Source organism: Rissa tridactyla, chromosome W (assembly GCF_028500815.1).
Source record: "Rissa tridactyla isolate bRisTri1 chromosome W, bRisTri1.patW.cur.20221130, whole genome shotgun sequence".
NCBI lineage: Eukaryota > Metazoa > Chordata > Aves > Charadriiformes > Laridae > Rissa > Rissa tridactyla.
This window is the reverse complement of record NC_071496.1, coordinates 23,686,795-23,758,883: the sequence shown is the minus strand read 5'-3', so window position 1 is coordinate 23,758,883 and position 72,089 is coordinate 23,686,795. Positions and strand designations below refer to the sequence as shown.

General features: G+C 46.5%; 1 protein-coding gene across 2 annotated transcripts; it reads right to left on the bottom strand.

The window, feature by feature from the left end:
- Positions 1 to 28,612: 28,612 nt before the first annotated feature.
- On the bottom strand, positions 28,613 to 52,166 carry LOC128901993 (glial cell line-derived neurotrophic factor-like). Of its 2 annotated transcripts, none has more exons than XM_054184237.1 (2): positions 51,995 to 52,166; positions 28,613 to 29,097 (listed from the first exon to the last, which is right to left on the bottom strand). In XM_054184237.1, the coding sequence occupies exons 1-2, from the start codon at positions 52,164 to 52,166 to the stop codon at positions 28,613 to 28,615; spliced, it is 657 nt and encodes a 218-aa protein (XP_054040212.1). The 2 variants fall into 2 exon arrangements, with proteins under 2 accessions (XP_054040212.1, XP_054040213.1); XM_054184238.1 differs by having other exon boundaries at positions 52,094 to 52,166.
- Between the last annotated feature and the right edge of the window lie 19,923 nt (positions 52,167 to 72,089).

Sequence of the window (72,089 nt, the reverse complement as noted above, 5' to 3'; positions counted from 1 at the left end):
GTCCTGGTTCCGGTGGGGATAGGGTTAACTTTTCCTGGTATTCCATGCCATGTGAGCCACGCCCACCCTGAGCTGCCGGGGGAGGGGGCAGGAAGTTGCTGCTTAAAAGCGGGCTGGGGCGGCCCGGGTCCGGCCGGCGAGCGGCGAGCGGCGGGGGGAGCGGCGGTTCCGTAATCGCGTTTGTATATTCCCCTATCCGTGTTGTTGTTGTTGTTGTTTGCCTGTTCCCTTTGCTGTTCTGTTAAACTGCCTTTGTCTCAACCCAAGAGTCTTGCCTTTTCTTACGATTCTTCCTGTGTTTGGAAGGCACGAGCGAGCGACACGTGGTTCTTTGTTGCCATCTGAGGCTAAACCACGGCAGTCCTTTTGGCGCCCAACGTGGGGCTCGAAGGGTTGAGATAACGACAGAATCCAACTAGAACGTGGAAAAAACGGTTTTGGTTTTTTTTTTTTTTTGTATGCATTTATTTTATTAGGTAAGTAGTCACTGGTCATCATGTTGCTTGGTTTGTTCTCATGGCTGTGTTACATAAATTCCTATATGGCTTATGTACTCCCTGCGATGCTGTTTACCATGTCTGGAACAGGGATGAGGATTATCATTCTGCTGTCCTGTGCGATATCTGTTTATGATATGATAACATCACTGTTCAGACGGCTATTTTGGGGTGTTTATGCGGTTTTGCTGTCCTGTCCGTACATTGGACACCGTCTCTCAGAATTTGTTAATAATTTCCCCAGCCCTTTTGCCTCCCTTTTCTCCTTCGGGTCAGGTATGACAGCTTTTGAGAATTTTGAATATCCTTGGGATACTCAAACTAGCGTGTTCGTAGTGCTATGTCTCCTGAATACGTTCCAGGTCTTGTTTTGGGTTAAGCGACTATTTAAGACTACCACCCGGAGATCTGCTCCGAGGCTGGATAGTCAGGGGTGGCATGGCATGTGGGAGAGCATGGGCAGGTACCTAGAGAACTACTCACCTCCAATGGTCTGGGACTTCACCCCTGAACAATTACAGGACCCTGATAAAGTGGTAGAATATTTGAAGGGAAAATGCTGTGGCTATTCTAGAGAGGCACAACTCACCGCGCTGTGCTGGGCCCTGGCCAGTATCTACCAGGCACTGCTCAGAATTATGCAGCACCCTCAAGGGGAAGAGATGGAAACCAGACCTGCGGCGGCGGCGGCCCCTGCGGCGGCCCCTGCGGCGGCCCCTGCGGCTGCTGCAGCCCCTGCGGCGGCCCCTGCGGCGGCCCCTGCGGCTGCTGCAGCCCCTGCGGCGGCCCCTGCGGCTACTGCAATCCTTGCGACAGACACTGCGGCTACTGCAACCCCCGTGGTAGCCACTGCCACTGAACCAGGGAACCAACCCATGCCAGTATCAGTTGCCCCCATACAGAAGAAGAAGTACACAAAGAAATCAGTTCGCTTAGTAAGAGATGATGATGAACCAGGGCCATCACGAGAGCAGGAGGAAGAGGCAGAAGTGAGCCTAACTGGGAATGAGTGGCAAAAGCATCCCATTGTGACTGGCCCAGAGGCTCCATGCATCCTTGGTATAGATTACCTCAGGAGAGGGTATTTTAAGGACCCAAAAGGGTACCGCTGGGCCTTTGGCATAGCTGCTTTGGAGACAGAGGAAGTTAAACAGTTGTCTGCCTTGCCTGGTCTCTCGGAGGATTCTTCTGTTGTGGGGTTGTTGAGGGTCAAAGAACAACAGGTGCCGATTGCTACCACAACGGTGCATCGGCGGCAGTATCGCACTAACCGAGACTCTCTGATTCCCATCCATGAGCTGATTCGTCAACTAGAGGTTCAAGGAGTGATCAGCAAGACTCGCTCACCCTTTAACAGTCCCATATGGCCGGTGCGAAAATCTAATGGAGAGTGGAGGCTAACTGTAGACTATCGTGGTCTGAATGAAGTCACGCCACCGCTGAGTGCTGCTGTGCCGGACATGCTAGAACTCCAGTACGAACTGGAGTCCAAGGCAGCCAAGTGGTATGCCACGATTGATATAGCGAATGCATTCTTCTCAATCCCTTTGGCAGCAGAGTGCAGGCCACAGTTTGCTTTCACTTGGAGGGGCGTCCAATACACCTGGAATCGACTGCCCCAGGGGTGGAAACACAGCCCCACCATTTGCCATGGACTGATCCAGACTGCACTGGAACAGGGTGAAGCTCCAGAACATCTGCAGTACATTGATGACATCATTGTATGGGGAAACACAGCAGAAGAAGTTTTTGAGAAAGGGAGTAAAATAGTCCAAATCCTTCTGAACGCTGGTTTTGCTATAAAGCGAAGTAAGGTCAAGGGACCTGCGCAGGAGATCCAGTTTTTAGGAATAAAATGGCAAGATGGACGCCGTCAGATTCCAATGGATGTGATCAACAAAATAGCAGCTATGTCTCCACCAACTAGTAAAAAGGAAACACAGGCTTTCTTAGGTATTGTGGGTTTTTGGAGAATGCATATCCCAGATTACAGTCAAATTGTAAGCCCTCTGTATCAAGTAACCCGGAAGAAGAATGATTTTAAATGGGGTCCTGAGCAACGACAAGCTTTTGAACAAATCAAACAGGAAATAGTCCATGCAGTGGCCCTGGGGCCAGTCCGGGCAGGACAAGATGTTAAAAATGTGCTCTACACCGCAGCCGGGGAGAACGGCCCTACCTGGAGCCTCTGGCAGAAAGCACCAGGGGAGACTCGAGGTCGACCCCTAGGGTTTTGGAGTCGTGGATACAGAGGATCCGAAGCCCGCTACACTCCAACAGAAAAAGAGATATTGGCAGCATATGAAGGGGTTCGAGCTGCTTCGGAAGTGGTTGGTACAGAAGCACAGCTCCTCTTAGCACCTCGACTGCCGGTGCTGGGTTGGATGTTCAAAGAAAGGGTCCCCACCACACATCATGCAACCGATGCTACATGGAGTAAGTGGATTGCACTGATCACGCAGCGAACTCGAATGGGAAACCCCAGTCGCCCGGGAATTCTGGAAGTGATCATGGACTGGCCAGAAGGCAAGGATTTCGGAATGTCACCAGAGGAGGAGGTGACGCGTGCAGAAGAGGCCCCACCATATAATAAACTGCCAGAAAATGAGAAGAAATATGCCCTGTTCACTGATGGGTCCTGCCGTATTGTGGGAAAGCATCGAAAGTGGAAGGCTGCTGTGTGGAGTCCTACACGACGGGTTGCAGAAGCCAGTGAGGGACAGGGTGAATCGAGCCAGTTTGCAGAGGTGAAGGCTATTCAGCTGGCTTTGGACATTGCTGAGCGAGAAAAATGGCCAGTACTTTATCTCTACACTGACTCATGGATGGTGGCAAATGCTCTGTGGGGATGGTTACAGCAGTGGAAGCAGGGCAACTGGCAGCGCAGAGGCAAACCCATCTGGGCTGCTGACCTATGGCAAGATATTGCTGCCCGGATAGAGAATCTGGTTGTGAAAGTACGCCATGTAGATGCCCACGTACCAAAGAATCGGGCCACGGAGGAACATCAGAACAACCAGCAGGTGGATCGGGCCGCTAGGATTGAAGTGGCTCAGGTGGATCTGGACTGGCAACATAAGGGTGAACTATTCATAGCTCGGTGGGCCCATGACTCCTCAGGCCATCAAGGGAGAGATGCGACATATAGATGGGCTCGTGACCGAGGGGTGGACTTGACCATGGACACTATTGCACAGGTCATCCATGAATGTGAGACATGCGCTGCGATCAAGCAAGCCAAGCGTTTGAAGCCTCTTTGGTATGGAGGGCGATGGCTGAAATACAAATATGGGGAGGCCTGGCAGATTGATTATATCACGCTGCCACAAACCCGTCAAGGCAAGCGCTATGTGCTCACAATGGTGGAAGCAACCACTGGATGGCTGGAAACATACCCTGTGCCCCATGCCACTGCCCGGAACACTATCCTGGGCCTTGAAAAGCAAGTCCTGTGGCGACATGGTACCCCAGAGAGAATTGAGTCGGACAATGGGACTCATTTCCGAAACAGCCTCATAGACACCTGGGCCAAAGAGCATGGTATCGAGTGGGTGTATCACATCCCCTATCACGCCCCAGCCTCTGGGAAGATAGAACGATACAATGGACTGTTAAAAACTACACTGAGAGCAATGGGTGGTGGGACTTTCAAACACTGGGATACGCATTTAGCAAAAGCTACCTGGCTAGTTAACACCAGGGGATCTAACAATCGGGCTGGCCCTGCCCAATCAAAACTTCCACGTACTGTAGAAGGGGATAAAGTCCCCGTAGTGCACATGAAGAATATGCTAGGGAAGACAGTCTGGGTTAGTCCTGCCTCAGGCAAAGGCAAACCCATCCGTGGGATTGCTTTTGCCCAAGGACCTGGGTGCACTTGGTGGGTGATGCGGAAGGATGGGGAAGTCCGATGTGTACCTCATGGAGATCTGATTTTGGGCGAGAATAGCCAATGAATCAGATTGTGTGCTGTTATAGCAGTTTCCTCAAGATCTACATCTTCAGCCTACAGACTGCGTGCATGAGCCACACCAGGTGCACCAGTCACAAGCTCCGAAAAATACAGCATGCAACAGACCAGCACCACCCAGCATCTCACCTGCCCTGAGAGACTGTTCTAACAGATGGAGCCCAAAGCCGTGGATTAAAAGAACTCAACGGACACTTTGGAGGGATGACCCATAAACTAAGGGTATTATATGTGTGTATATATATATATATAACAGGGGAAAGTGGTGGCAATTCATTGGAACCTGCTGGGCATGGCATAGATGGTATGGAATAAGGGGTGGATAATGTCCTGGTTCCGGTGGGGATAGGGTTAACTTTTCCTGGTATTCCATGCCATGTGAGCCACGCCCACCCTGAGCTGCCGGGGGAGGGGGCAGGAAGTTGCTGCTTAAAAGCGGGCTGGGGCGGCCCGGGTCCGGCCGGCGAGCGGCGGGGGGAGCGGCGGTTCCGTAATCGCGTTTGTATATTCCCCTATCCGTGTTGTTGTTGTTGTTGTTTGCCTGTTCCCTTTGCTGTTCTGTTAAACTGCCTTTGTCTCAACCCAAGAGTCTTGCCTTTTCTTACGATTCTTCCTGTGTTTGGAAGGCACGAGCGAGCGACACGTGGTTCTTTGTTGCCATCTGAGGCTAAACCACGGCAGCGATGTTGCAAAACAGAGCTGCTACTGATTTTTTGCTTTCAGCTCACAGACATGGTTGTCAAGATTTTAAAGGACTGTGTTGTATGAATCTAAGTGACCACTCCAAATCCATCCATGCCCAGCTGCAGGAACTGCACCGACTGAACCAGCAACTTGTGGAGACCACTGGGTGAAATCTCTTTGCTGGATGGACTTGGGGGTGGGGTTGGTTGAAGCAAATTATACTCATTGCCTGTGTGGAAGGAATTTGTCTGTTATGTTTAGTATGCTGTTTGCTGTGTTTAATAAGCATTATACGATCAGTTGTAGATGCCGCTTTGCATCGTACTCTTGTACGAGTTGTAGAATATGTTGCTCTAAAAACTATGTGCTTCTCCCTGAGAACCCGACCTTCACAGAAGAAGATAACAAGAAGGGATTACAACAGTGTAGTCACGTATCAGACAGCTGCTGTTAGCAAAGCTGGATCATGAGTTTGGTGAGACTCGCTGCATACGCTGGCCACGCGTGCAGCGACTCTAGCCTGTACTTTTCTACTCGATCCAGTGCAGGCGAGTCTGGTGGGACTTGCTGCGTGCACTGGCCATGCATGCAGCGACTCTAGCCTGTACTTCTCCACTCAATCCAGTGCAGGATATAAGGGGGCTGTCTCGGGTCAGAGAGGGGGAGAGAGACATGAGCACACTTTGAAGATACAGGGGATGCCCTGAAGCACTGTGACTACCCCCGCCCCCCCCCCATACGTTCTATGTTCATTAACCCCAACAGCTCAGAAGGCATTACAGCATGTTGCAGATAAGATATAGTCTACTACTGCTGCAAGACGCATTGAACACCTTCCTACAAGAATTTCAACTTTATGCCCTGATAGGACAGTGGGATGATGCACTCGCAAAGAGCCTGACTGCATTAGAGTGGGTATTTTTGCCACATACCTTTTCAAAAACAGTAACTATGATGATTGAAATGTTACCACGATTGTTTTCCCAGGGTCGCTTGTGCTGTCAGCAGCTTTCTGGAATGGATCCAAGCCACATACATGTCCCCATCAAAAAGGATGACCTTGACCCTTGGTTATCACAAAGTCTTAACCTACAAATTGCCTTAGTACATTATATTGGGCAAATAAATTATTCTTTCCCCTAGCACAGACTATTACAGTCACTTTCACAAATTCCTTTACAGCCGCGCATCCTGCTAGCACCAAAGCCTCTTGCTGGCACCCATATGGTGTTTGTAGATGGTTCAGGGACACAGTAAAGGCTTTTGACTTATTTCAACAGGAACTGTTAAATGTAGGCAGAATCTCAATATGTTACTGGTATTGTTCAACGACTTGAAGGTGCATTTACAAAACAAGTAGAGAACCAATTGTTATTTAGTCTCTTACTGCAATTAATGTTGCTTTTATGAAAAAGACAACTTCGTTATTTTATTGTCCACATAGGCTCTCATAGCTGTTTACTTGGTCCTTTGACTGAGGGAAACACAGTTGCAGATTATCACACTGTTGGTAACAACTCCGAACATTATGCAGCAAGCTAAAATGTCACATGATTTTTTTTCATCAAAATGCAAAGGCATTGAGGAAGCAATTTTCTTTAACACAACAACAAGCACATGATATTCTGTGAACTTGTGCCGATTGTCAGCAGCTGGCTCCTCTGCCATCATTTGCAGGGGTTAACCCGCGAGGGCTTACACCTGATGAACTTTGGCAATCCGATGTTACGCGCATGTCCTGGTTCCGGTGGGGATAGGGTTAATTTTTCCTGGTATTCCATGCCATGTGAGCCACGCCCACCCTGAGCTGCCGGGGGAGGGGGCAGGAAGTTGCTGCTTAAAAGCGGGCTGGGGCGTCCCGGGTCCGGCCGGCGAGCGGCGGGGAGCGGCGGTTCCGTAATTGTGAAGGCGCGAGCGAGCGGCACGTGGTTCTTTGTTGCCGTCTGAGGCTAAACCACGACAGCGCATTATGGAATTTGGACATGTTTCAGTTGATTTGTTTTCTCACTTTGTTGTAGCTACTGCTCATACAGGAGAGAAGGCTTGTGATGTTATTCGACATTGGTTGCAATGCATTGCAGTCATGGGAGTACCAAAAACTATAAAAACTGATAATGAACCAGCTTATGTGTCCGCTAAAGTACAGGCCTTTTTTTTTACAGATATGGGGTATTAAACATGTCACCAGTATTCCTCATTCCCCAACTGGGCAAGCAATTGTGGAGCGTATGCATCATACTTTAAAAACCATGCTTGGTAAACAAAAAAGGGGGAATCCTGTAGGTATGACACCTCAAGAGTGAGTGTATAAAGCAACTCATGTTTTAAATTTTCTAAACATGTCTTCTTTGTCATCCACAGCAGTAGAGCGACATTTTGTAAGAACTGTTCAATGGCCTGAACAACCGAAGGTGTATTACAAGCACCTTAAGTCAGGGTGCATGCTAACCACAGATAATACTGCAACAAATAGAAGTTGTGAGCAAGAAAATTCTGTAATGATTTGTACTTCTCATCCGTATGTTTGCTTCAGCTCAAAATGCAAGTATACAAGAATGTAATCAATCTTATTGTGTAAATTTAACGCGAGTAAGGTATAAAACAGCAGTAACATGGATAGGGGATCGGCAAAATGCATTAAAAACACATCTTTCTCTGTATTGTGATTGGGAGTACAACTCTCGAAGACTTTGTGTTACATCTCTCCCCTGGAATACGTTGCTACATGGCTGAGAAATGGTTAAACACCATCTCTAAGGTGCTTTTGACATGTCGTTGCAACAAAATATTCGTCCTTTCCATGATCAGCTAAAAGCTCAAATACTAAAGATTCAAGACTTAATGAACTGCAATGTATTTGAAATATTACAAAAGGATTTCTCGTGGGTAAATCCAAAGAAATTGGCTTTCTGGGCTAAATTTAGGAATCTGGGTATTTATTGCCTTAGCAGGGTTCTTTTTGATTCTGTTTTTAATTGTGTTTAGTATATAACCCGCTAAGAGCGTCACAACGAGTAAAAGCACAAGTCATGGCGACCTTGTTAATAAATGGTCTGGTGTTAAACAAAAAAGGGGGAGATGTGGCAGATCTACGAGCAGAGGCCTGCGTACGGCCAAAGACACAGTGAGCAGAGCACACAGTAAACACAGAGCCAAGAGAACAGTTCATACCTTCACTCCATCCTGTGACGACCATATAACATTCCCGAATCTCAAACAAAGAATAGGGCTAAGTATTCTTCCTTCGCTAGGAACAGCAACGGCATTAAATATGTTGAATAAGATAGGGTGTTGGGCAAGTAAACAGATAAACCTTACAACTGAAATCATATCTAGCTTGCTTACTGATGCTGATAGCATTCGGCATGCTACGTTGCAAAATCGAGCAGCTATTGATATTTTGCTGTTGGCTCAGGGCCATGGATGTGAAGATTTTGAAGGTATGTGTTGTATGAACCTTTCTGACCACTCATCATCCATTCATAAGCAGTTACGGGATCTGAAGGATAACATGTCCAAATTAAAAGTGGTCAAAAATGGTTTCGATGATTGGTTAAACTCATGGGGTATAACGGGATGGTTATCAGATTTACTAAAGCAAGGGCTCATGCTACTGTTGGTTATATTGTTATTGATTATGGTAGCCTCGTGTGTTCTCTGCAAAGTGACTGACATGATAGAAAATGCCATGCATAAGGTCTGGCTGGCTCAAGAAGAAAAAGGGGGTATTGTAGGAATGTATCTGAGAGAAAATGGCCATGTGAGCCAGCCTCCCTACTATGAGAGATTAGATTAAGGGCAAAACAGGTGGCAGAAGATGGAATTAGTACATGGGAAAAACGGGAACTGAGAAGGCAGAAAACATGTTGTGCTAATGACTAAGCAATTTACTATGCGAATTCTTGTAACCAATATGATCTGTGAATGAACTGCATGGACAGCGCGTGGACAGTGTAACTAGCTAATCAGAAATAAGCGAGTCGCGTGTACGGCTACAACAGAGGGTATAAAAGATGATGATCTGTGCTTAATAAACGGCTTCTGTTGATTCACATTGGATCGTCTGGAGTCCAGTTATTTCTCCTCACACACTAATTATTATTTAGGCTCGGGTGCTTGCAAGAAAAACACTTGCACTTAGATGACATAAGTCTGCAATGGACTCAGGGACACCTTATCTAGCCGCTTGAGAATCCTGGCCTGTTGTGGAAGATGATCAAAGCACAGTGGGAAAACTATGCCTGTTTGAACCTTATAAATACCAACAAGAACAGGGAGACTGCGCCCACTCTTGCTAACAAGGACTCTCTCGCTGCCAAGGACTCTTGCTAACAAGAACTCTTTCGCGCGCTGCGGTGCCTGCGTCCCCTGCTTGCGTGCCTCTGCCCGGGTGTTGCTTCGGAGATTCCCCGGTCTGTGAGGTATCGAGATGAAATTTGTTCTTTGCTTTCCATCTGTGGTTTGTGGTTGTTCCTGCATCCTTCCTGCATCGACTCACACATTTGGCGTAGTCGTCAGCTCCAGGAACAACCATGCCATGGCTGAGGAAAAAATGGTGGGCTGGGGGGGGAAACTGAGATGTCTCCCTATATTCTGGAATGGTCCAGTACCGAATACTGGACTCCCGTTGCTGCTTTTCTGGCTCAACTGACTCCGCCGCAGGCATGGCCTGAATTAGATGACGGAGCAGTGATTACCCCCCAGGCAATTGAAACGGCTATGCGTCAGTTGCTGTGGAAAACAGCATCGCGTTCTTCGTGTGAATTAGCAGGGAAATTAGGCTGGCTGTTAGCTACTGGACTTGGAGCTCTTAATCGTGAAGTTGTTGCATTACGTAGTAAAGAGAGAGAGTTGAAAAAGGAATACAGGAGTTTACAGGATGAAAAGGAGATCGCGCAAGAAGTAATTACTGTTCAAGCAGAGCGGTGCCATGAGCTGCAAGATAATGTAGACTGGTTGGTAGCGGGTATTGTTAATAAACAAAGGGAGAAATATGGGAAAAGTAAGCTTTCAATTTCCCAAGTTCGTGCTCTCACCACAAAATGGTCATGGGATCCCGAGGAATGGGATGTAAATATTTGGAGTGAACCCTCCGACTCTGAGACTGAGTTTGAATTTGATGCGGACTTAAAAAGCAGTGAGGTGGTGGTAGCACGACCCCTCATTCAAATGAGGGGGGAGCAGGAACGAGCAGACAGGGGAGTGCAGATCGCGCGTACTGACACTCCGAAAGAGTTAAGGGAATTTTGAGAGATTTATCAGCAAAAGAGTGGGGAAGGTATACTGGCATGGATTCTGCCAGCTTGGGATAGTGGAGCTGCATCTATCCATTTATCAGAGAGTGAAAAAGATTTATTAAGCCCTGTCCCCATTCGTGATCAGATACGAGGAGATGCTCAGCTGCAAAATGTCAGAGGTCCTGACGGGCAAGACATTATTGCACCTACGTTGTATCAGTGGTTGTGTGCAGCAGTTTTAACAGCATATACAGAACTGGTTGAATTAGTGTCGTCCCTTGGAAACTGGTATGCAACCAAGAAAGGTATTAATTTGGTGCGGCAGATGGGGATGGCTCATGTGTTGGGTACAGGATGCAATCCGGACACTGTAGCAGTGACGAGAAGTATCGAAATGCAGTTTTTGAGAGGAGTGCCTGCCTCACTAAATCCCTTGATTATACCAGCAGTGACAAATGCTATGGGTACTGTAGGTGCCCTAGGAAATACCTTGAGGGAAACTCAGGCTGTGATTTCGGGACCATCTGTGTGGGTGGTCAATAAAGGAAAGCCAACAAAACAGAAAGCAGTTACAGCATGGGTGAGAAGGAAACAAAAGCGGAATGATTTTGTACAAGCTGTTATCCCACAATCAGAGAGAGATGGGATCACAACATCAGAAATGTTTCCCCGGTGGCAAAAGTTAGCATTTATGCAAAAAAGCCGACCGCCCCCAGCCCCACCACCAACTCTGCGCCCCCCCTCCGCCCTGCCTGACACCTCAATGCAAGATGTGACCCGGGAACAAAAGCAATATACTTTGCAAGTATTGCCTCAGGGATACACACACAGTCCCTCCATTTGCCACCTAATGATAGCAGCTGATTTAGCAGTATGGTCAGGTACCGTTACTGTTTACTATTATATTGATGATCTATTGATTATGGCAGATTCACAACAAGAAAGTGAAGCAACTGCCGAATTGCTGAAAGCGCATTTGCAGGACTGAGGCCGGGCAATTAATCCAAAGAAAATACAGGGCCCTAGTGCTACCGTACAATTTTGGGGAATAGTTTGGCATGGACAGATTAGAGAAATAGCAAATCAGGTACAGCAAACAGTCCAGCGATTTCTTTTACCAATCACAGTAAAACAGTTACAGATCTTTTGGGGACTTTTAGGGTATTGGAGGACTTTTATCCCACATTTAGTGATATTAATGTGCCTTCTGCAGAAATTAACTAGGAAGAAAGTTGTCTGGCAGGGGACCAGGCAGCAACAAGGAGCCTTTGATGACTGCAAAAATGCTTTGATTGAGCATGCACAATTATACACTCCTAAGCAAGGATACCCTTTTGAATTAGAAGTAACAATTCCAGATGATACAGTCTCGTGATTGTGGCAGATGACTGGGATGAAAAATCAGAAAGAACCTGTAGGATTTTGGTCCAAGGCATTACAAGGTTCCCCTATACATCATAACCTAACTTCTCCTCTTACTTTACATCCTTTGTTAATATCAGATTCTGGAGTTCTTGTATTTCAGGTGTCCTCGACAAGTACCTGTGCCTTATCTAGAGGAGACAGCATTGGAAAGGTGTTATTGGTATCGCGAACCCAGTATCGAATTGAAGTCCAGTCTGAAAAAGCACAAGCCACAGCTCCCCAATCTGTGTGGGCAGTTAACCTGCATCGGGTCGTCAAACCTGGGGTAATATTGGCTGAAGGAGCTGGAGCAACAGCATATGTATTACTGGAAAGTAATGACACTCCTGTATTCCTCCCCTATCACAGGTTGGCTCGCCGTGCTTTATAGTCTGGTACTAAAAGTACACACCCTGGATATATCTCTGCAAAAGCAACACGTAAATACTTGGATTTGTTTAGCATCTACTGTAACTAACTCATTTGCCTTTTATATATTAAGGGAAAATCAACAGCTGCAGATATTTAGATAACTTGTTTTCAGTGGTGCATCAACCCCAGCAGCTGTATTACAGAATGATACTATGCTAAGTGATTTTTGATATTAATGTCGTTCGTTGCTATCTTTTCTGAGTAGGTAATGGCTGTATGCCAATGAATACTACAATATCAACTGAAGGTAGACTATTTCCCCCCCTGACACCAGAAATGCCACTTCGACTGTGAAGGCATGTGTTGCCTCAACATGACTGATGAAGCAGTCAGCATGGAGCACAACATTCAGCATTCTCTGGGACTTAACGCACCAAATGAACCAAACTACTGGTAGCGCCTGCCTGGCTGAGTCGTTTAATCCCCTGACAAGAGGAATGGGACACCTGAATCAAAGCACTATTGTAGAGATATAGAGATATGTTTGGTTTTCTTTTTTTTTTTCCCTTTTTCCAGATATATATGTTTATTGCATGCCTTTGTAAGTCGCTCTGTGTTATACCCCACAAGACTAAATGAACCCCAGCAGAAGCGGTCTCTTGAGCGGGGGGGTGGAATGTGGGAAAGCAACGGAAGATCGGCGAGGAGGATTGTAAATACGCTCAAGTGACTCGCACATGGGGTACTGGAAACCACATATATCACACTAATTGTTATTCAGTCTCAGGTGCTTGCAAGAAAAACACTTGCACTTAGATGACATAAGTCTGCGATGGACTCAGGGACACCTTATCTAGCCGCTTGAGAATCCTGGCCTGTTGTTGAAGAAGATCAAAGCACAGTGAGAAAGCTATGCCTGTTTGAACCCTTTTAAATACCAACAAGAACAGGGAGTCCGTGCCTGCTCTTGCTAACAAGGACTCTCTTGCTGCCAAGGACTCTTGCTAACAAGGACTCTTGCTAGCAAGAACTCTCGCACGCGCTGCGGTGCCTGCATCCCCTGCTTGCGTGCCTCTGCCCGGGTGTTGCTTCGGAGATTCCCCGGTCTGTGAGGTATCGAGATGAAATTTGTTCTTTGCTTTCCATCTGTGGTGTGTGGTTGTTCCTGCGTCCTGCCTGCATCAGCTCACACACCCCCTATGACAAGTTAATAGTTGAGCATAAAAAAGATGCCTGGTTTACAGATGGAAGTGCAGCATACACAGCAACTGGACAAAGACAATGGAGAGCGGTTGCATATGCTCCATTACCAGGAGTCATACTATGGCAAACAGGGCTACAGGCATCTAGTCAGTGGGCTGAATTGATCGCAGCATCTCTCGCTATTTTAGAAGGAAATGCACGATACTTATGTACTGACAGTTGGGTTGCATACAAAAGTCTCACAATGTGGTTGCCATGCTGGGCCCAAGAGGATTGGCACGTGCAGAAGTACCCTATATGGGGTGCAGATATATGGCAACAAATCTGGCAATACATACAAAAACATCCTTTATGAGTAAGGCATGTCTTGGCCCATCAAAAAGACGACTCACTTGAGTCACAGAATAGGGAAGTTGATAAGATGACCTCTGCCAAAGTACATGCTCGAGCAATAAATGCACATATAGCTTGTGGACATCGATCAGCTTGCACTGCACGTGCATGGGACATTGCTCACAATCAAACCCCTCTACCACTACACGTTTATAAAACATGTGTGCATAACTGTGTTACTTGTACACAACTACACTTAATGGCATTACATAGGCCATGGGGAAAGATTAAACACAGCCAATGGGCCTTGAATACCTGGCAGGTCGATTATATAGGCCCCTTACCCCTGTCAAGGGGGTGGCAATACATATTCATTGCTGTAGATACAGTGTCAGGACTGTTTTTTGCTAAACCCACCAAACATGCTAATTAGCACAACACAATTGAAGCACTAGAACAACTTATGCATCAATATGGTCCTCCTCATCAAATAAAAAGTGACCGAGGAACCCATTTTAATGGGTAAAATGTCTAAGACTGGGCTCAAGGGCTAGGGATAGAGTGGATATTCCACATTGCTTACCACCCCCAAGCTAATGGCTTAATTGAAAGAATGAATGGAATGCTGAAGGAACAACTAAAAAAATTAACCAGTACTAAATCTTTACAGCATTGGAGTCCACATCTTACTAAAGCAGTTTTTTTGTTAAACAGCTGGAATATCTGTAACCAGACACCCTACGATCGTATCACAACACCCCCAGTACAAAACATGGTAAAGATCGAAGTTCTGCCAGATGGCGTCTCTCCCAAAATACTAACAACAGGGGAAATGTAATTGTTTACACCTACAGACTGCATGGTGGGACTGCAACCTATTGGTGTAGACATGAAGATTCATGTAACAACCCCTGAAAATACTGTATGGTTTCGCACCCCAACATCTCCTCTTACTTTACATCCTTTGTTAATATCAGATTCTCGAGTTCTTGTATTTCAGGTGTCCTCGACAAGTACCTGTGCCTTAGCTAGAGGAGATAGCATCGGGACAGTGTTATTGGTATTGTGAGCCTAGCATCAAATTGAAGTTCAATCTGAAAAAGCACAAGCCACAGCTCTCCAATCTGTGTGGGCAGTTACCCTGCATCAGGTCATCAAACCTGGGGTAATACTAGCTGAAGGAGCTGGAGCAACAGCATATGCATTGCTGGAAGGTGATGACACTCCTGTGTTTCTCCCCTATCACAGGCTGGCTCACCATGCTTTATAATCTGAAACACTGCTTCAAAGCATTATTGTAGAGATATGTTGGTTGTTTTTTTTTTTCTTTTTCCCTTTTTCCAGATATATATGTTTATTGCATGCCTTTGTAAGTCGCTCTGTGTTATACCCCACAAGACTAAATGAACCCCAGCAGAAGCGGTCTCTTGAGCAAGGGGGTAGAATGTGGGAAAGCAACAGAAGATTGGCAAGGAGGATTGTAAATACACTCAAGTGACTCGCACATGGGGTACTGGAAACCACATACATCACACTAATTGTTATTCAGTCTCAGGTGCTTGCAAGAAAAACACTTGCACTTAGATGACATAAGTCTGCGATGGACTCAGGGACACCTTATCTAGCCGCTTGAGAATCCTGGCCTGTTGTTGAAGAAGATCAAAGCACAGTGAGAAAGCTATGCCTGTTTGAACCTTATAAATACCAACAAGAACAGAGAGTCCGCACCCGCTCTTGCTAACAAGAACTCTCGTGCACACCACGGTGCCCACGGCCCCTGCTTGCGTGCCTCTGCCCGGGTGTTGCTTCAGAGATTCCCCGGTCTGTGAGGTATCGAGATGAAATTTGTTCTTTGCTTTCCATCTGTGGTTTGCAGTTGTTCCTGTGTCCTGCCTGCATCGGCTCACACAGTCACCTATGACAATGACTCATCTTTTCTTCTTTACTCCAGAAGTTTTGATGCAGGGGGTGGTCTGACTAGACCTCAATGACACCTCCAAGGTGGAAGAACTATCATCCTCATCATCCTCCAGGTTCCCTTGCAGAGCACTGTACCTGTTACACAACAGCATCTGGGAAGGTGGGGGAGTCGCTGGGCAGTCACGACTGTGGCACCTGTTGCACCAGGCAGGAACTTCTTGCTATTGCCCCCTGTCCTCCAAGTCACCACATTCAGTCAGGCGGAGAGAAGACAAGGAGTTCTCTGCTGCAGGGGCTCTGTCTGCCTGCTGGGTTTCTATCACAGGAGGCAGGGTTCTACTCCAAGCATCTGTCTCACATTCCCTGATGGCCCTCAACCTGTTTACCTCCTCCCTGAGGTCCATCACTAAGTGAAGGAGCTCCTCTACCTGGGCACATCTCCCACAGGCGTGCCCACTACTGCCATCTGACACGTGCATAAGAGTAGGGCACACCCTGCAGCCTGATGTCTGTGTGGCAGCATGTTCCCACAGGAGCTCCGTCTAGGAAGCCACATCAGAGCTGGTGGTTGTGGAGCTCATGGATGCCATGGTCTTCTTACGAGTAGATACCATCGCTTCCTGGCCAGGTTGGCAGTCTTCCAGCGCTCTCCCGTGTGAACTGCTGTGCAAACTGCTGCGACTGGACTGTTGTGACGCACCCTGTTTGCCTGGTATCTTCACCCACCCAGGAAGTACACCCATATCGGGGTGCTCCCGGGTGACTCCCTGGGTAACACCCAGGCGACGCCCACTCACTGCTTCCTTGCTCAGTGCGCAGCAACGTGGTTGGTGTTCTCCTGAAGGGCTTCTTTTATGAGGGAGGGGGAGTGGTCCCACCCCGCCTCGTTTGGATCTGCCGCCAGGGGTGCTGGCTCCGCCCTCGGGTCCTCAGCTGTCTCTGCCCCCGGAACTGCCGGGTATCGGCCAGGGCTTGCCACTTTTCCCGGCTTCGAAAAGCCTCAAAAACGAGCCCCTTGCCGGCCTTTTTTTGCAGCGATTTCCTTCCCCAGTGTGGACTTACCTGCACTGGAGCTGGTCTTCTCAGCGAGTGAGGAACTTTACCCTTGAACATCCAGCCCAGCACTGGTAATCGGGGCGCCAGGAGGAGCTGTGCTTCAGTACCAATTACCTCTGAAGCAGCTCTAACTCCTTGATATGCTGCTAAGATGTCTTTCTCAGTTGGCCTCGGATCCTTTGTATCCTCGACTCCAGAATCCTAGGGGTCGACCTCGAGTCTCCCCTGGAGCTTTCTGCCAGAGGCTCCAGGTAGGGTCATTGTCCCCGGCTGCAGTATAGAGCACATTTTTAATGCCCCGTCCTGTTCGGACTGGTCCAAGGGCTACTGTGTGCACAATCTCTTGTTTGATTTGTTCAAAGTCTTGGTGCTGCTCAGGACCCCACGTAAACTCATTTTTCTTTCAAGTCACTTCACAGAGAGGTTTCACAATCTGACTGGAACGTGCATTCTCCAGAAACCCACAATGCCTAAAAAGGCTTGTGTATCCTTTTCGTTAGTAGGTGGGGACATAGCTGTTATTTTCTTAATCACATCCATTGGGATCTGGCGATGCCCATCTTGCCATTTAATTCCCAAGAACTGGATGTCTCGTGCAGGTCCCTTGACCTTACCTCTTTTTATGGCAAAACCTGCTTTCAGAAGAATCTTGATTATTGTCTTACCTTTCTTGAAAACTTCTGCTGCTGTATTACCCCACACAATGATGTCATCAATGTATTGCAGGTGTTCTGGAGCTCCAGCCTTCTCCAGTGCAGTCTGGATCAGTCCATGGCAAATAGTAGGGCTGTGTTTCCACCCCTGGGGCAGTAGATTCCAGGTGTACTGGATGCCTCTCCAGGTGAAAGCAAACTGTGGCCTGCACTCTGCTGCTAAAGGAATAGAGAAGAATGCATTGGCAATGCCCATTGGAGCACACCACTTGGCTGCCTTGGACTCCAGTTCATACTGCAGTTCTAGCATGTCTGGTGTGGTGGTGTGACCTCATTCAGGCCACAATAGTCTACTGTTAATCCCCACTCTCCATCAGACTTTTGCACTGGCCATATAGGGCTGTTAAAGGGCGAGCGAGTCTTGCTGATCACTCCTTGGGTCTCCAGCCGACGAATCAGGTTCTGGATGGGAATCAGAGAATCTCGGTTAGTACGATATTGTCATCGATGCTCCGTGGCAGTAGCAATTGGCACCTGCTGTTTTTTAACCCTCAGCAGTCCCACCACAGAAGGGTCACCTGAAAGGCCAGGTAAGGTAGACAGCTGTGTAATGTCCTCAGTCTCTACAGCTGCTATACCAAAAGCCCACTGATACCCTTTTGGGTCTTTGAAATACCCTCTCTTGAGGTAGTCTATGCCAAGGATGAACAGAGCATCTGGGCCAGTGACAATGGGGTGCTTCTCCCATTTATTCCCATTCAGGCTCACTTCAGCCTCTAATACAGTCTGTTTTACCTCAAACCAGGACACGTTGCATTGGCCTTATCGCCCATGGTCACAGTGTCCATGCTTATGGAGGGGTGGCAGAGGCCAGGCACAGAGAGGAGCAGCCTGGTGACATGGAGTGCGGCTTCTGCGTTTGTCTTACTGAGCAGAGCAGAAAACAGATTTTCCATGGGGCCTCTTGAAGAAAGGCAAAATCAGTACACACGGTGAGTTTTCACTGCTGCTTATAGCTTTTGGATGGGGATGGATATAAAGATCAACACATCAGCTGGGCCATTTCTAATGTGTGAGAAATTATTGAGCCAAAGCACTAAAAAGTGAAAAAGAGGCCCTATTTTAAAAATATACTATTTCTTGGGGGGGGGGGGGAACAGCAATAAATGTCATCAACAACCTAGAGAAAAGAAAGGCAATAGTACCAAATGATGAGTGGGACTAGGGGGGATGTGTGTTACAGAAAGCAGGTCTCTTTCATAAGGAACAATGTTTGACAGTTTAAGATGAGCTGATAATGAAACACATGATTAAATGAGCACCAGAGAGCAGACTCAGCCATAAAACTATGGCTGTTCTAGCTAAGCTATAGCAGTATTTATTGAGTTATAACACTGGAAGAGATGAATAAATATGACTGAGAATAGGCAGGCTCAGAGGAATTACCTTTGGTTTTGAGAGATTTTACGATATTTGCTAAAAAATCTTCACATGGTGTAATTTTAAAGTATGCTTCTGAGTCTGTAGTTAGTGTCAAAGATTTATGGAGGGGATTTATGGTTTATCATAAGATGGGTAAATTAAACCAATACATGAAACTTTTAATGAAATTTCTTGACCTAAATGCAATAGTATTCCCGTGCCCTCTGATTCTGGGCACTCCTGCTGTTTTCTGTTTATCCTTCAGATGATGGGGATGTGGAAACAATTTTCGGCTGTACATTATTTCACCTTGTGTAAAAAAGCATGTCATGTAGGGAAATGTCATGTCACTGATGTCATTTAGGGAAAATCTGAGAGGGATTTGTTTACATTAAATATGGCAAATATCACATCTATTCTAGAAGAATAGGCAAAGATTTAATGGGATCAGTTGGCATAAACCCACCTCCCCAGTGCAGCTAGCCAAAGAGATACCATGACACAGAGGTATTTCATTGGTTCATACTAGCACATAATATACAAACTCACTCACAGTCAAATATAAACTGCAGTCTACTACTGAGACTTACTTGAATTGTCCTATAATAGTCACATATTGCTGACACTAAGAAATCAGCCTGATGTGTTATCAAGCCTTTCTTAATAGATTAATGGAACAAATTCCAAGGTTTTTGAGAACATTTTTTAACTATTCCAAATTTTGTTCCACCAATTGTCAGAATCAGAAAGGGAGGTTTTCGTACTCCTGGCAAAAATGCCTCATTATCACTATCACTGACTTGCTGTGGGTTTTTAAATGAGATTCCCACTTGTAGTTGAAAAGAAACCAGATGCCCTTGATACGAAAAGATTTGCTTGTAACAGAATTTGAGCTCTTCTATAAACACCATGAAAAAGCTGCTGTGGGACATTCTTCAGCTCTTCCCAAACATCTCCCCCTTAGGCCATCTTTATTTCTTCATCATAGTAGGCACCCGGTCCATATGGGAGACACAGAAACTTTCTCTTTTTGCTACATTTTTACGTTTACCAACTTGTTTCCTGTCCTAATAGAAACCCTTTTCCACTGATCATCAGATCATCACAGCTTGGAGGGACAGCCTGTGCCACATTTCTGGGCTCCCTGAATCCCTTGTTTGCAGCAACATTTGGTCACAGTTGCCTGTCCTTGGGCTACTGCCATATCCCTTCCTCCAGTAGTTACTGTTTTCAAGAAGGACCAACTCGTTGTCTACAATCCTTTTTGATTTAAGGCAGCCCTCTGGGTAGCTCCTGGAATACAAGATCCCTTTAACTTTGTGAGCAATGAGACACAAGTTTTGTTCCTAAGTCAAATGGCTGCCTCAAACCTGGAGAGGAGGGTATCTGTTGGTACTGCACAGTGGCACAGGCCTGGGGCAATGCCTTCTAGCTCCACAGCTACTGCGCACAACGGTTTCACATCAGTAAGATGAAATCTTATTTTGGCTGCCAGATGATATCTTGTATAGATCGACACGATTAGAGTTAGTTCAGTTCAGACCTGATATTTGGCAAAAAGTTTGATGTTAAATGAAGGGGATTCCCAAAAGGATGCAACATGTTGCCTCTGAAGTCATGTCTCTGATGATGTCTCCATCCAGCACCTGAAAGGAGTTATTGGAAAAAGAATGGAAAACAGAACAGAAAATATCAGTGTGCCTCTGGAAATTCAGGGTTTGCTCCCATCCAGCATCCTGATGAGAGCATCTTCCCCTCAGGAGGCATGTGGTCCAACTGGGGGGGAAGAGAGAGAGAGGAGACAAATTGTGAGAGATATGAGGGCTCCTCAGATTGGAGACACCCAAGGAGATTACAATGGTGGAGTATTGGTGACTCATCAGGACACAGGAATGAGAATGCACTCGATGAAATGGAGGTTTAATGCCAGCAGAGAAGTGCTTGCTCATATTGCACAGAAATAAATTGCCCCAGAGCATAGGGGAGGCTGAAAAATAAATTCACAGAAGAGGAGGGTGGGTGCCTTCCCAGGGAAAGACAGACCTGCCAAGGGCTGTTAGACACTGATAAAACATCTGGCTCAGAAAATTCCTGAACTGCAAATTGTTGGAAGTGGGGTGGTGTGGCAGATCTACAAGCAGAGGCCTGCGTACGGCCAAGGACACAGTGAGCAGAGCACACAGAAACAGGAACGCAGATATTGATATGGATGGAACGAAGAGGAACTGGTCCGATATAAACATGGAACAAGAAAGCAGCTTCGTGTGCTTATCTTGGTGGGAACTGAATAAGGCGACTGGGTTAGTGATCTGAAATATGTATTTACTTGCCTAGCAGGTGCATGGAAAGTTTTAGAGCTCGGGTATAAAAGCCGAGGCCTGAGAAGCAATAAATGATTTCATGCTTATCACAGCCGGAGTCCATGCCTTCATACACCATAGGGTGGGGTTTCCAGGGAAAATATCACTCTAAATTTGCTTTTTTATTCTGTTCTTTCCTTTTCCAGTTGAGGGCCACTGCCAGAGACTGGGTACTGGGAGATTTTCACCCTTGCCCTGGCTGTGCAGCCATTCTCACCCACAAAGAGCCTGTCTACTCCTGTGGGAAAGGAGTCTCTGTATCTTTTGAAAGTCAGAGTTATCCAAAGTTGATCTCTAAGATGTGGAGGTTTTTTTAAGGAAATGTTTAATCTACAGATTAAAACTGCTATTAAAAATACCAAATGCTAACAGAGAGTGCCTGTTGACCCCTGTTTATATCTCAGAGGGGAATGATTTTAACCTGAAATAAGGGAGTATTTGGACATATTTATAGCATCTGTGATGCCAGAGATTAATGTGGGAGTGATGAGACAGTCAAGGAAGAGAAAGACATGGGAGAGCAGCAACAGAGAGGGAGAAAAGAAGGGGGAATTAGCAACATGGTAAGAGCACAGTGAAAGGTCTTGAAGCTCTGGAAATTGCAGGACACATGAAACAAGTTGAAGACACATTAGTAAGAGAAACTTGGGAGGAACAGAAACAAAAAGACTAGGATGATTGTACAAAAATCCAATCTTTGTAGTTTTATGTGAATACTGCCAACAAAATCAACATCTCCAATGCACTTATTTACATTCCTGCGAAACTGGAGTAATTCCATGGCAGTCAATGGAGCAGCCCTGGTGCGAATGTTGGTGGCTTTAGACCTCCTAGGACCACTCCAGGATAAGGTGTGCAGCTCTGGACCAGAGACAGATGTTTGTATTTTCCCTGGGGTGACAGAGAAGGGAGCATTCCTCATTCAGTGTGCTGGCAGACAGGAAGCCAAAGGCTTGGAAAAAGCAGGAGGAAACCTGCACCTGTGGCCTGGGGCTGGGATTGCTGTCAAAAAAAGCTATAGAAGTTTCCCACAAAAGTTCATCCCTGGGGGTAATTACAGCACCTCTTTGCAGCCTTCAAAAGCCCATCAATTTCTTTGCCATTTCTTCATCTGCACGTAGAAAGGTTTCTCTACTTGCAAGTGACTCTTTTGGGGAGAAGTGAACAAAATGCCACAGTTTCTAAGTGAATAAGCCTTCCTGTGCAAGGAAACTTCCCAGCATCAGGCTGAGCTGAGCACTTGTTTCTTTCTTTGGCAGTAGTCAAAGTAGCCCTTGGGCCAGTCCGAACAGGACAGGACATTAAAAATGTGCTCTATACTGCAGCCGGAGACAATGGCCCTACCTGGAGCCTCTGGCAGAAAGCACCAGGGGAGACTCGAGGTCGACCCCTAGGATTCTGGAGTCGGGGATACAAAGGCTCCGAGGCCAACTGTACCCCAACTGAGAAAGACATCTTAGCAGCATATGAAGGAGTTAGAGCTGCTTCAGAAGTAATTGGTACTGAAGCACAGCTCCTCCTGGCGCCCTGATTACCAGTGCTGGGCTGGATGTTCAAGGGTGAAGTTCCTTCTACTCATCATGCCACCAATGCTACCTGGAGGAAGTGGGTTGCCTTAATCACTCAGCGAGCTCTAATAGGAAACCCAAATCATCCAGGAATCATAGAAGCGATCACAAAGTGGCCCGAAGGCGAAGACTTCACAATGCAGCCAGAGGAGGTGGTGACTTGTGCTGAGGAAGCCCCACCATATAATGAACTCTCAGATAATGAGAAACAGTATGCCTTTTTCACTGATGGATCTTGTCGTATTGTAGGGAAACATTGGCGGTGGAAAGCTGTTGTGTGGAATCCTACACGACGAGTTGCAGAAGCTGCTGAATGAGAAGGTGAATCGAGTCAATTTGCAGAGGTAAAAGCCATTCAGCTGGCCCTAGACATTGCTGAACACGAAAAGTGTCCAGTACTCTATACTGACTCATGGATGGTGGCAAATGCTCTGTGGGGATGGTTAAAGCAGTGGAAGCAGAGCAACTGGCAGCACAAAGGTAAACCCATCTGGGCTGCTGAATTATGGCAAGATATTGCTGAGCGGCTAGGGAAATCTCTCTTCTTCCTCTCCTTGGAGTCAGAGGTGGGGGAGAGCATCTGTTTTCTGATCATTGGCCAACCCGGCCCAAACCACAACAGATTTATTGGCATCACTAAATATGTTCTCCTGCAAAATACCTGCATTTTCTTTAGACATGTTCATAATACATCCCAAGTCTCTCATCAGCCCTTCTTGTCTGACAGCACAATGCTAACTGATGCAACAAAACAAAACAGGACCCAAAGCAAAATTAAAAAAAAAAATCCTTAGAATGATGTTGAGTAATAAAACTTAACATCCTCCTGATTTTAAGATCAAATAAGTGTAAATGGTTATGGAGTTTTGGTCCATCCTCTCCCCTGTAAATAATTTGAGACCAGTCTTCTCCTTCCAGAAGGGACCCAGGGTAGTGCTGTCCCTGATACACAAGCAGTGACATAACGTCTCTCCCAGCACTGGCACTACCTATTGACAAATGAAAGTTTAAGCCCTTTTTGAAATCTTTTACGCAACAGCTGAAGAGTTCAAACTGCTTTAATGTGTGCAGGATGCCAGGGAAACACTGCAATCCTTACTTTAACTAGAAAATGAGGCTGAAGGTGCTAGCCCAGCAGTGCCAAGCCTGGGGTTGCAATGGCAAAACACCATTTGCTCTCTCCAATATTATCCTCACCAGGAAGGTTGGGAAAGGAGGGTGAAACAGCTCCATGCAAGCAAACCTGCTCCTGCCAGCTATTACATGGCCCACTTGAAGCCTTTGATAAGGCCAAGCAGGACTTCAGCACTGGCCTTGTTCTTCCCCACCCGCATAAGAGATGATGGGATGTTTGGGCTGTAAGATCAAAGATTCATCTTCAGAGCACCTCACAGTTGTGTTTTACATAGGCACTCCCTCCAGCTCTTGGGAAAGTACATGATCTCTGCTGAACATGAAGCTGCAGGTCATTTTCATGCCAAACGCTTAATGTGTGCCATATTCAACCAGACTGCAATCAGCAGCCTTTGTGCGTGGCGGATGAGCTTTTGCTGCAAGGAGAAGAGGTGGTGGCATGTGAGGAGGAATGCTTTCAATACCATGTGCTTCAAAAGCAGTGCTTGTGAGTTTTGCTTTGTGTTCCAGCGGCTGGGCTAGAGCTGCGTGCGTGCGTGGACTTGCTCAGCACAAATGAAACCAAGGCATCCATATGCTGTACATTACATTAAGAGAAAGAGTGTTTGATCTCCTGCTCACTGACTCAGTGCTCAGATGCTCCATCTTCCTCTCCATAGCAGTTTTGAGTACAGAGCCCGGTGTCAAAACCTGTAACTCTATGTGTGTTTATTGATGCTGATAGGAACTGCAGCACTTTTAACACAGAACAGTTGAAAAAAATGGTTCTGGCCACAACCACAAAACCTGCCTTCATCTTTTCCATGATGGTGTGGAATAATTACTAAATTGGCCAAGAATACAAAAATACAGCATTGTTCACACATTAAGGAAAGTCATAAAATCAAGAGGCTTCTGAGGTAGAATACAGACGCAGCTAGCACACGAAGAATGCCACATCTGTGATTCCCTGTACAAGGTTGTTTGCAAAACTACACGAGGGATGGAACGGAATGCGCTTGTTCCGTGGCCTTCCCTTGTGACGAATAGCAGATATGGGGACGAGATGGTACTACGGAACAGATAAGCGGCCTACACACTACCCAAGCCAACATTTCGTCAAATGTTGATGAAATGCTGTCCTTTGTGCGAACTTTGCTCATTACAATGTACCAAAACACACCTCCATCCTGGAGGCTATCCGCCCCCGAGGTGCGACCACTCCTCCTTGAGTACACCAATCATAATAAAAGTACGTATGACTAAAGTCACTCAAACTCCACTTTGAAGGTAAAAAAAAAAGTATAAAAATAGCCCGAGAGAGAGGGGATATCAGGGAAGACACCATCACGAACCAGTCAGGAGAACTCCATCACTAACTTCCGGGATCAGTCGATGGGCTGAGCCTTTCTTCCCCCCTCCATAGGGACGCCTTTGGGTAAGACTTCGATTATACCGAGTGCTTCCTCGGGAAACTTAGAAATCTCTCTAGAGAATCTCTACCCTACATTTATAGCCAGGCTGTATTGTTTATAACTTTGTTGCGCGTTTAGTATATTTAACAATATCTTTATTTGCACGTGCTTTGCAGACAGTGTATTTATCACCGGCAATCCTAAGAACCTATATATCTGTTGTTTAAATAAACTGCACTGTTTAAGTAGCTAGTCGTTTCGGTTTCTCACTGAACGCGACCAAAGACTCGAGAGAGGCCGTGCTAGTTCAGGAGCACGACTAGACTGAAGGTGCAGTCCACTATTAGTGTATCCAAATCGTAATAGTTTAATACATATTAAACGCGATTGGACTGATAGTGCTGAATTGGGCATCACTCAGAATTTACAACTAGCCACACCTAGCCTCCCACCTCGGTGAGGAGTGTTAGAATGCAAGGGGGTTTATCTTCTGCCAAAACCACTTTGCCCCTTTTCATGCAACAGATGATGGCGGAAAAGAAAATTCCTCAAGTTGTATTTTCCTATTTAAAGATGAAGGGAAAAGGACTGCCAAAGTCAATGGAATTTAGTCCAACTGATGTAACACTGGGGTTAGAAAAGCAAAATGCAAATCTCCTCTGAATGCAGGAATTGTGGCTGTGCATAGCCAAGGCTACCACAAAGCCACCACAGCCCTGCACGGGCAAGGGACAGCTTGGGTAACACCTGGCTTCAAGCCTGCCACTGGGTCACTTATTGTGCCATTGCTTACCATGTATTTTGGAGTCACTTACTGTAGTCACATCACCCATTAATGTTATGTTCTGCTAAGAAGCTACAGACATCTCTGATCTACATTAAAGACCAGGGTGAGATGGAAGAGGAAAGCTCCACTGTGTAAAGGACTTGCTGTTTCTTGAGCATTGCCCTATGCAGGTTGGGAACCGGGTGATACTGTAACTTGGAAGTGGTACAAAGGGGAAGAGGCACAAGCAACAACCAGGTAACAATAGAAATTAGTTTTATTTTGTAAAACGTTATAAAATGAATATTGTACAAAAATAAAGTCTGTAGAGAACTTTGGTTGATTAACACAGTGAAGTAAAAAACTCCAGAGAAGCACACTCCTGTTTTCACTAAGGTCTAAAAAAATTATAAAAAATCACAAACTTTACCCTTTTGTATTTTGAACATAGCAATTTCCTTTGGTTGCAGTCTCTTCAAGCTGCGCAGAAAATGCTTTGGGGCAAGTTTTCAGCAAGTGGGGCCATGCCGGAGCCAGCAAAAGCACACCTCTGAGCACTGCATCCAGCTAACCACCCAGCAGCACAGCTGACCCTCAGCTTAGCAGGCCTTTACTGCCCAAATCATGCCAACGTTGGTGGTGGTATCAGCTGTACCACCCCTGCCCAATGTGGAGGGTAAGGTGTCCCCGTGACAGTTCGATCATGGACCCTGTGGGCAGGCTCTGAGGCTGCCCTCCATCAGCCCAGGAAAGCAGCGGAGGTTGGGGCTGAACTACATTTCATACACCTGGTACATCTTCCTATGCCTGTTCTGGACTTTTTTTTTGACTACTAGACCCTTCTTCTGTGATGCCCTGAGGGGCCCAAGGCAAAATGAGTATGAAGAGTCATTGCATGCATGACATAAAAGGTCAGATCGACCATCATTTTTTGGTTTTCAGTAAGGATTTTTTTTCTTCCTGTTGTTTTTGTGGGAGTTGATGCTTCACTGGTTGTCAGGTATGTCTAAGGCCTGCACTGCTGCTCCTTTGTGAAAAAAGTCTCCAGAACGAGAGTTTGCATTAGCGGTCAGGTATGAATGCCTTTGCTGTACAACCTCCCTCATCATAAGGAAACTCAGACTGTTCTGCTGTGTGGGTATGATCCTGTAATGTTTCAGCAAATTATACAAAACACTTTGGTTATTTAACACAATTGTTTATCTGCAGGCTATATTAAATCCAGGGCTAACGAGGAATTTAACCTCTTCTATATGGAAATACAGAAGGAAAATCTTAAATAAATATAACAAGAAATTATAAGGCTAAATGTGATTATTTTCCATTTGTCAATAGTTATATGAGGTCAGATGGCAAAAAGTGTGAGAAACAAAATGTGGCTACATTTAAAATATGACTAGAATTAGTTTTTATAACAAACTGCTAATGTTGAGCCAAGTCCTGTGACCCTCACTCATGCAGAGCCATTGCTGCTCCTGCACATGTATGACTACAGTAATTTTCAAAAGTATTAGTGAACAGGAGGAAGGGCTGCAGACTTTGGCACTACATTTTGTGAACACAATCAGGATTTTGTTTAAAAGAAAAAAAGGTAAAGTAAGTGATTTTTTGCATTCAAGTTAATACTTTCAATCAAAAGCATGGACTGTTGTTCACAACTTAATTGTCTCTCTGTATCTTCCAAGCACCTTCTAGTTTGGCACCTCTGAAAAGAAATGTTAATAAATAAGGAGACTCATTACTGAACTGTAATAAATAACAATAACTTAAGCTCAATAAATATCTTCTGTATATTTATGTCTCTGAATGGATGCATTGCATCAAATAGTCTCTGCTCACTCACAATGACCAAATAGAAATATAGTTATGCAAGTGACATTAGTCCTTTGTAAACCAAAAGAAATACATTTTGTGTAGGCCAGGCTTGTTATTTCTCTTACTATACTAGGAAGAAGTGCTTAAAAACTCAACTTGTTTTCATAGATAGCAGAAGAATGAAATCCTACACTCATTTTGAAGGAACATGAGATGGAAATAATCAAACTTAACCAGTAAGTAGAACTGTTTTTCTTTGTATTGATACTGTCCCTAGAGAACTTAAGCCCGTGAATTTTGATATTTGTCCAATATCATCTTACTTATGAGATTAATCTTATTATAGTTTAGAAGTTCTCCTAAGTGCTTAGGAACTGCCCTTTAATGAGCAATAGTACAATGTGTCTTTCAGTAAAGCTGAGGGCACAGGGGATGAGTAAGATACTCCTAAGCTACCTCACAGCTAAGCTTCCTGGCATGGATGGGATAACTGCAACACAGTGTGGTATGGCAGGGTTGTGTTTTTAAGCACATTCCTCATGGATCTGAGTCTCACCGATGGTGGACTGTGTCAAATGGGAAAGGGGGCGCACACACCATCCAGCCATCGGCATCTCCACCTGAGCTTTTATTTACTTTCCTGTAGGACTTCAAAAGCCTCTATCCTCCTACACTGCCTTGCTCCCCCCTGCCCCCAACAGGCTCCCACAACCCCTTGTTCTGTGTTCTTGGTCCTCTTTTCTCTGCTCCAAGCAGATGCTTCCCTGGGAACCTTGGTCCCTCTCTTGCATTGTAGCAGGAATGCAAAACTGAAGCTGCAGCAGTCAGACACATCCACACCTTTTTGCGGAATGTTTTTTCAGTATGTGGTAAACCAGGTTATCGTCCAAAAAGGATAGGTCATCATCAAAGGCTGTGGGTCTGCAACAAGCTTGCCTTACTTTGTCAGTGACTAATTTTTTCTTTCTGGTTAATTTTTTTAAAATTTTGTCATACGTGCTCTCGGCTTCATCACAAGATCCACTGCAATACCGGAAAATTAGCTCTTCTTTGGTTTCATATCCCAAATCCAAGTCAGTCACGTTTAAATGTATTTCTGTTAAGACACATCCTCGATTTTTGCCCTTTTGATTCCTCCTTCCCCTTTTTCTGGAATTCTCTATGTTTGTGGCTGTGTTTTGCCGGTTTCTCTCAAGCCTAGGAAAAATCGGAGTCTGTTTATCCAGCGACCTCCTCAGTCTTTTAATGGTGGCTTGAATAAAGTCCACTACATCATCAAACTGATCTGGATAACCCTCTGGCATATTAGCTGTTTGGGAAAGAGACAAAAGGCTTTGTCACGTGTCAGTTGTTATTAATGGAAGTTTATCCATTTGTGGCTAAAAAATGTTAGACACATGCAAACTCCCCTGCTCATTACTTCAGAGAGTACACCCAGGACCCTCAGAAATCAGGGAGAATTTGGAATGGTTTAGAACATCATGGAAACTCATTTGGGGAAAAAGAAATTAGATATGTATGTATCTCTGTAGGTGTCTGCTGACACTTGGTAGCGCTCTGGCACATCTTTCAATATTGAATGAGCCCTGTCAAAATCAAGGGAAAGAAAAGCATGTCATGATACAAATATTAGTTAATGGGTGTATGAAGCTACTGTAGAGAGGTTATAGAGGCTCTTCCCAGCAAAGTGGCAAAAGGACAAGGTTTCTTTAAATCAATTTGGTGATTATAGTTGTTGATTGTTGTCTTTTCACACTAGCAGTGGTTAGTATTGCTAAAGCCACCTATCAATAAGGTTTTTGGGCAGGACACAAGGAGGAATTTCCTGGGGTGCCAGGCTGAGCTATTATTCCTGGCTGAATGCCTGCTTTTTTTAATGCTTTTAGGGGATAATTATTATAAGAGCTCTTGAAAATTTTCTCATGGAACTATTTCATATCACAAGATGCTGATTAGATTGAGTAGAAATAGGTCAGAAGTATTATGTTAATTTTCAAGGGAAATGTTATTAATGCATTTTCTTTTTATGAAATTAAAATATCTATTTCATTTTTCATTTGATATATACCCTATCAAAGATAAATTATTCAAGTAAATTAAAAGTTGAAGTCAATGAAATTTTTTGATACTAGCAGAATGAACCACTTCAAGGAGAGTGAAATTGAATGCGTTCTTCTGAAACATTCTGAGATTTCAGCTTTTCATCATGATTTGGAATAAAATCATGTTTTGAAATCTTTAAACTTCCCATGGACTAAATCCCTCAATGTGATCTCTTTTAGTGAATACAGTGATTTAATGGAGGGTCAGCCTGTCAGGAGCCCATGTGTGGGTGCCCTTATGTTATATTATTAATGATTGTCTCTTAAACATGCAAACAGCACTGCAGTATTGAGATATTTTTTTCTCAGTCATTGTGCCAAAAATCGAGTCTTTGAGGATTCACTTCCTTTACATGAAGACCTAAGAGGATGCTTCTTTCTGTACTTAACTTCTAAGTGCCCACCCATGTAACAGACCAGTGTCATGCACCCGGCCCTGCATGTAAGGGTGCTCCATCTCCAGATGGACCCCTACGAATGTCCCAGGAACTGCAAACATCAGGAAAAGTGATACCTGACACAGTGCACCTGGCTAGGGGTTGGTACCTCCACTGGGCCACGAAGGCTCTGACTGGGTCAGGTGCTGAGATAGGAACAGCTCCTTAGGCAAAGGCTCAGTGCCACATTTCCCTAATAAGCACTATAACAGACAGGAGCCCTGATGGGAGACCAGGCAGCAAATGTATCCAGCCCACACATGGTGGCATGGACTCTGTTAACAGGAGAGAAGACACAAGACTGCCTCCCATTGCCTAGCAAAGGTGTGCCTTTATATCCTCAACAGAAGCAACAAATATGCCGGAGATGGGGGCAGAAGGGCTGTTTGTGCAAAAACCTGCTGAAACACAGTGCATCTGCACTTAAGGAAGAATATGGACCCCACTCCAAAGCAGCCACATCCTAGAAGCCCCCTTCCATGATAAAATAGGGATGGATCAGAAATATACATTTTTTCTTGGATGGCTCCAGCAAAATAGTGCAGACTGGTAAAAGAGTCTGCAGGCAATCTTGTACCTTCACATAATGAGGGTGACACATGGGAAGCAGGATTCTATAAACTGTAGAGTTTGTGACTGGGAAAAGTGAATTCCACTGTGTTTTGCAGGTATCCAATGCTAATGGCAACAATCTCCCAGACCAGTGACTGTGAAAAGACATGAAAGAGGGATGGCTGCTACCTGTACAGCTCTACAGGACCTGAACAAAGCAGGACCTTGCGCCAAGCCCCATAAGCCTGTGAAACCAATGGTAAGTGCGCCCTTCTTGCACTCCTCTGTCATTAACTCTGTAGCAGGTACCAAAATACCCACTATGAGCCATACCTACTGGAAGGGGGTAGCTTGGATAGATGTGTCCATTGGATGCACCACCTGGCTCTGTTCCAGGACAGGCTGGTTTGCCTACACCATACCAATACTGCCCTACCGAGCAAGGTCCAGGTCAAGGTGATGGGTGGGCTATGTTCCTTAAAAGCAAGAAGGGGTAGATACCTTGCTAGACTCGTTCAATCAAGATGATCCATGTGGAGCTGGCACAGCCCCCATCGCTGAAGTATGACTTTGGCCCTGGTACAGATGGAGAGGAGTTTGGCAGGAGGCACTTGTTCTTGTTGCTGTGGGACTAGGTGGTTTTTAGATTTCTTACACAGAAGCTAGGTTTCTTAGCTTATAACCCAATAGGGGAAGGATGTGGCCCTGAGGAGATGGCTCTAGCTGTGCCATTCTCCACCCTCACCTTCAAATTACCCCCTCATACTACTGTGACTACCCAAGTCCACACCTCTGTCACATATTTCTGGCCCAGTACTTATAGCAACAGTATGACACAATGAGACATTGTCTGTGGAGAGTGAAATACAACCATCAGGGAAGTATACTAATGAATTAATTATATAATGTATAAGTATACTAATGACAGCGGTCGACAGGCCAGAGGGACAGGATGCCATCCAGAGGGATCTGGATGAGCTAGAGAGGTGGGGACGAGCAAACCTCATGAAGTTCAACAAGGCCAAGTGCAAGGTCCTACACCTGGGTCGGGACAATCCTCGTTATCAATACAGACTGGGGGATGATGTGATAGAGAGCAGCCCTGCGGAAAAGGACTTGGGGGTACTGGTGGATGAAAAGCTGGACATGAGCCGACAACGTGCACTTGCAGCCCAGAAGGCCAATTGCATCCTGGGCTGCATCAGAAGAACCACGACCAGCAGATCCAGAGAGGTGATTCTCCCCCTCTACTCTGCTCTCGTGAGACCCCACCTGGAGTACTATGTCCAGCTCTGGAACCCTCAGCACAACAAGGACATGGACCTGTTGGAGCGGGTCCAGAGGAGGGCCATGAGGACAATCAGAGGGCTGGAGCACCTCTCCTATGAAGACAGGCTGAGAGAGTTGGGGTTGTTCAGCCTGGAGAAGAGAAGGCTCCGGGAAGACCTTATAGCGGCCTTCCAGTACCTGAAGGGGGCCTACAAGAAAGCTGGGGAGGAACTGTTTGCAAGGGCGTGTAGCCGTAGGATGAGGGGCAATGGTTTTAAACTAGAGCAGGGTAGGTTTAGATTAGACATTAGGAAGAAGTTCTTTACAGTGAGGGGGGTGAGACACTGGAACAGGTTGCCCAGAGAGGTGGTAGAGGCCCCATCCCTGGAGACATTCAAGGCCAGGCTTGCTGAGGCTCTGGGCAATCTGATCTAGTTGAAGATGTCCCTGCTTACTGCAGGGGGGTTGGACTAGATGACCTTTAAAGGTCCCTTCCAACCCAACACATTCTATGATTCTATGATTCTATGATTCTACATAATGAAGTATACTAATGAATTAATGAAATCCATGCAAGAGTCAACCATCAGGAAGGAGCTGGGAGATTGTTGTAGAGAAACCCAGTCTATACATGGAGTCTGCAACCTTCAGCCTCATATTTATCCCAAATCTGGTATGCTGACTATGCAGTGAGGGAAGTAAGTTTCCCCCCACCTAAGAAGGGAGAAACAAAACTGTGGATTACTTGAAGAGATAACAAATGAACTAGGCACATCATTTTTAAACTGCTTGCAATTCAGGTGCAAAAATGTCACCTACCCCTGCAACAGTGCTATATGCAGGAATCTACTTTGGTTAAATATTGATCAGAAAGTTATAGGGTCCAAGCACTGCTCTGCCCAAGCCAATCCAAGTATGCCTTGGAGGCTAGATAAAGAGGGGGAAAGGCCCATGTTGTGGACTGTGTCCCTGCTCGGAGCCCATGCTGACATCTATCCTGGTTCATGCATGATAACTGCTCCAACTGCATCAAGGGAGCTAATGTTGCTGAGAGCCTTCTGTGCTGCAAGTGGTCTATGATACTTAAGGTGGAGGAAACACACTGTAGATGAGCCCTATGCAATGCTGCTAATGCAGGCATGGGGTATCAACATGGCAGAAGGTGGAAGCAGTAGGGGAACAAGTAGACCAAGTAATCAAGCCAACAGGGTATCCAACTAGAGGAGCCTTACCTACACACGTGGACTTGCTGCAAACAGAAGATGGGGTAATTGGCAGCATGGCTGATCCCACTAATCTCGCTGGGGCTCTAACACAAACCATGCAAGCTCTCCAAGTTGTAACCTGGGATGAAGCGGGCATGGCTAATACGTCTAAGATAGCCAAGGATCCCTACTCAGCTCATCCCCTGATGCAACATCAGGCCACTTGGGAGATTCGCTGGGAGAGATGCCAGCACTATGAGTAAGATGAATGCCAATTTTCTGTCTCCAGGGTGGATTTTCCCTTCAGCCCAGGGGACTGGAAAATATCTGAAACAGATATCCAAATCTGTCCAGAGGACTCCTGCAGTGATCCCCAGTATTTGGAGATTACATCACTTGAGGAGACACAAGGCACATGGGTGATATTAGGGAACCAGTGGGTGAGCACAGAGTTCCCCTCAAGGAAATGTGTGCTGGACCTATCAACCCTGGTCAGTGTCTGCCCACCTACAACCACACATGTTGTTACAGGACTGTGTGTACACGATGTTAACCACAATGGCAGCTGCATTACTGGGCTACCCAATGAGTCCTTGCAAGTTGTTGCAAGCAACAACACCCTCTACCTGTGTAACCCCAAACTAGTCATGATCAATGCAACGATGCAGTTTTTGGCACCTTCCAACTGGACTGCCAATGTGCCCCAAGTTTGCTTCCAAAATTTAGCACTCTTCGAGGAACACCTCCAGTCCCCCACACTCAACTAGCCTCAACGCAATCCCAAAAAGCTGAGTTTCAACACAGGCTCAGTGGTGTGGGCCTGTGCTCTTGGTACTGCATCAAGCACAGCTGGACCCAGCAACCACTGAATCATGGACCCAAGCAATGAGGCTCATACTGATCGGATGTGGCTTGGTGCTAATTTTCTGCTGCTTAATGAAGCATAGTCATCAGTGTGACTACAGACATTTACTAAGAGTGGCTCGCAGGGGTTTGAAGGAAACCTTGACAGCCAGGAGTGAAGTGAGAGTTGACTTAGTGGCCTATGCCAAGGTGCCAGTCATGACTCAGTAGGGATATTCGGTTGTTCAATAAGTATGGGTGTGAAATCTGAGAGCCCGAAACAAAATGCCATAAAAAACTCTTGAAGTAGGACCCTGGGCAACCAAGTAGAAATGCCAGCATTAACACAAGGCATGACGGGTTGAAACAAGGCACTAGAGATAAATGCTAAGGAAGCTACCACCAGACACCATACGTGAATAAGCACTACCAACTGACCAAGGACTAAAGACAAGGACAGCAGGGAAGGTGGAGAAGACTTGACAGCAGGACCACCCCAGCCTGACAGGCACTTGGTAGATGTGCTCCAGGGATGCCAAGAGACATCCCCACACCACAGCCACTGCCTGCCAAGCACTTGTTTGGTCTCTGCGCTGCGGTAAGTGCTGCTGGGGGTGAAGAGGGTGCTGAGATGAGCTGCGTGGCTATGGAACACCACCACTGGTTTGTAACCTGAATAGAGCCACTTGATTGAGCCATGATCTGTTTTACTTAGTTACCCCTCTGTCTCAAACACTGTTTAAAAATTGTTTATAGTCTCAGAATAAAGGCCAACAACCTGGCAGCTTTGCTTCTCTAATACTGCATGGATTGTGCTGACTTGATTGTGCAGCAGGCAGAGCTTTCCATGGGGTTTTCACATCCCTGGGAAAAGCACATACTATTATCCCTTCTTATAAAATATACAGTTTGGATGTGTGTATAAGTGTGTTGTATTTACATGTACACATGTACAAAGTGCCAGCAGAAAATGCTCAGATACTATGGCAATAAAGGCAGTAAAGATCTTCTCTGAGCAGTATTCCCTGGCTCCAGGGTGTGAAGGAATTAGAATTTAAAAATCTGAAGCCACCTAGGATGGGATAGCCCACAACAGCATGTGCTCAATATAGTTTAGTGAAGGTTGGCTCACACATACATGAGCGTGATGCATCTCAAAGCAGGCATTCCCCGAGGGAAAGGACCATATGTCCTGGAAATGTAAAGTCCTCCCTCAGGGGGCACCAGGGCCTCTGTGTTCACAGTGTGCCATTCTGCTCACAGTGTGGCAAAAAGGCTCACAGACCCCATCGGTCTCCCATGTCCAGCTGAACCAGGGCTCTTGATCTGCTAGGAGTTTCTCACAGGATCAGAAAATGAACAAAGAAGCAAAGAAGGAAAGAATGACACATCACAGGACTGGTGTGATACAGTAGCTGGTGATACAGTAGCCTTGAACAGCACAAAACACTGGGGTGGAAGGCCCCTCAGGCCTTACTGATACTGAGTTAAAAAGAACATATGGTTCCCTCCTTACTGGAATAATGTAGCTAAGTTTGAAATACTTTGTAAGCGGATGGGTTAAACATCTGCTAGGTTTAGTTTGATAAAAGGAAGCCTTGAGACATTGTATCCTTGAGTAGAATAGATAGGGAGAGATGCTAGAATAAGCTAGTTTTGTGAAAACAAGAGTTGCAAACTAGGCCAAAAGACGAACCGAGTATGCATGAAGACCGAGTTCAATCAGCAGACACAGTGAGGAAGACTATCGACGACCACCAGAGGACCCTGGATGACCACCAATGGACATGGATGCGCATGCGTCAAGGACATTTACATATATTAATGAGTTCTAGGTGATAATATGAATATGTTAATAATTTCTGGGAAATGTAATGAATATGTATATTCTGATTGCTTATAACCTTTGTAGTTGAGCAACTCAGCGCACACACTAGGCAGAGTGATCCCCTGTGCGCCCAGCGCTGCAATAAAGAATGCCTGCTTTCTAACACTTCAAAACTGAGTCTTAGAGAGTCCTTAATTGCCGGCTTACGGTATCAGGTGAACATAAGAATCCAGAAGAGTGACCAAGCTGGGCACCGAGTTGGTTAACACCAAACATCCAAAACTCCAGGAGTCAAACAAAAATAAAGAAATGAGACTCATTTAAAAGACGTTTAAAAAAAAAACCAAGAAGAACGTTTGCATCATCTGCTTGCTGTTTGCTTGCTTTCTGAACCTTTAGGGCACACTCAGTTTTGGCCCAACCTTTCGGGTTAGGAACACCCCTCTTGAATGTAAACTGAAATTCTCACCTCTCTGCTGCTCTCTGAAACCTGAGGCTTTGACCTACCCATCCCCGAGCACAGTCCTTGACCCCTGGGCACTGCAAGAGCTGGCAGCACATACAGGCACAGGCTCCTGCAGCCAAACACCTGTGGTGCTCCCCACCAACCTCTGCAGAAAGCCACCCTGGAGCTCTGCTTTGGGCACACAGGGAAACGTGCCTTCCTCTGGGCATCTTCCCCACTGCAAACCCCCCAGAGCCTGCCTTTGCATTTCCGGTTAATAAGAGACACTGCGTGCCAGCAGGATCGGGATCTGATGCCTACGCTTTTTAGAAGAATAAATTATACAGTGTTCAGACAGACTTCTACATAAAATAGGTCTAAACAAACATCCAAACCAAACTCATCACATTCTCAAGAAAACAGTTTCCATAAAGGAAAAATGGACAATTTATTTATGTCTGTTCAAATGTGACCACAATTACATTTTGTAAAACTATTCCTTTCATTTCACTAGCAACATATTTACATATTTATTTTAAAGCCAAAGTGGCAGTAACCCAGCATGGTAGAGCAAGAAACCATCAGTTTGTACCTGACCACAAATTAATTTCAGTGGGAACAGATGGATCTCCAGCTTTTGAGAAAAAAATCCAGTTACTCATTTTGGTGCTTTGGATGTAAAAGGCTAACTACAGTCTTTTCTGACCACACTGTCTATTATGGTTTACAATAAAAGCTTAAATTCTGTTAATTGCAAAATAATAATTTCTATAAGTGGGTTTTCCTTTTTTAAAAAAATCTCATAAAACTTGAAATTTTAAGTTATTGGAAACTGTACTTTAAGGAATAGTTTTATATACTGATCTTGGGAAAATGTAATTACATTACTGCAGCGTCATTTGGCACTTTGTATATCCCCAGTTAAAGTGATACAATAAAAGTCACATAAGGTACACTAAAAATGATAAAATTAAATTTTTATTTTGCATTGTAGCTTTTATGCATGCATTTGTGAGACTGCATAGCTACTACATCAAAAGTTCAGGACAAACATTTAATAAAATTACCAGGATATTTTACTTAAGCACAGCTGTCTTTCAATTAGAGAAGTTCAAACAGCAGCAGACTCTTGTGTAAAGTATGATTTCAAAGTTCAAGGAGGTTAATCCAGCTCGTTATAATGATAAGCATTATTTAGAAAATTCAGATCCAGATCTGTGTTAGGATCAAATTGCCCTTTTTCAAAACAGTTCTGGTACTTTAATCTGGGACCTTCTTAACTAAAATATTTAAATTACCTTTCTTTCCTGGTTGTTTTTTAAGTTTCCTCCAAAGTTATACTCACAAAGATGTTTCTTCTTAGGTCATTTGCTAGTGGGGAAAAAAAATTAATGTGCCTCTAACTGTGACTGCAATGAATCACCCTATTTTTTGCTGCTTATGCAGATAACTGTGGTATACCATTTATTCATTAGTTATTTTTGTATTTAGCTTGCTTTGCAGTAATGTTTTCAGGTACTTATTGTAGTCGACAAGCCCTATCCAAACACAGAATCTCCCCATCTCACACCACAAAGGTATACTTTAGGAGACCCTTGGAGTAACCTGTTTGTGGAAGTGTAACCTTAGTGAGGTTAAAATTACCAATGTGATGATCAGAACTGTGGTGGGGATAAAACATTTATTCTATTAAAAATGAAATACTTTTCATGAAAAACAAAGCCTATCATGCAGGCATCAAAGCAAAGGCAGGTGTTAAAACTAGTTATACTGAAAAGTTTTCAGGATTTAAACCATTAAAATATCACCTCTCTGAGGTATGACTTTGCTTTCATGCCTTGCATGAAAATCTGTGAGGCTAAGAGTAAAATGGAAACCAGTTGGTTGTGTCCATTAGTAAAAAGAGCATCAAACACACCAGGGTCAGCTCATCTTTAAATGTTTAATACAGTTCTGATTCACTTCCTCACTCCCTGTCTCACCAGCTCCCAGGAAACGCTGCATCCTACCCTCTGCCTCAGAGAGCCTTTAGAAATGGAGCCTCTCATCAGTGTCACTTGTCTTTTGTTAAGGTAAAGTGCTAAGTAACCTGGAGGATAACTCTGGGGCCACTCACACCAGTCAGGTACAATAAGGCAGCACTGGAAAAAGGTACAGGGTTAGCCTACCTGGTGTGCTTGTTCCTAATGGAGCAGCCAAGTTTTGTGTTTGCAGCTCACTAGCTAACCCTGCTGCTTCCCATGTGTTGGTCATAATGGCAAATCTGCAGAGTACTTTGTATTTTCACACTGCCATGCTTAGCAGTGCCTCCCCTTGCATCTTTTACCTGCCTTCTCTCAGGTACGAAATACCGGTTCCTACCAGGAGAAGAAAGGGGAGAAACAACAGGACCATCATAATTGCTGCCAGTTGGGGGAATGACCTGGTAACAGAGGGAAAAAGCAAGGTCAGGTGAACTGAGTGAAGTAAAGGAAGCTGCCTTGCAAGCTGACCTGTCCGCAAGAGTTTCTTGTTCTTTGTCTGGTCCAGGCAGGAGTCGTTCACAAGATCCTGTCTGACTTCAGGCTGGCACCCAGGGCTGGATCCCTCTTCTGGCCCCTGGGCAAAGGGGTGTCTCATCTGGCAGTCAAGCAGCAAAGGAGCAGCAAGAGGATGTGGTCTTGTCTCTGATTCAGAGCTTTGAAAAAACAGCTCTGAAGCACTGAGGAGCAGACAGCTTTTCAGCAGTCGCTCTTGAGGTTTTGTGACAGCTCCTGCAGTAGCTGCTAGGAGCCCGTCTGCACTAGGGCCTTATTGAATGTGGCTGTGTGGGTACTTGAGCACCCACGAGGCAGTCTCTGCACCTGAAGAAGTTATGGCATAAACAGTATAAAAGGGGGAAAAAGAAAAAGTGGTAGTGCCCTACCTGAAGCCACTGACTGAGCAGGAGCCAAACCTGGGTGAAGCACATACCTGCCATGTCTCCTCCCTAAGGCCTTGTACCCCTCCAAATTCATATCATACTGAATAAATCTCCAGCTTCCCAGTAAAACCTGGGTTTATGCTTAATATTTGGTTCTGCCCCATCCCTGCAAGAGCATCAAATGAGTATGTATGACTGGGACCTGACACCTGTGATCTCTATTAGCAAGAATGCATGCAGCCAGCTAACAGGCATGGCACTGAGACTTTAATGGAGGAAATACTATTGGTAATAAAAAGAAATTCTCTTTAGCATTCCTGGTGCAGAAGTGATCCAGCCCAGCCCTCGCACGACATCAGTAATCCCCCACATCAGTCACCCATCCCCACTTTAGTGCCAGCTCACTGAATGGGAACAGCATAACAGAAATAACAGCAGAAATGTCACTGCAACAACAGTTCAACCCTACTCCAATCAAGCAACTGTTCCCAGGCTGCCTGTGCTCTTACATTGTATCTCCCGTCAGGTTTTAGGACTGTCCCCAAGAAACAAACACAGGCAGCAAAGCAGCAGGAAGGGACCCTATCCCAGTCTCTTCCCTGGGGCAGTAAAGCAGAGACGTCTGGGCAAAACCATGGCCGATTCCTCTACTGTGACAATCTCTGCTGCTATCAGATTTTGATCTGACCTATAAATAATACACGTTCTTCTACTGTCACCTTTCACTACCTGCATTTCAACCTGTTTACAATAGGAACAATATGAAAAGCTTTAATATTGCAGTTTGGAAAGTGTTCTTCTTATAATAATCACTGTAGGACAGGTGCTACGTGCTCCACTGCAAGAGGTCTCACACTGGGATGTGTGGACCACGACCTGTGAGATGGCATCGGCAGCTGCTCAGAGGCAGCTGGGCTCCAAAGAGCTCTGCCCCCTTCCCAACTGATATGCTGGGTCCATACCTCCCTGTCAGAAATTTCCTGAGTAATTGATGGTTTTGCCAAAGAAATCTTACACGCTTGGGATGGGAGCAGAGGTAGTCCAGATATTTGTATGTAGCTTGTTAGTTAAAGTGGATAATGACCAGCTTGCCTCTAAAAACATGTCCACCTGAGAAGTTTTGGCTTACCTGCTGTAACACTGCCTGGCCTGGATGCAGGAAAACAAGTATTTTGATTTCAGTGTTTGCTTCTTTTGAAGCCTATTCCTGTTCAATAATCATTAAAGCATTTGTACAAATCCCACTGACTTCAAAGAAATGTACCTGCAGGTTTCAGTTTAAGTGCTGTACCAATATATACAAAGTCAAAAGCCTAAATATCTGCTAGTGTCATACAATGTGGCTTTATTCCTTAAAGTGAATGCTGATATTTGAAATGTTTTACATAATTAATTTTCTGTCCTTGATCTTAAAAACAGACATACTCTAATGTCTTTGTACCTTTCCCAAATAAATCTTTTTGATTCTGTTTTCTTTCTTCTCTTTGTAATTAGGACTGTATTTCCAAGAATCATTGAAATCTTTCCTTTGGTTCCCCTTACCAAATATTACTTAATCAGAAACTACAGCTGTTTTTGTCAAAAATTACAATTGTGCAGTGTCAACCATTCTACCAACACTAATATGGCAGTGGCCTATTTAGATGTCTGAAGATCCTGAACATAGTTATGTTGCAATATTTAGTATTCCTCTTTTATTACTTGCCATTGACTTAGTACCTCAACAAGTGCAGTTATATGGGGTTTTGTCTATGTACTACAAGTTTTAAGTTGCAGTTGCTTGGCAGTGTGTGTGTGGGATGAGGACTGGATATTTGCACTAGATGTCCATCCCTGATCATCTGCAGTTATGGGGATGGGACTCAATGACTCCAATGGCTTCTCTCAAGCTCTGTAACTTTAAATATTTTAAACTTACTTTATGCAGTCCTAATCAGGAACAGTATAATTTACAAAGACATTACAACTTATCAATCTGAGGATCCTATTCTAGTGGACAAATGCCTCTCCCATCAATTCATCAATAGTCACTACACAGCTGAATTCTTCAGCCTTCCAGGAAAGGTTTCACAGCTTGTCATCTGTAGACCCTGAACACGGGGATTTCTAAAATATATTGAAGAGCCCTATGAAAGGTGACCAAGAAAATTATGCTCAGGTATGTTATCTAGCAACCCACACCTGCAAAACATCTAAAAGGATCCACACTTCCACTGGGAAATTTTTGAGGTCCCTAAATTGAAAAGGAGCAAAGACATAAAACTTTAAACAAAGGATAACTGTTAAAATGAGAATAAAACCATATTCTCTTACATTTCAGTCCTTTCCTCCTTAAGTCTCAAAACACCCTTCACAGGAGTATATTCAGTAGTTATACCTGAGACTGTGGAGAAATCAGCTTCTAGGGCTAAATGTATCTGGATTTACCCAGATGTGTCCTGTTCTTTCTTTTTTTAGAATTTTGCCCATGAAAAAAGGTGACTTTGAATGCTTAAGATTTCTAAAAGCCTAGATAACCTGGGCATGCCCATGCAAACAAACTGCCCCACTCGGTCCAACACTGGCTGGATGCACCAGCTGTACTGTATACACACAGATCAAATGATGCAGTGTGGCACCTGCAGATACCTCTCCAATGCATTTGATTTACTGTGCATGGGCAGGTTACCTCTGTAGCTTCCGGGCATCTTAGACTAAAGCGCATATGCCACACTATAAGTGTGTTGAGCAGGAAAGCCTGGACAGAAACATGAGAGTTCTGGTTCGTAACACTGAATGTGCCTAATAAATACTGTAGGGAAGGAAATGCATTCATTTGGAAGTATAATTTTTGCCTTAAAGAGCCCTACAATATCACTGTTTATTCTAGATACCTTCCATACTAGCTGATAATGTTGCAGCTAAAGGCAGTAACTTAACATTAAATACCTCTTAGCAGGGGTATGAAGAATGTTTAGCAGAGGTATAATGCACACATAACACAATGTGTTATGGTATAACATACCAAAGGAGCTCCAACAACAAATGACCATCCAGTGGCCATGGATAATGCAGAAACATGTTTTCCTTCTATTAAGAGGGAAAAGCCTATAGTGAGATTTTTTTTCATTTAATTCTACATGCATATCGCTAGTTCTTAGTAAAGATGTCGGGGGCGGCTAGCAGAAAAGTACAAGTATGCAAGAAACTCGAGGGCATGCCGACCTTGCAGATCTGAGACAAATAACTCTGAGGAGCCAGGGAACAGCTGGCCTTGCAGGTCCGAGATAAATAACCTTGAAGAAGTAGGGAGTAGGCAACAAGTTATCACTGTAGCTTTTAGCACATTCCGAAACTGTAGCTTCTAGCATGTAGCGAAACCGCAAGTAGGAGGGATTATTGTAATGAAACATTTAGAGCTAAGCCAATTAGAAATGATAGAATTTGCGTAATTTATGTAACTGTTAAGTAGCTGTATAAAAAGCTTTCCGACGCGTCTAATAAACCGACATCTTGCTTGCATCAAGCAGCATCCCGTCTCTCAATCGCGGCAAATTGGTGACCCCGACGTGATGGGGTGGTGAACCGCCTAGCTGAGCGGCTTGCTGCGAGTCCCACAGAACTTTGAAGGAGCTGCTGAAAGGAAGCAGGAACTGGCCAGGAATCCCTCTGGAGTTAAGAGGTGAGCTGTGGGAAACATGGGGAATCAGATGTCCCCTGCAGAGAGAGACGTATATGAGGTTATGAAAACGCTCCTCCGGAAACATAAAAAAGATATCTCCGGGCAGGACTTAAAGATTATGCTTAAATGGGTACAAATGAAGATCCCCACTGTTACGGCCTCCAGTATTTTTACCCGGGAACTTTGGGACGATGTGGGGGTAAAGTTGTGGGACGCGGCGACGTCAGAGAATGCCGAGGCTCAGCGTTTGCTTCCGTGGTGGAGAAATATCTTTGAGGCTATTAAGGCACAGGAAAGGGGCCATAATGACTCTCCAGATACTAAGGGGGAACCTTCATCAGCTCAGCCTTTGCTTCCCCCTCCGCTACCTCCGCGACGCGCTAAGTCGCCCGGACCCTTAAAGGTCTGTGCCGCAGGCTACCCTCCTGAGGAAGATCTGCTTGACCCGGCGCCCGTTGATCCCGATAAAGAGCCTGACTTGTACCCCCCTGACCCTCATGATACGTGGGCGAATATTAGATGTCAAGCTTTAAAAGAAGGTGACTTGGAAATAGCGCGAACGATAGTCGCCCCTGTTATTTATCAAGGCCGGGGAGTGCAGTGGGAGGCTTTGTCCTTCTGGTGATTAAAGAGCTGCGCCGTACCGTCACAGAACACGGGCTCTCTTCCCCATATTTTGCGAGCCTGCTGTCTTCTGTCTTTGATGCGTATGTTATGACTCCCCATGATTTAAAATCGCTAGCGCAATTGTTATTAACCCCTACCCAGTATTCCCTCTGGGAGTCGCATTGGAGAGGGGGCCTTCAAACTCTCCTCAACAGCTACGTGGGTCATAATAATGCTGCTCTTGCCGCACTGACCATGGAGCACCTTATGGGTACGGGTCAGCACTCTGATCCAGCGGCACAGGCTCGAGATTGTCCACGAGAGGCCCTGGAAGCGATCCGCGAAGAAGCAAAAAAGGCTTTACTCAAAATACCCGATTCCTGTAAACCTCAAAAGGCATTCACCTCTATTACGCAGGAACCTCGGGAGCCGTACATGCAATTCATTGATAGACTTAAGCAAGCTTTAGAACACCAAATAGATAATACTGAAGCTCGAGAAATTTTGCTATTAAAATTAGCAGTTGAAAATGCTAACGCCGACTGTAAAAAATTACTTAAATCTCTCCCTAACCCAGCTCCGACTTTGGTTGAAATGGTAGAGGCTTGTAATCGTATCGGTACTGTAGACCATAAACTTGAAGCGATGGCAGCTGCTTTCGCAGCTATGAGAGGCATGTCTGGGGGAGGAAATTGTTACGGTTGTGGTAAACCAGGCCATATCAAACTAAATTGTCCCACTTCTAATGGGGGGGCTAAAGCTCAAGCCCCTGGGATCTGTCCCCGATGCAGGAAGGGGCGTCATTATGCTAATCAATGTCGTTCTAAGTATAATTTTCAAGGGCAGCCAATACAGGGAAACCGCTTGCGGAGCGCGGGGCAGCGACGCGCACAGACACAAGTATCGTCGCCGGTGAATCGAGCCATGCAGATGGGTGTGACCCCGCCACAAGTCTTCGCCCAGCAACAGCCGGTAGCGCCGGATTGGACCTGGCAACCTCACACGCAGTAACGTTGCTTGATTCCTCTGTTCATTTATTAGCAACTAATGTTTCAGGTCCTTTACCTCCGAAAACACAAGGGCTACTATTAGGGAGATCATCAGTTACCTTAGCTGGACTTTTTGTATTGCCTGGAGTAATTGATGTGGATACCGTTGGGGAAATTAAAATCATGGTCTGGACCCCATTTCACCCTTGCACAGTACCCAAAGGAAGCCGCATTGCACAATTACTACTGATCCCGCAGAACGCAAGCTCTCTTTCGCTTCACCCACCTCCGCAGCAAAGACAAGGAGGTTTTGGATCTACTGGGGATCCACAGATTCTCTGGGTACAGTCCATTTCTCAGAAGCGACCACTTTGTCAATGTACTCTTATTCACGGCACTCAGCAAGTAATCCTAAATGGGATTATTGACACAGGGGCCGATGTTACCGTAATTTCACAGGCGAAGTGGCCTCCACAATGGCCTTTGGCAGCTGTGCCTCAGGCACTAGCCGGAATCGGAGGAGTTGGTAGAAGCCACCAATCCTCGGAATTGATCCAAATCAAAGGCCCAGAAGGACGAGTGGCTTCCGCCAAGCCTTTTGTGCTGCCTGTTCCTATGGTCTTATGGGGACGTGATGTGCTATCACAATGGGGAACTTCCATTCAGTCGCATTTTTAGGAGGGGCCATTGAGGTGCGCGACACCCTGAAACTGACTTGGAAAACTCAGACGCCCATTTGGGTAGATCAATGGCCCCTACCACTCGAAAAGCTTCGCGCTCTCCAAGAACTGGTTACGGAACAATTAGCAAAAGGACATATAGTACCTACTACTAGTCCTTTGAATTCACCTGTCTTTGTTATTAAGAAGCAATCTGGCAAGTGGCGCCTGCTCCATGATCTCAGAAAAATCAATGATGCTATGGTAGATATGGGAGCTCTGCAGCCAGGGCTCCCTTCTCCAACTATGATCCCCCGCAATTGGCATCTCACCGTTATTGACCTTAAGGATTGCTTTTTTAATATTCCACTACACCCTGATGACGCTGCCAAATTTGCTTTTTCAGTCCCAAGTGTCAATATGCAAGCCCCTGTGCAATGATATCAGTGGGTTGTACTGCCACAGGGAATGAAAAATAGCCCGACAATTTGTCAATGGTATGTCGCTAAGGTACTTAGCCCTGTCAGGGTTGCGTTGCCTCAAGTTCTGTTATATCATTATATGGATGATATCTTGATGGCTGCGCCTCACCTTGAGCTCATGGAAAAGGCCGTAGCCCTTGTCACGGCCGCTGTCGATTCGGCAGGCCTCTGTATTGCGCCCGAAAAAGTCCAGAAAATGCCCCCTTGGACCTACTTGGGTTGGCGCATCAGGACCCAGACGATAGTTCCCCAACCTGTGCACATACAGGCGGACATTAAAAATTTGCACGATGTTCAAAAATTATTAGGGACCATTACTTGGGTCCGACCCTTGCTAGGAATCTCCAATTCAGACTTAAGCCCTTTGTTTGAACTCCTCAAGGGAGATTCCGATTTACGCTCCCCTCGTCGACTAGGTCCTGAAGCCGCTGCCTCATTACAAAAAGTAGCGGAAGCCATCGCCTTACGGCAAGCACACCGCTGTGCGCCTGAATTGCCCTTCAATTTAATTATTTTGAACCCTGCACGTCAGCCATATGCTTTGATTTTTCAATGGGACCCTAACAATCCTGATCCCTTATTAATCATTGAGTGGGTCTTTTTACCCAACCAGCCCACTAAAACAATTTGGACGCAACATGAAATGTTTGCTTCCTTGATAATTAAAGCACGGCAGCGCTTGCTTGCCCTGTCAGGGATGGACTTTGCTTCTATCTGTTTACCTGTAACTAATATGTACCTACAATGGTTATTCCAACAGTCTGATGCTTTCGTGTTTGCCTTAACAGATTATTCGGGTCAACTAACCTCACATCCTCCGTCCCACAAGCTTCTACATGCTCATTTTAACTTAATACCCATACCAAAGAGATGTCACCAGCCCCTCCAAGGCCTTACTGTGTTCACCGATGGGTCTGGAAAAACACACAAGTCGGTGATTGTCTGGTGGGATGACCGCTCTCAACAATGGGAGTCGGACGTTGAGACAGTCTCCGGGTCCCCTCAAATCGTAGAGCTTGCCGCTGTTGTTCGAGCTTTTCTTAAGTGGTCTACACCACTGAATCTTATTACTGATTCTGCTTATGTTGCAGGCGTCGTCGAACGGGCTGAGGCCTCGGTGCTGCGTCATACTTCGCATGCTGATTTGTTTGCTTTGTTGCAGGAACTTGTTTTCCTTTTAACCTCTCGAACACATCCCTATTTTGTTTTACATGTTAGATCGCACACCTCTTTACCTGGGTTTATTGCAGAAGGCAATCGACGGGCCAATATGCTCACTCTGCCGGTACAAGTTTTACCTGACCGTATTGCGCAAGCTAAGCTTAGTCATTCCTTTTTCCATCAGAATGCAGGGGGCCTCAAACGCCAGTTTGGCCTCACTTCTCAGCAAGCGGCGAACATTATCGCTGTCTGCCCTGATTGTCAAAAACATTCTTTTCCTACGGCACCAGGTGGGGTTAATCCCAGAGGCTTACAAAGCCTGCAATTATGGCAGACGGATGTCACACACTATCCAGAATTTGGGAGATTAAAATACGTCCATTCCTCTATTGACACCTTTTCAGGTGCTCTATTTGCCTCCTGCCATGTGGGGGAGGCGGCGAAAGATGTTCGCAGGCATCTGCTGCGTGCTTTTGCTACCTTAGGCATCCCTGCACAAATCAAAACAGACAATGGCCCTGCTTATGTCTCGGCTGCACTTAAAACCTTTTTTATCTCTTGGGGGATCACTCACATCACTGGGATCCCGCATTCCCCTACGGGCCAGTCCCTGATTGAACGCTCTCATCAGTCTTTAAAGCGCTTGTTACAGCAACAGAAGGGGGGAGTAGGGACAGCCACCCCTGAAGAATGTCTACAGAAAGCCTTGTATGTTTTTAACTTTTTAAATTGTTCTTTAATAGATAACAACCCTCCGATCGTTCGCCACTTTAACACAAACACTTCTTTCGAAGCCAGCGTAAAAGCTCCAGTCCTGATCCGCGACCCTGAGACAGGTAAGGTCTTGGGGCCATACCCCCTTGTCACATGGGGCAGAGGCTATGCTTGTGTTTCCACAGAACGAGGCCCCAGGTGGATCCCAGCGAAGAGCGTGCGACCTTTCCGTGAACCCCTACCACAGTCGGGCGGCCACAACACCAATCCACAGCTAGATCATTCCCCTGAACAGCATACCGGAGAACATTCGGAGGACTGATGCAGTGCTTTTATGGACAATAGAGCAGAGACTTGCTACTAGCCCACGGACATGGCTGTGAGGACTTTGACGGAATGTGCTGCATGGACTTAGAGGACCACTCTTCTTCGATACATAAGCAAATTACACAACTCCTCGCGCATTCACAAAAGGTGCAATCTGATACGGACTTCTTCGGATTGGGTACTTTGGGTGATTGGTTTGGGCTAAAGGGCTGGCTTAGGAGCCTGGTACAATCTGCTGTACTCATATTAGTTATTATATTGGTAGGCCTTTTGATTCTAAGCTGCGTTCTTTCCTGTGTCAGGTCTATGGTGACTAAAGTTGTTCGATATACATGGTTTATTCAAAACGGCGATATTCCGAAGATTTACGATAGTGTTAGTTCTGTCCAGCTCACTGAGTATGATGACCTTTAAACCCGCGCCTCAGTTCTGCCTTTAAAGAAACAAAAAAGGGGGAGATGTCGGGGGCGGCTAGCAGAAAAGTACAAGTATGCAAGAAACTCGAGGGCATGCCGACCTTGCAGATCTGAGACAAATAACTCTGAGGAGCCAGGGAACAGCTGGCCTTGCAGGTCTGAGATAAATAACCTTGAAGAAGTAGGGAGTTAAGCAACAAGTTATCACTGTAGCTTTTAGCACATTCCGAAACTGTAGCTTCTAGCATGTAGCGAAACCGCAAGTAGGAGGGATTATTGTAATGAAACATTTAGAGCTAAGCCAATTAGAAATGATAGAATTTGCGTAATTTATGTAACTGTTAAGTAGCTGTATAAAAAGCTTTCCGACGCGTCTAATAAACCGACATCTTGCTTGCATCAAGCAGCGTCCCGTCTCTCAATCGCGGCAGATGCCCACTTGATCAAGAGACTATATATCATATCCTGGATCTTAGGATACTCCAGTCCTCACATACATGTTGATTATGGCCATACAGTGGCAAGCAGTTACAAAATGTATTCAACTGGGAATTGCATATAAGTCAAACCAAGCATTTAGCTCCTTCTGCACTGTCATGCTTCTGAAGCTGCTGACTTAGTTTTTAGCTTATAGTAATTTGGTTTATATTTGTTCTGTTCACAGTTGCTATTTAAGCTAATTGTATCCTTTCCCCAGCAGACTGTAGCATGACGGAAAGACAGGGTTTTCTAACTTTACAAATGCTACAGCTACTCTTCTTCATGTGAAATAAGCTATCCCATGAACACTGATACCTAAAATGCCTACAAACATTGGATTAATCTCAAATGCGCTGCATTTCTGGAGGCTACTCTCACTTCAGCATCTAGTCAAGTAAAAAATGCAGAAGACTTGCAATTACCAACACCCTCTGCCATCTCTAATTACTGCCCCGAACAGCAAAGGTCAGCACATTACACCTGATAAGCCTGGGAGGTTAGGACCTTGCCTGTAGGCTGGAATGAAGGAAGGTTTCGAGCCAATCTGAAAGAGATGGGGTAGCATCAGGTGACCTCAGAGCACTTTGCAGAGAAAGCAGTCCCATCAAATGAGAACACAAAAAGGTGTAGAGGGCCTGGGAAAACAGATCTGTGCTCCAGCAAGGTGTTTGGCCCATCCCAAGGAGCGGGACATGATCTCACAACTCTACTAACCCCTGCTGCTGCTGGTGTATGGGAGACCTGACCTCCCTGGAGTAAGAGCAATGCACACCTTGGAGTGCAACTGCTATTCCCCACCCAGCCTGCGTGGGAATCACTTTAGGGGAGAGCAGTGCACCCCCCTCTGAACACACGCAGCACCCAGTCCTGCTCAGCACCCACACACTGAGTCAATGTGGGTGATGATGGCACTCCCACCGCTTTGTGAGCTGCCTCCTGCAAAGCCGCTTGGTGAAGCAGCTGACCAACAGTATCCACAGAGATATTAATACACAGCAGGTCCACCAGCAGATGAGCCGGGGAGCTGCAAGCATGCCTGCATGCTTGTGGCATACTGCCCTCTGCTTGTAAGAGAAAACTCGAAGAGGAGAGGGAAGTCTACATGGTGTAGATGTGACTCTTGTGTATGTTGCTCTATGTCTTTTGTGTGTTGAAGGGTGCTTGCTGCCAAATGGTAAGCGGAGAGAAACAAATATGTCAAAGACACTGTCAGTGGTGACTCGAACAAAGTGCTGCTGTGGTGGGAAGGCGGCAATGTGCCTGGACAGACTCAGCCTCATGGGCTCTGTGTTTGCAGACTGCTCTCCAGACACCACACACTTTTAAATCAACTAAAAACAGCGTAAAAATGGATCAAAGTATTTTACCGCTTTCTTACAGCTGCCTTTCTGCAGGTCTCCCCTGACTCGTCTGACTTGTCAATGTAGCAGAGAGGAGTTTCTGACTTTCGGGCATGGGTGCTGTGTAAACCACTGCTGTGTAAAGATCACAGGAACTCCCTGGAACCACATTCCCAGAACTAAGTTTCAAGATAAAAGCAGGATCCTACAAATACTCCCACCCTGGAAAGACAGAGCATTAATGATCTCCCACCCACACTGCTTTCCCCCTAATGCTCTTCTTGCCACCAGTGCTGCAGCAAGCCCGTGCAGAGGGGACTGGCACAGCAGCCTGAAAAGCTGATCGCTGCCTCTCATAGGATGGCTCAGTGCCCCGGTACCTTCCCCGCCACACAGTTTGCCATGGAGAAGAAGATAACCATGTGTGACAGCCCTGCATCCCTGTCAGGCTGGAGCCCTGTGAGGAAGTGCTTTCGTCTGACCTCCCTGCATGAAGGGGCTGAAAGGACGTCAGGGGCTGCTGGTCTGCAAACAAACAGCAGGAGACCAGGTTGGGATAGGATTCCAGCAGGGGGAAAACACAAGCAAGAAAAGGAAATAGAGAAGACTAAATGGGGAAGGAAATAGATATGTGTGCGTGGGGACAGACGGAAGAGGAGATGGATGTTGGAGAGGGGATGCAAAGCGGAGTCACGGCACACGATTCCCTGCTCGGCGCCTCCACACTGCGTTAGTCCAGCTGGTCCCAGAGAAACCAGAGCAGGGCTGCCTGTGGCTGGAGCTGCAGTAGGCACAGGGAAAGGACATGCCTCCAGAGAAGGAGATAAAAATGAATACCAATTACTGGATACTGTCTGCATCCTGCAACAAGCTGAACAGAGAGGGCTGGGCAAGGGCAAAGGGAGCAACCTCCGAGCTGTGTCTGTGCCTTTGGTAAATGAATATCTCCACAATTCATGCGAGTATTTTGCCACTTCTTACTGAGTCATATTAACTCTCACTTTTAAAAGCCACCAGTGTCAGCATAACATTCATGTACTGCTGTGAAAATCCTGTATCTGCTATTGTAGGAGACCTATTATTAGCAAGGCGTTATTATGATCTGTCATTTGGATTGTAAACTGTCTTACTGTGAGCCAGTTCATGTGGATTGCTCTGCATCAAGCTAACTCTGCCACCACTACTCTTCTGTAAACTTCCATGCAGACATACTAATTTCAGGATCAGGATCCAAGGCGGATTTAATGAAACTCAGCAGCACTCCAGGATGTGTACAGCGCCTCCCACCATGGAGCCCAATTTCCATCAGGACTTGCTCCCACTACAGACAGTGAATTATTGCATTGGCAGGTCTGAGCAGGGAGAGGAGCTTAAAGCGCTGGAGAAGGAGCTTCAGTGCCTGTACTGGGAGGTGTACATACCTGATCCTCCTCCCGGCTCCTTTGCCTACAACTCACTTTCCCATGTCTCTAGGTTTTTCAACCAAAGGGATCTTATGACTGCCAGGAAGGTAGGGCTGGGGGTGGGAGGGAAGGGGGGTATTTCCACTGCAATTGCCAACCCCAAGCTTTGGAGGATGACTTGGTTTGGAACTGCTGGAGCCAGACCAGAACCACTGACTCTGCCTGGGGGAGAAGTGGGGGCAGAAAGTAGGCTGGGGGGGGGAGAGTGAGGGGGATGTGTGGGGGGGAAGTGTGGGGGTGTCCTTTCCTCACTCTGATGCCTGGGCAAAGGGGAGCAGGTTTAGCAAGACAGATAGCTGTGGCTACAAAGGGGAATGTTTCTTACAGTCACTGTGCACAGCATAGGGAGGCAGTAGGCTGATGGGGGAGAGATCGTCTTCAGGCCCCTCTACCACTGAAGAGGGCCCCTTGGGAGGCATCTTACCAGTGGGCAGGGGCAAGGTGGAGACTGTGTTGAGCAGCACCATGCAGAGAGCCACAACATCCCATAACTTCATCTTAGATCTCCTTCCAACATGGGCCCCTGGCAGAGAGGAGAGGCAGGGTTAGTTCCCAGCTGCTGTGCTCCCCCAGTCCTGCCCTCTTCCCTGACAGCCCTGAGACAAAGCTGCACAGCCTCACACCCCAGATCAGCCAGGTCCACCCTGGCCAGGCGTGGGGACAGAGCAGGGGGAAACAACCTGTGCCCAGCTCACTTTCCCATCTCCATCCTTATTGCCTCCCAGAGGTGAGGTGGGCTCTCCCCAGTGAGCGAGCGAGCTGTGTGGGAGGGGGCAGTGCCTCCAGACCCCCTATGCCCAAGCAAGCTGCTTTGAGGAATATGGGCAGGCAGATCCCAGGAGCCTGCACCCAGGGATGTGGGGATGTGACCATGTCCCTATGCTGGCAGCCAGGTCACCTTGTGCTCATCCTCCCCTAGCACCTGGGCAGCACCAGGGCACCTGCCCCTGGGCTGGGCCAGCGTGGACCAGGTTGAACTGGGGTACAGAGCTGCACGGCTTTGCCATGCTACAGGCAAACCTTCCTTTCCCTCTCCTCTCCTCTTCCCTTTTCATTTTCCTTTTCCCTTTCCTTCTTCCTTTTCCCTTCCCAGTCTTCTTTTCTTTCCTTTTTCTCTTTCCTTTTCCTCTTTTTCCTTTCCCTCTTTTTCCTTTCCTTTTTCTTTCCTCTTTCCTTTTCACTTCCCTTTTCCTTTCCCTATTTCTTCCTTTTTCCCTTCCTTTTCCTTTCCTTTTCCTCTTCTTTTCCTCTTTCCCTTCCTTCTTTCCTTTTCCCTTTCTCTTCCCATTTCCCTTTCCCCTTCTGTTTCCATATTTCTTTTTTCTCTTTCCCATTTCCTCTTTGAAAGGAAAGAGAAATAGAAACATTTCCCTCTCCTTTTCCCTTTCCTTCTCATTTCCCTCTTTCTTGTTTCTCTCTCCTTCTCATTTCCTTCTCCTTCTCTCCTTTTCTTTTTCTTCATTTTCCTCTTTCTTTTCCCTTCTCCTTTCCCTTTCCTTCTCTTTTCTCTTGTCTCCTTTTCCTTCTCTTCTCGCTTTCTGGTCGCCCCGCCCGCAGTCAGACACGGCACGCACCCCGATGGCCGCCGCCCGGGGATGACAGCTGCCCCCAGCCCGGTTCGACGCGGCCCGGAGGGGCTCGTGTAGCGGCTGCCGTCTGCCGCCCGGTGCGCGCTTTCCCCGTCGGCCGCTGCCTTCGCACCTCGCCGGGGACGGGGAGCTGCGGGGCGGCCCTGTGCCCCTGGGGAGGGTGCCCGCCCCGGCTCGCCCACTCCGCCGCAGCCCTCGCCTCGCCCTCACCTCTGAGCTGGTCTCGTCGGACCCGAGATGGACATTAACGCCGGGGAGCCGAGCGGCCGGCCAGCCGATGCATGTGGGCCAGGTCGAGGTCCGACCGCCGGGACTCTCTTTGCGCAGGGGGGAGGCGTGGAGATGGGGAGGGAGGCAAGGTCGGAAGTCTGGATGGAGGCAGAGGCAGCCTCCGCCGCCGCCGCAGGTCCTGTGGCCGCGGCAGGAGCGGTGCCACGGAGGTCTCTGCCCGCTCCGGCCCCGGAGCCGCGTTCAGCAGCGGCGGGAGCGGCCCGAGCCGCGGGGAGCGTCGCCTGGCAGCGGGAGCTGTCTCTGGGTGCTGCTCTTGGGACCCTGCCTGGAAATCCGAGAAAGACACTCCATCAACAACTGCGGGGAGTCAGATGAAGACATCAGGGCTCCTGTAAAGCCAGCTTGCCCAGCACCGCGGGAAGCCGGGCACCGCTCGGACACGCACGCAACGGCGGGAAGGAGAAAAAAAAAACCACAGACCAAACCACGAAAAAATACCACCCCAGCCGAGGAGGGAAAAAAATCAATAATCAAACCACATCCTCAGCCTGCTGAGAGAATCAGAGGCCAGCGCTGGGATTTGTAGAGCCGGTAGTAACAGCAGCGAGGCTTTCTCCTCCAGATTGGGGGTCCCGTCGCGGCGAAAGCTTAGATCCAAGAGGGGAGCGTAGCGGGAGCGGCGGGAGGCCGGGACAGTGCCGAAGAGTACCCGCTCCGGCTGCCCCGGCTGGGCCTGGGCGCGCCCGGCTCCCCGGACGCCGCCGGGGCTTCGTGGGCGGGGGCGCGGGGCTGGGCGAGGCGCGGGGAGCACCACACCCGCGGGCGGAGGGGGGCGCGGAGTCGGACGCCCGGGATTTGCCAGGGTGAGTCGAAGCTGCAGATGGATTTATAGGTCCCTTTGGCAGTGACGCGCCCTCCGATGATTCGCTTTCAGACCCAAACACACGCTGGCCCCCGGCACCGGACCTCGCGGAGCCTCCAAATATCTCCCGGATGAAGTCACCGGCCCGACATACCGTGCGCTGCGCCGACGCAACTTCGCAGCACCCCCTGGCCCCGCGGCGGCGGGGCCGAGCAGGGATAGTCCAACACCGCTCCTCCGCGCTCCCTACGCGGCCACCGCCGGCCTCGGCCGCGGCGAGCCGCCCTCCGCCACGGACAGACGGACGCACGGCAGCGGGAAAGCCGCCCCCTCTTCTCCCCTCGCCGGCCGCAGGTGTCGCCGGCGCGGCAGCGGGGATCCCCCGCCGGCATCCGCGCTGCACAGCCCGGGCCCTGCGTGGGGGGCGGCGGTTTGACTCGCTGGAGGCCGCTGCAAAGTCGCTGTAAACAGTCTCGGCTTTCAGCCCTGTGCCGTGTATTTATGACTCACCCAGTTGTCCGGAGGTATGAAGTCCTCACGTCGCCGGTGCTATGAAATTAACGCGTCGCAGCCCGGGCGGGCGGATGGGGAGTGCGCGGGGCTCGTGCGGCGGCCAATAAAGCCCTCCGTCCGCTCTGGGCTGCTGCTTTTTTTTATTTTTATTTTTTATTTTGGATACTGGGGGGGGAGGGGGGGATGGGATATAGCAGCGAAACCCTCAGGAGACCATCTCGCTCCCGGAGCGCGCCGCGCCGGTACAGCGACGACCACCAGAGCCCACCGCCGCGGGGGGCGGGGAGACCCGCGCTGGGCATGGCTGGGCCGGACCGGCGGCAGAGCTGCCCCCGAAAATTTGTAACCTGGCTGCAGTACTTCCCCCCGGGTGTGTGTATGTGTGTGGTTATGGTTGTGCATTCACACGTGTGCACACCGGCTCGTCCCTCTCTCCCGAGAAAGGCGAGCAGCCCCCGGGCAGCCCCGCCGGTGAACGCTGCCCCGCGGGGGCGGCCGCCTGCTGCGGCGGGGGCGGCCACGGCTGCTGCTGGAGGGTTCGGCAGTTCGGGGAGTGGGGGCCACACCGGAGCCATCTCTGACGGCTCGTCCCGCCCGGGCAACGCCAGCAGCACTGGTGGCTGCTTTTGCCTGACTCCGTCTCTCCTGGGCCACCTCGTCTGCCGCATACCCCCTCCCTTCCCCTCCCCTCTGCCCCATTCCCATGAGTATGCCCCGGCCAGGCCAGGCCTCGCAGGGAGAGGATGCAGGAGACAGGTGGAACCAGCTCCTGCTGCCTGCCCAGGGCTTTCTGAAAGTTGGGCGCCAAAAAGGACTGTGGTGGGCTGACCTTCGCTGGACACCAGGTGACCACCAAGCTGCTCTATCACTCCCCTCCTCAACTGGACAGGAAAGAGAAAATATAACTAAAGGTTCATGGGTTGAAATAAGGATAGGGAGATCACTCAGCAATTACCATCACGGGCAAAGACGACTCGACTTGGGGAAATGTCGTGGTTTAGCCTCAGAGGGCAACAAAGAACCACGTGCCGCTCACTCGGGCCTTCCCAATACAGGAAGAATCAGAAGAAAAAGGCAAAATTCTTGGGTTGAGACAAAGGCAGTTTAACAGAACAGCAAAGGGAACAAGAAAAAAACAACAACAATAACACGGACAGAGGAATATACAAACACGATTACGGAACCGCCGCTCACCGACCGGACCCGGGACGCCCCATCCCGCTCCAAGCAGTGACTTCCTGCCCCCTCCCCCTGCAGCTCAGGATGGGCATGGCTCCCATGGCATGGAATACCTGTGTCCTGGGGAGAATTAACCCTATCCCCGCCGGAAACAGGACAGGAAATTAATTTAATTTATTACAAATAAAGTCAAAATAGGATAATGAGAAATAATAACAAATCTTAAAACACCTTCCTCCCACCCCTCCCTTCTTCCTGGGCTCAACTTCACTCCCGATTTTCTCTACTTCTTCCCCCTGAGTGGTGCAGGGGGACAAGGAATGTGGGTTGCGGTCAGTTCATCACACATTGTCTCTGCCACTCCTTCCTCTTAACACTCTTCCCCTGCTCCAGCGTGGAGTCCCTCCCATGGGACACAGTTCTCCATGAACTTCTCCAGTCCAACGTGAGTCCTTCCCATGGGCTGCAATTCTCCAAGAACTCCTCCAGCGTGGGTCCCTTCGACAGGGTGCAGTCCTTCAGGAACAGACTGCTCCAGCATGGGTCCCCCATGGGATCACAAATCCTGCCAGAAAACCTGCTCCAGTGTGGGCTCCTATCTCCACGGGTCCCAGGTCCTGCCAGGAACCTGCTCCAGTACAGGCTTCCCACATGATCACAGCCTCCTTCAGGCACATCCACCTGCTCTGGCATGGGGTCCTCGACAGGCTGCAGGTGGATATCTGCTCCATCTTTAACCTCCATGGGCTGCAGGGGGGCAGCCTCCCTCTACCATGTTTTTCACCATGGGCTGCAGAGGAATCTCTGCTCTGGCACTTGGAGTACCTCCTCCCCCTCCTTCTGCCTTGACCTCAGTATCTGCAGAGTTGTTTCTCTCACATATTCTCACTCCTTTCTCCTGAATGCTGTTGCGCAGCAGTTTTTTCCCCTTCTTAAATATGTTATTGCAGAGGTGCTACCACCAGTGCTTATTGGCTCAGCCTTGGCCAGCGGCAAGTTCATCTTGGAGCTGGCTGGCATTGGCTCTATCGGACATAGAGTCATAAAATTGTCTAGGTTGGAAGGGACCTTTAAGATCATCGAGTCCAACCATTAACCTAACACTGCCAAAATCACCACTAAACCATGTCCCTAAGCACCACGTTCTATCCATCTTTTAAATATCTCCAGAGATGGTGATGCAACCACTTCCCTGGGCAGCCTGTTCCAGTGCTTGATAACCCTTTCAGTGAAGAAATTTTTCCTAATATCCAATCTAAACCTCCCCTGGCACAACTTGAGGCTGTTTCCTCTTGTCCTATTGCTTGTTACTTGGGAGAAGAGACTGACCCCCACCTCTCTACAACCTCCTTTCAGGTAGTTGTAGAGAGCAACAAGGTCTCCCTTCAGCCTCCTTTTCTCCAAGCTAAACAACCCCAGCTCCCTCAGCTGCTCCTCATAAGACTTGTTCTCCAGACCCCTCACCAGCTTCATTGCCCTTCTCTGGACAGGCTCCAGCACCTCAATGTCTTTCTTGTAGTGAGGGGTCCAACACTGAACACAGTATTTCAGATGCAGCCTCACCAGTGCAGAGTACAGGGGGATAATCACTTCCCTAGTCCTGCTGGCTACACTGTTCCTGATACAGGCCAGGATGCTATTGGCCTTCTTGACCACATGGGCACACTGCTGGCTCATATTCAGCTGGCTGTCAACCAACACCCCCAGGTCCTTTTCTGCTGGGCAGCTCTCCAGCCACTCTTCCCCAAGCCTGTAATGCTGCATGGGGTTGTTGTGACCCAAGTGCAGGACCCGGCACTTGGCCTTGTTGAATCTCATAACATTGGCCTCCACCCATCAATCCAGCTTGTCCAGATCCCTCTGCAAAGCCTTTCTACCCTCAAGCAGTTCGACATTCCCGCCTAACTTGGTGTCATCTGCAAACTTCCTGAGGGTGTACTCGATCCCCTCGTCCAGATCATTGATAAAGATAGTAAAGAGAACTGGCCCCAATACTGAGCCCTGGGGAACATCACTTGTGACTGGCTGCCAAGTGGATTTAATTCCATTCACCACAACTCTTTGGGCCCGGCCATCCAGCCATTTTTTTTATCCAGCAAAGCATACACCCATCTAAGCCATGAGCAGCCAGTTTCTCCAGGAGAATGCTGTGGGAAATGGTTTCAAAGGCTTTACTAACGTCCAGGTAAACAACAGCTACAGCCTTTTCCCTCATCCACTGAGTCACCTTGTCATAGAAGGAGATCAGGTTTGTCAAGCAGGACCTGTCTTTCATAAACCCATGCTGACTGGGCCTGATTACTTGGTTGTCCTTCATGTGCCATGTGATGGCACTCAAGATGATCTGTTACATAACCTTCCGTCATGGTTTTGGCCAAATTGGCCAATGGTCAGTGATAGATGCTCACCCCCCCCAACCTCTCATACACAGAGGGGAGGAGGAGAGATAAAGAGATTTACGAGTTCAGAAGGAACTAAACTACTTTAATGAAATATTAATAATTGTAGGAATGTATCTGAGAGAAAATGGCCATGTGAGCCAGCCTCCCTACTATGAGAGATTAGATTAAGGGCAAAACAGGTGGTAGAAGATGGAATTAGTACATGGAAAAACGGGAACTGAGAAGGCAGAAAACATGTTGTGCTAATGACTAAGCAATTTACTATGCAAATTCTTGTAACCAATCTGATGTGTGAATGAACTGCATGGACAGCGCGTGGACAGTGTAACTAGCTAATCAGAAATAATTGAGTCGCGTGTACGGCTACAACACAGGGTATAAAAGATGATGATCTGTGCTTAATAAACGGCTTCTGTTGATTCACATTGGATCGTCTGGAGTCCAGTTATTTCTCCTCAAATAATAAGATAAAAAGGAAAATAATGAAATAGATACAGTATATAGAAAACCGTATTAAGCTCCCAGGATGACGTCATCGGCAGGCACTGGGGAAGTCCCAGGCTGGACTCAACAATGGGTGCGAACTGCATTCCAGAGTTTGAGTCAGGAATACACGGACTGGGATCAAAGGCAGATGAACAGACAGGGTGTTCCTTGGACGTCAGCCATTGAAGGAAGAAAATTGACCCTTTGATCCCTCAGCTTTTATACTGAGCATGGGGCAGATGGGATGGAATACCCTGTTGGTCAATTTTGGGTCACCTGTCCTGTCCGCTCCTCCCCGCAGGTGGGACCCCTCTACGCTTTTCCACTTCCGACCCTCCAGCGGGGCAAATAACGAAATTAGCTGGCCTTGGTTGTTATAGCAATAAGTATAAGCAAGAGCCTCTGTGCGTACCATTCCATGGCACAAACTGTCTTATCACTCTGACACAACATGCTGTTAATTTCAAAGAGTTAGAAGAGGCCTAGCTAAGAAATAAAATTACTGAACAGAAAGTTGTTTCTGTTTTACCTCAAACCAGGACATCTTCCCAGGCACTGAGGTCAGACTGACAGGCCTGTAGTTTCCCAGGTCCTTCTTCCAGCCTTTCTTGTGAATGGACATCACATTTGCTAACCTCCAGTCAACTGAGTCCTCCCCACTTAGCCAGGACTGCTTATAAATGATGGAAAGTGGCTTGGTGAGCACTTCCGCCAGCTCCCTCAGTACCCTTGGGTGGATCCCATCTGGCCCCATAGACTTGTGTGTGTCTAAGTGGTGTAGCAGGTCCCTAACCATTTCCCCTTGGATTATGGGGGCTTCATTCTGCTCCCCATCCCTGTCTACTAGCTCAGGGGCTGGATACTCAGGGAACAACTGATTCTACTACTAAAGACTGAGGCAAAGAAGGCATTAAGTACCTCAGCCTTTTCCTCATCCTTTGTCACTGTGTTTCCTCCCCCATCTAATAAAGGACAGAGATTCTCCTTAGTCCTTTCATTGCTTTAGAAACTTTTTTATTGCTATAGAAACTTTTTTTATTGTCCTTAACATCAGAAGCCAGATTAAGTTCTAGTTGGGCTTTGGCCCTTCTAATTTTCTCCCTGCATAGCCTCACAACATCTTTATAGTCCTCATGAGTGGCCTGTCCTTTTTTCCAAAGGCCATAAATTCTCCTTTTTTTCCTGAGTTGCAACCATATCTCTCTGTTTAGCCAGGCCGGTCTTTTCCCCCCATGGCTTGTTTTTCGGCACATGGGGACAGCCTGCTCCTGCTCCATTAAGACTTCCTTCTTGAAGAATGTCCAGCCTTCCTGGACACCTTTGCCCTTCGGGACTGCCTCCCAAGGGACTCTGTCAAGCAGGCTCCTGAAAAGACCAAAGTCCGCCCTCCAGAAGTCCAAGGTGTCAGTTCTGCCGACCCCCCTCCTTGCTTCTCCAAGAATCAAAAACTCTATCATTTCATGATTGCTATGCCCAAGACAGCCTCCAACCATCACATCCCCCACAAGTCCTTCTCTGTTCGCAAACAATAGGTCCAGTGGGGCACCTTCCCTAGTTGGCTCCCTCACCAGCTGTGTCAGGAAGTTATCCTCAACACACTCCAGGAACCTCCTAGACTGTTTCCCTTCTGCTGTATTGTATTTCCAGCAGACATCTTGTAAGTTGAAGTCCCCCATGAGAACAAGGGCTAGTGATCGTTAAACTTCTCCCAGCTGCTTATAGAATATGTTATCATCTGTCTCTTCATCCTGGTTGGGTGGTCTATAACAGACTCCCACCATGGTATCAGCCTTGTTTGCCTTCTCCCTGATTCTTACCCATAAACACTCAACCCCTGTTGACATGGGGGAAGCTTCTAGCAGCTTCTCACAGAAGCCACCTCTGTAGCCCCCCTGCTACCAAAACATTGCCACACAAACCCAGTAGAGTGTCATATGCGCCAAGTGCTGTATGCACCAAGTGCCGTATGCACAAAAAGCCATTCCCAGCTCCCAGACTGAACAAAGCAGGCAGAAAGTTTAGAGGAATGGATGCAATGTGATGCCTCTATTAGGGGTCAGGGACTTAGACACATTGAAATGAATGTCTTGGGTACCTCATTAACATGCAGTGAGATGGAGTCCGAATATTTTAACTAAAAGACCATTAACTAAACCTTCGCTGCACATATTGGATAAAATGAGCTCAATGCATTATTCCTTTGCATGGGTTTTGTCAGTTCAAAGCCACTAATTTTCTTAAAATAACATCAGGTGATGAAGCCAAGACAGAGATTATGTATCTGTAATACTGCAGGAGTTTATTTTACCTTGCTATTAAAAGCCACTGAAAGCCCGTTTTTTAACATATGCATTATTTAGCTCACGTGAACCATAGTGGAAGGAAATGTTATGCAGATATTCTAATTGCACTAATAGGATGGTCGAAATAAATGGAGAATAAACCTGTTAGTTCTTAATCAGAAAAATAATGTTTCTGTCTCTCCCTGCACCGCCTTTGTGAGTCTCTTGGTAAGGAGGGTTACTGAGAGCCCTGCGCACTCTTACTTTGTGGAAACGAAAGTAGCCACTGTAAAATTTCCATAGTTCTATGTCCTGGTTGCGGCGGGGATAGGGTTAATTCTCCCCAGGCTCCAGCAGGGACACAGGTATTCCATGCCATGTGAGCCATGCCCAGTCTGAGCTGCCGGGGGAGGGGGCAGGAAGTCACCGCTTGGAGCGGGCTGGGGCGTCCCGGGTCTGGTCGGTGAGTGGCAGGGAGCAGCGGTTCCATAATCGTGTTTGTATATTCCTCTGTCCGTGTTATTGTTGTTTTCTTGTTCCCTTTGCTGTTCTGTTAAACTGCCTTTGTCTTGTAAGAAAGGCAGGTATTGCTTTTGCAGAGGAGAAAAGCCGTTTCCATCAGAGGTGACATGATAAGGGAATGACTAAGACAAAGAGGCTCCAGCAAAGGCTTGTAGAACATCTCTTATCACACAGACAAAAGGACAAACTGATTCATACCGGATTAGTGTCTAGAAGGGTAGATTCGTGTAGTCAAACATTTAACCAGGGCTAATGACATTGAGCAATTTTTTTACCAAAAGGGAAGGAAATAAACTAGTCAGATAATCCCTTTAGGTGTAGCATAAAGAGAAATAAACAGAGGCAGGACATGTGGGAAGAATTTTAGGCGCTCCGGACAGACTGTGAACCCTGGAGTACCTAACCAATGGGAAACAGGGGAGGGAAAAATTCGGCCGGGATTAGGAAATAAAAAGGTGTGTTTCAAGAACTGAAAGTGTGCCTACTTGCTAGGTCACCTGCTCTTGCAAGAACGTGAATAAAAATGTGCTTCACAGAGGATTCTGCCTGAGCCTATTTCATTCAGACCGGAACTTGTTTCTCACAGTCTCAACCCAAGAGTTTTGCCTTTTTCTTCCGATTCTTCCCGTATTGGGAGAGCCCGAGCGAGTAGCACGTGGTTCTTTGTTGCCATCTGAGGCTAAACCACAACATTCTATTAAAAGCTAACAAAAGCTACAAAAACTTAAGAATTGACTATATTTTTCTATAGAGTTCATAAAGTTTTAAGCACAAGTGTTTAGGAGCTGCTTGAGATAAAACTGGCTTTGGTGAAGAAAAAAAAAGAACTTCAGTCAGGAAAAAAAACAGAAAGACAAAAATGACCCATTCAGATCTAAATAAAGCATACCTTTACATTGTAAAGGTTGCCTCATTTAAAACAAGCTCAAAAGCTGCTTGACATTATGCAGTATGGTCTCAATTATGTTTATATGTGTCAATATGATGTATAGATTTCTTAAGATGTCTAGCACTCCAAACTGTAATTTTTAAGTTACATTTGAAATATGAAACATGATTTCTTAGTCACAGTATGACTGCTCAGGCAATAAGCAGTTGTTTGTTTGTGATTAGTAACAGAGGAGATTGTGCTGTTGTTGAAGCAAGATCCCTTGCAAATCATCTGAGTTACCAGGGAAATGTGCCGAGTGGCTGCATGCCTGGGGAAACAGTTGTGTTTTAGGCTACAGCTGCTTGATCCTGTGTGATGTTGAATGCCCTTGGTCATCCCTGGACCTGCAAGAGGTCCCTGCAGGATTGGGCCATTACATGAAACAACTTTGAGCATTCATTCCCTTTCTTTGATTTAAGATGGTTAAGGTATGTATGAATTCACATGTTTCGGGAAACGGGTAGCCATTTTGCTCTGCACTGACATCCAATGCTGGACCTGCCATTTCTGCATCCTGTGGTATGTGTATTATAGTGACTCAACTGGTGGGCAAGGGGTGAGACCTTAATTTAGATAAGAACCAGAGTGAAAATGTGGCAGCATAGCTATCCGCCTGGGTAGTGTAGGTTTGTTGAGGCCCATGAGGACTTGCTTGGGTGCACAGCCTGTGCTGGAGCCCAGACTACCTGCATTGCTCAAGCAATTTAGTTAAAGCTGGCCCTAATTGCTGTGCCTATTAGAATTATTTTGAGCCAGTTCCAAGGTCTGTTCTTTAGCCTGGGGGCCAACTGCATACATTTGACCACATCCTTCCTGCTCCCTCCCAGAGAGGATGACTGCACACATGTAGCCTTGGGGGTGGCTTCTGGTCCCTGTGGACTCCTGCACCCATGTGGGGATGGGGTTGCCTGGGACGGCACAGGCCCCAGCATGACAGTGACTGTTCTCCCAGCATGAAAGTATCAATGGTTGGGCCTGGCAGCACCCCTGGCAGTGTTTATTTTCCCAGGATAGGTGCAGCCAGCATGTCTTCACATGCTTCAGGCAGACCTTCTAGTTGCAATGGAAACAAGTCCTAAGCAGGGGCTCTTCTCTTGCTGAGGTGCAAGAAGGAGAGAAGACACCCTGTTTCTAAAATTGTTCTGAGATGTGGCAAATGGGGTTTAAAAGCAACCTTAACTTTTTTTCTCTTTGGGTAGATATTTACAAAACTTTATTGTAGATACCTGCTTGTAGAGTTTAACTTGTATACTTATAAGTAAAGTTTAACTGTAGGCAAATTATGTTGAACAGTTCATCTGGACAGTGCCCAAATTCCCTCCATGGATGAAGTTCCTTTAGCCTTTAGGAGGCATTTTTCAGGGAAATATTAGCAGATCATGCAAAGCTTTTCTGCTAAAGCCTTTCATGAAGTAATTCTCTAGCAGAAAGCTACTCAAAGAACTAAAAAATCATGAACTCAAAGCCTATTCTAACTACATACTTCAAAGAGGAGCCTGATAATAGTGTTTAGAAGTTGCTAATTAAAAGTAATTGTAAACAGCTGTCACATGCTGTTACTGTTTTAATTTGCATTCATCACAGTTGCATCTGTATTATGCTGCCACTGGGATCCTGATGTATTTACTCTAATTTCAGCATATGTCACCTTCTGAGAGATTAGGAGATCATAAAAGCATAAGGGCAACATATTTGTCAGGGTTGAAGGTCATTAATGTGTGCTGAAAGCAGCTAAGAGGAGTGAGCCATGTAGAGGGACAACTGGAGCAAGCAGTGATATTTTTCAAAACTGATGAGCTTTTACGTTTGGATTCTCTCCCAAGAGTTTTTTCCGTGTTTCTGAATTTGTATTCTTCTGTCAGTGTAAGACATAAGGAAAGTCATTCAGAAATACTCATTAGCTTGTTAAATTTAACTTCTGCCAGGCTGAGTTGGTCCAAAAAAAAATAATCAAATTATCCAAGATATGTAGCAGAAGCTTGGTTCTTTTGGCCAAATGTCTGTCCCTCTTGGCCTGTTACTACGGATAGGAAGAAGCATCTCAGCAGTCTGAATGACCGTGACGCATTCAGCAGAATATTCAGCTGTTTGTTTATGGCAGACTTGCAGATGTAATTGCATTGTCCTCGTAAACCACTGGAATGTCATATAGCAGTGGTTATCCCTAGCCTGGGTGGTTAGGCAGATGTTTCTGGTAGAGTGAGCGGAGACACATAGCAATTGGGATTGGTTATGAGAAGAACTAGGCTATAAATTTGCTCCTCACTTATGTGTGCTTTGTCATGTAGAGACAATTAAGTTATACTCTCTTGATTTCTTGTGACTGTAGAATTATGGCAATGTTTGTTTAAAATCTTTTTACATAAAATGGTTATAATGTGTGCTGACCATCAGCTTGTAATGCTTAAACACGCTGGCTTACATTGGTTAGTTAGAAGAGGCTTAGCTAAAAAGTAAAATTACTGAGCAGAAAATCAGTTGTTTTACCTCAAACCAGGACATTTGGGAAAACTTCACTATTACTGGAACCAGAAATGTTTCTTTGGTTTCTGTGTTCAGAAAGAAACATTCGTGTATATACTTTCACAGAGCAGGAGACTTATAACTTGTTACAAATTTAGAGGAAATAGTTCACATGAAAAATAGGTATAACAATGATTAATAGAGCTGTGAATTTACCCATCTGAAAATCACCTTCAGCAATAAGGAAAACATTTCTGAAAACTTGGGGCTGTAATCTGGGACAAAAATGCAAACTGACATATTTTATTTATATCAGGCTCCTTTTAAAATCACTTAGTAGGAGCCAGTCACTTCTGCTTTGATTTTTGTGAAGTCTTTGCATGGATCGTGCATAGACCTCTATTTCCTTTAGCAAGGAAAAGCGTGGGGTACTGTACCATGCTCTTGCCTACATCTCTAAGCTCTCCATAGTTAGTAAGAATCTGAAGTGCAATGATTTATGTGATCTTAAAGGAAGTTCCTCTGAAGATTATGTTTAGCATCTCAATTCAGCAAAGCAGTGAAACATTGAGTTTGAACCAGGGATGATTAGCATACGTAGACACATGCAAGCTTCTTGCTGAATTGGTTCCTGGAACTTTAAATATCTCATCATGGAGTTATATTTACACTGCTTTTCTATGGGTGAAGTGAAAAAAATAGACAGTATTAATCAGCAAACTGAAATAGAGTGCAGCCATTCAGGAACGTAGAGGTGAGTAAATGAGGGAAGGTGTGAAAGAATCTCAAATGCACAGGAGAGATATGATCAGTTGTTTTTAGTCTGTAAAGAAACATCAAAAATGTTGTAATTTTCAATGCATCTTATTTAAAAAAAAATCATATTATATATCTTAAGATTGTATGATGTTACAGAGCTTCACAGATAAATGTTGGTAAACTCGCTACAAAGGTTTACAGGTATCTGCTGTCTTAGGTCCGTGAAAGCCAATACAAAATCAATACTGGGAACTTTATCTGTTGTTCTTACTCATTGATGTTACCATTGGCTTCGGTGGGATGATTTCCGGAGAGACTGGTTGCTTCCAGAGTCAGTGTGGTGCCTTTTTAGGTGTTGTGGGTTTCTGGAGACTGCACTGGAGAAGGGTGGAGCTCCAGAACACCTGCAATACATTGATGGCATCATTGTGTGGGGTAATACAGCACAAGAAGTTTTCAAGAAAGGTAAGAAAATAATCAAGATTCTTCTGAAAGCAGGTTTTGCCATAAAAAGAGGTAAGGTCAAGGGACCTGCATGAGACATCCAGTTCTTGGGAATTAAGTGGCAAGATGGGCGTCGCCAGATCCCAATGGATGTGATTAACAAAATAACACCTATGTCCCCACCTCCTAACAAAAAGGAAACACAAGCCTTCTTAGGCATTGTGGGTTTCTGGAGAATGCATTTTCCAGGCTATAGTCAGATTGTGAAACCTCTCTGTGAAGTGACTCGAAAGAAAAATGAGTTTACGTGGGGTCCTGAGCAGCACCAAGACTTTGAGCAAATTAAACAAGAGACTGTGCCTGCAGTAGCCCTTGGGCCAGCCCGAACAGGACAGGACATTAAAAGTGTGCTCTATACTGCAGCCGGAGACAATGGCCCTACCTGGAGTCTCTGGCAGAAAGCACCAGGGGAGACTCGAGGTCGACCCCTAGGATTTTGGAGTCGGGGATACAGAGGATCTGAAGCCAACTGTACCCCAACTGAGAAAGACATCTTAGCAGCATATCAAGGAGTTAGAGCTGCTTCAGAGGTAATTGGTACTGAAGCACAGCTCCTCTTAGCACCCCGATTACCAGTGCTGGGCTGGATGTTCAAGGGTAAAGTTCCTTCTACTCATCATGCCACCGATGCTACCTGGAGTACGTGGGTTGCCTTGATCACTCAGCGAGCTCGAATAGGAAACCCAAATCGTCCAGGAATTGTAGAAGTGATCAGAAAGTGGCCCAAAGGCAAAGACTCCGGAATGCCACCTGAGGAGGTGGTGACTCGTGCTGAGGAAGCCCCACCATATAATGAACTCTCAGATAATGAGAAACAGTATGCCTTTTTCACTGATGGATCTTGTTGTATTGTAGGAAAACATCAGAGGTGGAAAGCTGCTGTGTGGAGTCCTACACGATGAGTTGCAGAAGCTGCTGAAGGAGAAAGTGAATCGAGTCAATTTGCAGAGGTAAAAGCCATCCAGCTGGCCCTAGACATTGCTCAAGGAGAAAAGTGGCCAATACTCTATCTCTATGATGACTCATGAATGGTGGCCAATTCTCTGTGGGGGTGGTTAAAGCAGTGGAAGCAGAGCAACTGGCAAACCCAAAACCGGTAAACCCATCCGGGCTGCTGAATTATGGTGAGATATTGCTGACCGGCTAGGAAAAATAGTCAGAAAGGTACGCCATGTAGATGCCCACATACCCATAATTTGGGCCACTGGAGAAGATCATAACAATCATCAAGTGGACCAGGCTGCTGAATTTTTCCAGACAGATTTGGACTGGGAACATAAAGGTGAACTGATTTTAGCTCGATGGGCTCATGACACTTCAGGTCATCAAGGAAGAGATGCAACGTGTAAACCGAGGGTTGTATTTAACTATGGACACTATTGCGCAGGTTATCCACGACTGTGAAACATGTGCCAAAAATCAAGAAAGCCAAACATTTAAAATCTGTGAAGTATGGGGGACGATGGTTGAAATATAAGTAGGGGGAGGCCTGACAAATTGACTATATCACACTCCCTCAAACATGCCAGGGTAAGCGCTATGTGCTTACCATGGTGGAAGGAAGCGCCGGATGGTTGGGAACATTCCCTGTGCCCCATGCCACTGTGCAGAACACCATCCTGGGCCTTGAAAAGCAAGTCTTGTGGCGACATGGTACTCCAGAAAGAATTGAATCAGACAATGGGACTCATTTCAAAAATAATCTTATAAGTAATTGGGCAAAAGAACATGGCATTGAGTGGGTATATCATATTCCCTATCATGCACCAGCTTCTGGGAAAATTGAACGATACGATGGATTGTTAAAAACCGCCCTGAAAGCAATGTGGGCTGAACCCTTATTACTGGGACAAGCATTTAGCACAAGCTACCTGGTTAGTTAACACCAGGGGATCCATCAATTGAGCTGGTCCAGCTCAATCAGACCTTTTACATGCTGTAGAAGGGGATAAGGTCCCTGTGGTGCATGAAGGGAATATGTTGGGGAAAGCTGTTTGGGTTTTTCCTGCCTCAGGCAAAGACAAACCCATTTCTGGGACTGTTTTTGTTCAAGGACCTGGATGTACTTGGTGGGTGATGCTGAAGAATGGAGAAGTTCAATGTGTACCTCAAGGAAATTTAGCCCTAGTTGAGAATACTTAATTTTGAGCTGTATGATGTTAATTGTTATATAATACTAACAGTGTTCAATAAGTGTTTTTCAGGATAACATAGTGGTGATGAAACCTGAGCCAGCTTCATCAAATGGCGGCCGGTAACCTCTTTGAGGTGCACATGCACCACCATTTCATACCGTCTTTCCTGCCCTCAGAGACTGCTATGATAGATGAAATCCTGCAGTTATGAACTAAATTAACTTAAACTTTTGTATATAAAGATAAATCATAAATTAGTTATTTGTATATATATGTGTATGTATATAGTTGAAGACAACAAGCAGTATTTATCTGAGCATGATGCAAATGGTATGAAATAAGGGGTGGAATGTCCTGCTTTGAGATAGCACAGAACCAATTTTCTTTTTGGTATTTTTACTTTTCAGTTAAGTTTCTTCTAACTGACTGCGCTCTCTGAAATTAATGGTATGTTTTTCAGACAGTGTCTGCTTCTAGCAGCGATAATGCCTGATGTTTATAGTTAATACCAAGGGATGGTATGCAGAGAGGCTCTTGCTTATACTTATTCCTATAACAACCAAGGTCAGCTAACTTTGTTACGTGTCACGTTGGAGGGCTGGAAGCGGAAGAGCGTAGAGGGGTTGCACCTGTGGGGAGGAGCAGACAGGACAGGTGACCCCAAACTGACCAACAGGGTATTCCATCCCATGTGCATCATGCTCAGTATAAAAGGGATCAAAGGGGTTAACTCCCTCTTCTTCATTGGCTGGCGTCCAAGGAGAACTCTATCCATTCCTCTGCCTTTGACTCCAATCCGTGTGTTCCTGAATCCAGTTCCCATCTGCTGCTGAGTCCAGTCTGTGACTTTCCCAGTGCCTGCCGGCAATGTGATCGTCATCCTAGGAGCTTGATATTGGTTTTGTATATATTTCATTATTTTCTTATTAATATTGCTATTATATTTTCTTGTTATTATTAATATTTCACTAAAGCTGTTTTAGGGTTTTTTTTCAACCCATAAGTCTCTCTCCCTTATTCTCTCTTCCTTCCCTTCTGGGAAGGAAGAAGAGCTAATAGAGAGCATCTGTCATTTGTTTAGTGGCTAGCCCAACCTAAACATGACAGATTTATTGGCACCCAACGTGGGGCTCGACTAGGGTTCTAACAGATTGCCTGACTAGTTCAAATTCTGGCTTGCTCAGTTGAGAGAGTATTAGACTTTTTCCTTTGAGAGTCTTGAGGGGTTGGAAATTAAAACAGACAGCTCACATCATGTGATTCTTGAGTGAAATATTATATTGTGCCGTTATAGAGTTTTGTTTAAAGTTAGTTGATGCAGTGCTGCCTAATCTGTCGTATGTGTTGTGTTATTCATAGAATCATAGAATCACAGAATCATAGAATCATAGGGTTGGAAGGGACCTCTGGAGATCATCTAGTCCAACCCCCCTGCCAGAGCAGGGTCACCTAGAGCAGGTTGCACAGGAATGTGTCTAGGCGGGTTTTGAATGTCTCCAGAGATGGAGACTCCACCACCTCTCTGGGCAGCCTGTTCCAGTGCTCTGCCACCCTCAAAGGAAAGAAGTTCCTCCTCATGTTTAGGTGGAACTTCCTATGCTCAAGTTTGTGCCCATTACCCCTTGTCCTGTCCCTGGGCACCACTGAAAAGAGCCTGGCCCCATCCTCCTGACACCCATCCTTTAAGTATTTATAAGTGTTGATAAGATCCCCCCTCAGCTGTCTTTTTTCCAGACTGAAGAGACCCAAATCCCTCAGCCTTTCTTCATAAGAGAGGTGTTCCAATCCCCTAATCATCTTGGTAGCCCTTTGCTGCACCCTCTCCAGCACAGTTCCCTGTCCCTCTTGAACCGGGGAGCCCAGAACTGGACACAGTACTCCAGGTGCAGCCTCACCAAGGCAGAGTAGAGGGGGGAGGATGACCTCCCTCGACCTGCTGGCCACACTCTTCTTGATGCACCCCAGGATACCATTGGCCTTCTTGGCCACAAGGTCACATTGCTGGCTCATGGTCATCCTGTTGTCCACCAGGACTCCCATGTCTCTTTCCACAGAGCTGCTCTCCAGCAGGTCAGCCCCCAACCTGTACTGGTGCATGGGGTTATTCCTCCCCAGGTGCAGCACCCTACACTTGCCCTTATTGAATTTCATGAGGTTTCTCTCCGCCCAACTCTCCAGCCTGTCTAGGTCTCTCTGGATGGTGGCACAGCCTTCTGGTGTGTCAGCCACCCCTCCTAGTTTTGTGTCATCAGCAAACTTGCTGAGGGTACACTCTGTCCCCTTGTCCAGGTCATTGATGAATATATTGAAGAGGACTGGACCCAGTACTGACCCCTGGGGAACACCACTCGTCACTGACCTCCAACTAGACTCTGTGCCCCTAATCACGACCCTCTGAGCTCTGTCTTTCAACCAGTTATCTATCCACCTTACTGTCCATTCATCCAACCCACACTTCCTAAGCTTCCCTACGAGGATGCTGTGGGAGACCGTGTCGAACGCCTTGCTTAAGTCAAGGCAGACAACATCCACTACCCTCCCCTCACCTATCCCTGCAGTCATGCCATCATAGAAGGCTATCAGATTAGTCAGACATGATTTCCCCTTGGTGAATCCATGTTGAGTCCTTCTGATAGCTTTCCTTTCCTCCACATGCTTTGAGATGACGCACAGAACAAGCTGTTCCATCATCTTTCCAGGGATGGAGGTGAGGCTGACTGGCCTGTAGTTCCCTGGGTCTTCCTTCTTGCCCTTTTTGAAGACTGGAGTGACATTGGCTTTCCTCCAGTCCTCAGGCACCTCGCCTGTTCTCCAGGACCTTTCAAAGATGATGGAGAGTGGCCCAGCAATGACTTCCGCCAGCTCCCTCAGCACTCTCGGGTGCGTCCCATTGGGGCCCATGGACCTGTGGATATCTAATTGATCTCTCACTTGATCCTCCTCAACCCAGGGGAAGTCTTCCTCTTTCCCCGTTACTTCCCCCAATGCCTGGGACTCCTGAGGGCTGGGCCGAGCAGTAAAGACCGAAGAAAAGAAGGCATTCAGTAACTCTGCCTTCTCTGCATCCTCCGTCACCATGGCTCCTGTCTCATTCAACAGTGGGCCCACAACTTCTCTGGTCTTCCTTTTGCCTCCAATATACTTGTAGAAGCCCTTCCTGTTGAGCTTGACATCCCTTGCCAGGTTTAATTCCAAGGAGGCCTTGGCTTTCCTTGTTTCATCCCTGCACACTCTGACAGCATTCTTGTAATCCTCCCAAGGGGTCAGTCCCTTCTTCCACTTATTGTAAACTTAATTCTTCCACTTGAGCTTTTTCAGAAGCTCCCTGCTCAACCATGCAGGTCTCCTGCGTCCCTTGCCCGATTTCTTGCTCTTAGGGATGCACCGATCCTGAGCTTGGAGAAAGTGGTCTTTGAATACCAACCAGCTCTCTTGAGCCCCTTTGCCTTCCAGAGCCCTAGCCCATGGGATCTCTCCAAGCAGTTTCTTGAAGAGGTCAAAGTTAGCCCTCCTGTAGTCCAAGGTTGTAATTTTACTTCTTGTTGTTTTGTGCATAGTACCC

Coding starts and splice junctions, on each gene's coding strand:
- LOC128901993 (XM_054184237.1), bottom strand. CDS start 52,166: ATGAAGTTATGGGATGTTGTGGCTCTCTGCATGGTGCTGCTCAACACA. Junction 29,098..51,994: donor CTATGCTGTGCACAGTGACT/GTAAGAAACATT, acceptor TTTCCCAAACAG/CTAATATGCCAGAGGGTTAT.